The sequence below is a fragment of the Molossus molossus genome, unplaced genomic scaffold, assembly GCF_014108415.1.
Source record: "Molossus molossus isolate mMolMol1 unplaced genomic scaffold, mMolMol1.p scaffold_m16_p_8, whole genome shotgun sequence".
Classification (NCBI taxonomy): Eukaryota; Metazoa; Chordata; class Mammalia; order Chiroptera; family Molossidae; genus Molossus; species Molossus molossus.
Window position 1 is genome coordinate 72,849,382 of NW_023425402.1, and position 68,204 is coordinate 72,917,585.

General features: G+C 38.4%; 2 protein-coding genes, 1 long non-coding RNA gene and 2 pseudogenes across 4 annotated transcripts; 3 read left to right on the forward strand and 2 right to left on the reverse strand.

The window, feature by feature from the left end:
• Nucleotides 1-5,620: 5,620 nt before the first annotated feature.
• CALHM4 (calcium homeostasis modulator family member 4) lies at nucleotides 5,621-9,978 on the forward strand. Its single transcript, XM_036248480.1, has 2 exons — nucleotides 5,621-6,178; nucleotides 9,592-9,978. Exons 1-2 carry the CDS (start codon nucleotides 5,621-5,623, stop codon nucleotides 9,976-9,978), a joined length of 945 nt encoding a protein of 314 aa, XP_036104373.1.
• Nucleotides 9,145-17,190, reverse strand: LOC118621165. Its single transcript, XR_004957641.1, has 3 exons — nucleotides 17,060-17,190; nucleotides 12,974-13,058; nucleotides 9,145-9,912 (listed from the first exon to the last, which is right to left on the reverse strand). It is a non-coding gene; the product is annotated as an uncharacterized LOC118621165 (long non-coding RNA).
• A 207-nt stretch (nucleotides 17,191-17,397) lies between these two features.
• Nucleotides 17,398-37,991, forward strand: RWDD1 (RWD domain containing 1). 2 transcript variants are annotated; one of them, XM_036248688.1, is made up of 7 exons: nucleotides 17,398-17,673; nucleotides 25,284-25,349; nucleotides 27,903-28,033; nucleotides 32,899-33,042; nucleotides 34,532-34,664; nucleotides 35,902-35,964; nucleotides 37,699-37,991. In XM_036248688.1, exons 1-7 carry the CDS (start codon nucleotides 17,601-17,603, stop codon nucleotides 37,818-37,820), a joined length of 732 nt encoding a protein of 243 aa, XP_036104581.1. In that variant the 5' UTR covers nucleotides 17,398-17,600; the 3' UTR covers nucleotides 37,821-37,991. The 2 variants fall into 2 exon arrangements, with proteins under 2 accessions (XP_036104581.1, XP_036104582.1); XM_036248689.1 differs by lacking the exon at nucleotides 17,398-17,673 and adding an exon at nucleotides 18,758-18,980 and having other exon boundaries at nucleotides 37,699-37,989.
• An 8,977-nt stretch (nucleotides 37,992-46,968) lies between these two features.
• Nucleotides 46,969-49,252, reverse strand: LOC118621985 (annotated as a pseudogene).
• A 6,336-nt stretch (nucleotides 49,253-55,588) lies between these two features.
• Nucleotides 55,589-56,065, forward strand: LOC118621998 (annotated as a pseudogene).
• The last annotated feature ends 12,139 nt before the right edge of the window (nucleotides 56,066-68,204 follow it).

The window sequence follows — 68,204 nt, forward strand, 5'->3', positions numbered from 1 at the left end:
TCTAAGGGAAGAGGTCAGTGCCCTTGACGAAATAGTCAGGTGTTGCGTATTTTAAAAATTCTTGTGGTACACCTGTTGAAAATCAATAATGTCTGCCCTGGCAGCAAACTAGAAAGAAGAGTTATTTCAAAATAATGCAGTTTTTCCTCTTCTATTAAGAGTTTTTGCAGTGTCTAGGACTGAATTCAGAGTTGGGGTTGAAAATATGATGCATTTTTCAGTCTTGTCATTATCTGCAGTGCAGTGTTAGACAACCCAAGTAAATGGTGAACTGGGCCACTCCCCTATACTGGTCATTTGGGAGGTACCTGGGCGGCTGATTAGAAACTTGGGGAGAAGTTAAAAGAGGAGATCTACTAACCCATCAGCCGTATGATCACCATCTGAGATCACCCACAAACTCTTAGACAAGGTAAAGCCATGTCCATCTCCCATAACATCTTTTGAGGAGCTTATTGTTTTGCAATTTATTTTTCTATTTAAGGCTGCTTTTGGTGTTTATTTTACCTGAATTTCTTTACGTAAAATTTGTTTATTCGCTCGGCACCCTACCCCCCTGGGGTCAGCCCCACCTTCCAGGCCTGATTTCCCGTATCCATGTGCCATTGTGCACTCAGTGAATGGGCAGGTGGGTACCTGTTGAGGAACAGACCTTATATGTTGGATAGACAGGTGACAGAAAGCTGTCTTTAACATGGAGACCATTTGGCTATAAAGCCCAATCGAAAATTGATGACTCATAAAGGTAGTAATTCACAATCATTGACAAGTCACACACTGGTACTGCAAATGAAGACATTATTTCTTCCAACAGTAAACAACATAAGAAATTAAGAATTTGTCATCAATAAAGTCCTTTACAGCAAGACTTTGACACCTCAACAGTGACTTCTAATCAATGTTCCAACCTTTTCTATATAGTTTCTCGAAAGAATGGTCTACCATTTCCTTCTCTATGTCCTCATTCCCCACATACTCTATTAAACTGATTTTTTAAAATATAAAATTATAAACACAAGGAAGACATGGTACTTGCCACCAAGCTCTACTGAACAAGTTGCTCTATGTAATTCAGGCTTTTACACAATAAAGTAACACTGATACAGTTGAAATATCTTATTCTTTCCTCCTCAGTGGTCACCACTATCCAGAATTTGATATTTATTATTCCTATGCATATTTTTAAATCATATGTTATTAATCATAAAGAATATGCAATATTCTTTTATTTTAAAACTCTACATGTGTCTCATACTACACGTATCCTGTAGCTTGATTTTTTTCTTCAAAGTTACTTGTTAAGACTTATACATATCCATGGCTGTCAATCTAGTTAATTTATTTTCACAGCTCTATAGCAGATGTCAGTAAGCTTTTTCTGTGAAAGGCTGCATAGCCTACATTTTCTGTGAAGGGTTAGCTAGGCGTTGTGGCCATACAGACCCCGTCACAACCATTCAACACTGTGGCTGTGGTGGGAAAGCAGCCGTAGACATCTTGGGAACAGGCACGGCTATGTGCCAATAAATCTTTATTTATTTATAAACACTGAGATTTGAATCTTATGTAATTTTCACATCACAAACTTTTTTTTTTTTAATTTCTAATCGGTTTAAAATGTAAAACCTATTCTTAGGTCAAAAGTAATATAAAATAGGCAGTAAGTCAGTTTGGTCCCTGAACCATAGATTACAACCACTACTCTATAGCATTCTATTACCATGGTTTTTAAATCTGTTTCCTTGTTATTGGACATTAACGCCAAAATTTCCCTTGTGATTTTGTACATGATCAATGTCTTGGCAAATGATTTACTGGGAACTTATGAAAATGTTCATTCTCTGTTTTTAGGGTATAGGATACTACATGTATCTTAGAGCTTGCTAATATTGTTCTCCATATCTTCTATATCCTTTCTAATGTTCAACTGATCAATCATTTCTGATAAAAATATGTTTAAAAATTCTATGACTTTAAGAATTTCTCCTTATAATTTTATCAGTGTTTGTTTATATATTTCAGTTATTCAGTCACAGACATACAAGTTGACAAGTGTCATAATATCTCATAATGGATTGTTCCTTTTATTATGATGGAGTTGTCAATATTAGTTTTATTGGCAGTTTTTGCCTTTAGTTCAGTTTTGCCTTATATTAATACTGTTATTAGTAATATGTATGCCAATGCCTTTATTTTTCAAGCTTTGTGTATGGCCTAGTTTTAGGTGTGTTACTCAGAAGTACATGACTATTTTAAAATCACTCAACAGGTAAGTTTATTCCAGCTCTGGTGTGGTGGTTAACAACATGTTCCAGACCACCTGGGTCCTAATCCTGGTTTTTCCATTCATCTCTCTGTGACCCTGTGCTATTTCCTTAAGCTCTCTATACCTCAGTTTTTCATTTGTAAAAAAGCTGAGAATAATATTATCATAGGGTGATTGTGGGGACTAAATAAGATAAAATTCTTAGAATAGTGCCTGTCATGTAGTAAGCACTCAGTACTTATTAGCTATTTAACTTTTTCATGTGAAAATTGGTGTGCTTGGTCTCATTTCTACCATTATTCTGTGTTTTCTTTTCACCATCCTTTTCCCTTTGCTTATTATTTCTTTTTCTATCAATATTCTCTTTTTATTTTCTCTGTTTTGTGAGTGACCTATACACCGTATTTCTATTACTTAATAATTATACTTAAAATGTTACTGTTTAAGATATAATTGGTATACAATTTGAAGAGTTTTGGTCCCTGACACTGTCAGATCAATCAGTATAATTGACATTTCCATCATCCTGTTTTAACTGTGTTATCTTAGATTATTTGTCTATTTGGCATCCATTAATTACAGGGCCACACTAATAGCCCAAGTAATTTACTTCTCCCATGGCGATCCAGAGTCCATACTCTGAAGGACCTTCTTCTCTCTCATACAAGCCAATATTTCTCCTACTCTAAATCAACCCAGGTTGCAGTAGCAGACAAGTAGTGACAGCCCCTCTGCCCCAACGCCCACCAGAATTACTTAAACTAGCCAGTCCTAAGCTGCTTTCTCTGTCCTGTCTTGCCTTTCCCATGAAATACCAGTAAAAGCTCTGGCCTAGTCGTTCTGCTCCTCCTATCTGCCTCCTGACCAAGCCTGGTGCTTCTCCTTGGGCCTGGCATGCCTCTTTCTCTTGGAAATGTAAGTAATAAATTCTTCTTTCAGTGGTGCTGGCTCTCTGTGGCATCACTGAATCATTTCCATTAATTAAAATCCTGCTGGTACAAATTGATACAATGTCTGAAAATTTTCTCATGCCTCTTGGTAATCTCTTTCTTTTAATTTCTCTTGCCCTGTTACCTAGACAAGCATGGGTCTATTTTCTGTCAGTATAGATGAATTTACACTTTTTAGAATTTTATATAGTCACACATTATGTATTTCTTCACTTGAATTCTTTGATCCAGGAAATTATTTTTAATTCATTCTTATTGAATTCTATTTTGAATTCATTGTGTTGTTTCTGATTTGCATCTATTATAAATAAAACTGTTATGGACATTCGTGTACAAGTTTTCATGTGGACATACGCTTTCATTCTCTTGAGCAAATACCTAGGAGATAAATGCACGTGTTATGAAGTGGATGTAGAGTTAACTTTTCTGGTCAGCAGGCCGACACTCTAACTGCTGAGCCAAACCAGTCAGGGCTATAGAGTTAACTTTTAAAGAAATGGAAATTTTCCAATTTTATGTTCCCACCATCAGTATATGAGGGTTCCAGTTACTCTGCAATCCTCACCAGCATTTAATATGATCAATCATTTTAATTTTAACCATTTTAGTAGTGATATCTTATTATAACCATGTATTGCCTTAATTATATCTTTTAAATTAGAAAGTAGTTATTTCTACAGCTTATAATTAAAGAAACGTCTTAAGACCATCATGTTTGTACTCATCATTATTATTTTTTTTTAATTATTTATTTATTTTTTGTTACAGATATTTTACCTTTTTTACCCCATTGGCACTCCCCTCCCCACCCCTGCCCCGCCCTGTCCCCGGCTTAGTTGTCCAAGTCCATTGATCATGCATACATGCGTATAAGTTCTGTCTTATCATTATTTTTTAATCCATGTCTTTCCTCAGAGTTCATTTTCTCCTTGCTGAAAATACACTTTAACAATCCTCTTAATGAGGTTCTATGAGTGGTAAATTCCCTTGGTCTTATGTATCTTTATTTTGCTCTGTCTTGAATGATGGTTTAGCTGGTACTAAGTTACTCTGAAGATACTGTCTTCTGATCTCTATTGTTACTGATGAGAAGCCTCCTGTTAGTTTATTGTCATTCTTTTATAGCTTCTGTATCTCTTTTTCTGGTAGCTTTTAAGAATATCCTTTTATTTTTCACACTGCAGTTTTATTATTATGTGTCTCTATGTGGATTTATCTTTGTACTGTTCATAACATCTAATATCGCTCTGATGTGAGAACTTTGATTCTGCAAAATTCTCACTCATTGCTCTTCAAATATTGCTTCTCTGCCTATCCCTTCATATTTTTCTTCTGGAACTCTTATTTAGCAGATCTTGAAGTTGCTTAATTGTCTTCTATTTCCTTTAATTGGTTTTTAAAATATTTTATTTGTCTTTTTGTATTGGGCTTTGGGTGAATTCCTCAACATTATGTTTTAATTCACTGATTATGTATTTAATCATGTTCAGTTGAGAGTTTCTTTGAAACAGAAATTTATATCTTAATCACTTTTTATAAGCCCAACCAAGCCTAGTTCAGTGCCTTTTATGTAGAAGTATACAAAAAAATATTTGCTGATTAAGCAAACATAGAAAACACCTTACATATGTGATCATTTTATTTCTTCTTTATATATATGTAACTTTATAAATATATGTAACTTTATTCATACCCTGATGTCACATTTTTATAGAACAAAAAAGATATCATATTAACAAATTTGCAACTAAATGTATAAAGCAACATACTATTATATTAGATCCTGTCGATCCAAATAGATTTTTATGCCAAGTGAGACCGCTTTTGTTGTGATTCGGCTTTAGGAGTACCCAGGCCTTGTTCTTCTCTTTTTGGGAAAGCTTTTGGGACCTTCTTGCAGAACTCTTGGGTTATGGATACTCCAGACAGCTCTGAATTTTGGATCACTTTAGTTTTTGATAGCTTCCATTATTCTTTATGCCATAATTTTATGGTAACCAAATCCCGGACTAGCACAAAAGTAAGAACGTCCTCTGTTTTGCTCCCAGTGCTCTATTGCTGGTGCTGAGCATTCTGTGCCCCACAAAGCAGCATGGAATGTCGGCAGCAGTCTGCTTGGCAAGCAAGCCATCCTCTCTTCGGTGGGAAGATACACTGGGAATTTTCCCTGTCAGTCATACCAGATGAACCTCTCTTTCAACATCTTTCAGCTGTGATGTGAAGTGCATTTATTAGGTCAGGACTCCCAAGGTGCACAAGATGCTAGAATCTTTTCAACATGTAAGGATGTTGGGTCAACTGACACAACCAGTTAAACCAGTAAGATCCCATAAAATGGTTGTAGCTGGAGAGGTCTAATGATCAGAAAGGGCTTCAAGCTGATTTGTGGAAGGGTTTCACAATGATGGGCTCAACTCTCAACAATATTGGGTCTTCTCTGCAGAGAAGTGGAACATTGATCAATTTTTTAATTGCTGGTTTGACTATTTGTGGGCAACAACTGTTCTCCTCTTTCACATTCAGATGTCCCTGTCAGGTTGGGAAAAATTTCTCTTATGGTTCTGCTTTCCTAGTCATTCCTGCCTTGATCCTTCTGGTTGCTGGTTATGCTCTGAGAAGCCAAATGTGGAGAATTTCAAGTGACTGCTGCTGCAACTGTGTCCCTCCATACCAGAGAGTCAGCCCCCTGGAGCAGAAGCTGGCTTGCCTTCGGTTCTTCAGCATCACCGGGAGGGCTCTCATTGCTCCATTGACGTGGCTGGTGGTGACCCTGATGACAGGCACCTACTATCAATGTGCAGCAAGTGAATTTGCATCTGTGGACCATTACTCGGCGTTTGACAACATCAGTGCCAACAAGCGGGAAGAGATCGTAGCTGGTTTTCCATGCTGCAAATCAGCTCCATCTGACATGATCCCGGTAAGAGATGAAGTAGCTCTTCAGCACAGATACCAGTCACAAGTAAGTTTTTTATTTTTTTTAAATCCTCTTCCACATGAACTACAGGCACTGGGGACATTTCACATTCCTGCTACTTCTCATATTGTCTGATTATAGAACACAAACTCGATGCCATTCATCAAAGTGATTTCTACCAAGCAGCTATATAGATAGAGTTAGGATATTGGGCTTTGGCATCACAGACCTGGGTTTAAGTCTTGCTTTGCTGTTTATTTACCTGCAAAACCTTAAGCAAGTCATGTAACTTATCCATGCTTTACTTTTCTTAGATGTAAAATGAGGATATTGATGGGATCTACTGTGTAGGATGGTATGAGGAAAAAATCAGCTATCTAAAGTGCTCAATACTGTGTCCAGAATCTATATCTACAAAAATAATGTATTTCAGATGTGGCTATTAAAATTATTATTACCATATAACTAAATTTCATCTCATTACATATATATTCTTAAATAGTCTTATAAATTAAATATCATCCAAAATTACAGGAAGCTTAAATATAATTAAAATAAACACCTATGATAGTTCTAAATTTAGTGTCCTTAGACAGGTCTGTGTGAGGAGCAGGATGAGGGAGGTGGGTGGAAGGCTTGAACCTAATGCACTGTGAGTTAAATATAAAAAGTGTAAAAGTGCAGTTCAGCAGAGAATCATTGTCTTTCGTCAGCTTCTCCAAGGAATTTAGGGAAAAAGACAAATTTTCAAACCACTGCAATGGAGTAAAAATATTATTTTTAAACTACTTATTGCAAAGACATTTTTGACCCATCACTTTTCAGTTATTAAAATTTAGAAGTGATCATAGTATTTAGTTGAAAAAATACTATCAACACACAGAATACAGCAGTGTTGCATATGGTCCAGTTTAAGCAAAATTAGAAATCCCATTAAGATAGGCTTTGTCTCAACCTTTTTATACTAGCCTTAAATCTTGGGTAGAGGAGGTATGTGAATATAGGTGAAAAGTCAAATAATCAATGGGGAAATTTTAACTTTAAAAAATTTCCTTGCTTGAGGAAAACTAAGATGTAACATGCAATGGTACCATTTTCTTATGGTTAAAATAACATGTCTTATTTAATGATACACAGACTTCTGTGAAAAGATGGTTTTACAGTTCTGAGTGCCCTCAGCCAGTGGACTTTTTTGATTTAGTGACAAAATAAAAAATATATTTAATTGATATTTATAACACATATCAATATTTAATATTTATTGAGATGCTCATCATATACTATATATTTCATATCTTAACTCCAATGTTCCTAATCTTAAGAGACAGGTATAATTAACCCCATTTTACATATGAGGAAACCAAAGAGTTTTCTGTAACTTTCATAAGCTCATAGAGCTAATAAATGTCACTTGAGATATTCAAAGATCATGCTGTTTCTATTTACCAGGCTGCCTTTTGCAGCTACCTTGAACATCAATCTCATTTGAGAAATATACACTGTTGTTCAGTTGAACTATTCTGAGTTGACCACAGGATCAAATTCAAATCCCTTTTCTACTCATACCTCATTCTATAGTATCTTCCTGCCCTTTGTTTCACTGTTTCAATCTACTTTCTACACCCAGGCCAAAATTATTTTTCTAAATGCAAATTGTAAGGACCTTGCCCTCTTTTGTCCACATAATGTCCTTTAATGATTTCCTACCAGCCTATGTACGAATAGAAATTCTAAGTATGGCAGACTAGGCCTTCGGGATCTGCACCCTGACCATTTTCCCATGTCTCCTAGGAGCTTGTGAATCCAGACTTCTTGAGGTTTTCCCAACTCTTTTTGCTCTCATTTTTCTGTCTTATTCCCTTTTTGGAACACTCCTCCACTTCTTACATCTGTTGAACTCCTCTTTAATAATTTAAGTGTGAGCATCACCTCCTCTGAGAAGTGTTCCTTGATACTCTTCTCCTTTAAACAGGTTTATTTCTCTTCCATTGTGCTTCCTCGGTTCCTGTGTTTACACATATCAAAAATTATCATATTTTACCATATTTCTTGGCTTGCTCTTTTGTCTCACTCTTTAGGCTTAATGACTGTGGAAAGAATGAACGTATCTTAAATTATTCACATCTGAGTTTCCAAAACCAAGTACCATTGCACAGCACATGGTGGAGGTCAACCTGGAGCTCAATAAGTGTTAGTTGGACAATTAATGGGCATCCGAGATGGCCTTTCCTCCACCTTGCCTCTATTAAGTTTAATTGTGATGAGTATCCCTTTGCAGGTTTCAGCCTCCACAGAGGGCAGCTATCCTGGTGTGCACACACCGGTAATTCCAGGTCTGTTGGTGAATAACAAATTGTGAAAGAGACCTTCACCTCCCAGACTGGGGCTGCCTACTGCTGGCTTCCCTACATGTGTGAAACTTGTGTCTCTCACTTTACATAACAATCACTGAATATTGAAAAGAAGAATGAAAAGGAATTTTAAAAAGATTCTAAGAGTAGAAAACAACCATTCACATCACTCTTTAAAGGTAGAAACTAAATAGTTGCAAATAAAATCTAGTTCATTTTCCTTTCAGAGTATATTTTAAAAACAAGCCATAAAACTAGTCAGCAAATGATAATTTAAAGGGAGAGGGGAAATGAAAACAATAAAGTGTTGTACATTTAGAGACATAAGAGTCTACTCACTGAATTTCTTCTTTGGTCATAAAAAAATAAAAGAAAAGAGCAACTCAAGATAAAATTTTTTTTAATGTTTTTTCTTTATTAATTTTAGAGAGAGAGGAGGGAGAGGGAGAGAGAGATGGAAACATCGATGAGCGAGAACATCGATTGGCCACCTCCTGCATGTCCCCCACTGGGGATTTGGCCCAACCTGGGCTGATGCCCTGACTGGGAATCGAACCAGTGACATCTTGGTGCATCCGTCAATGCTCAACCACTGAGCCACACCAGCCAGGCGTCAGGAAGAAATATTAATGAATACTTGTTGACACCTCATTGAAGACACCTTAGGAGGCTACCATTATTATCTATCATATCATTTTCATCACCATCATTATCAAATACTTATTTAGCCCCTAGAGAATGCATGGGCCTCTACCTGATGGTCGAAAGTAAAGATGAACTAAAAACCAAGAACATGTTTTATGTACCTTTATGCAAAGGTAAGTGGTGGGTTATAGCATCTGCTGTTTCAAGGGCAATACTTAAAATCCATTCCAAGTTAACTCCTTTGTAATTCATAAACAAAGCTGAAATGGTTGGGCCTATACTTTCATCACATCCATATTCATATCAAACGATCAGCACCTTGTTAGTATGTTAAAAACTAGAAAAACAAATATCTTGCCCACAGTATGGTTCTCAGTTTTATAGGAATTCCTTCTACATGGAGGTTTCTTAATATTCGATGCATTGATGTTTTCTGTTTTCCTTTTAAACAATCACACGAAGATGCTGGGCTGGATTTTAATCACCTTGGCAGCTATCGCTACCCTCGTCTCCCGCTGTTTGGTGAGATGCTGCTCTCCCCTCACACCTCTGCAGCACTGCTACTGGACCAACCACCTCCGCAACGAGAGGGAGCTCTTTGAACAAGCTGCAGAGCAGCACTCGCGCCACCTCATCATGCAGCGCATAAAGAAAATATTTGGCTTCATTCCTGGAAGTGAAGACGTCAAACACATCCGTATTCCTTCATGTCAGGACTGGAAAGATATTTCAGCACCCAGTCTTCTCTGCATGGGTGATGACTTGAAAGGTCACTATAGCTTCCTTGGAGAGCAGGTGGATGAAGTTAATGAGGAAAGCAAATCAGAAGGCATTGAATTAAAACCTTGATTATAGCACCTTTTGCAATTCAGGTTGCTTAACACGTACTTCATTCTTATGATGATGGAATTTCAGTATAATTTCTTTATCTTTTTCTCTCTCTTCTAATATGTTTACAGTCCAAAATACTATTTCTAAAATCAATTTGTCTGATAATTGTGCCAATCTCTGTTTTTGAAATTCCATTGATGGTCTGGTAATGCCTATATTGGTCTTATTAAAACAATATGGAACCCTGGCCGGTTTGGCTCAGCGGTTGGAGCGTCGGCCTGTGGTACAGAGACGCGGGTTCGGTTCCCGCTAAGGGCATGTACCTCAGTTGCAGTTTGTCCCCGGCCCTGGTTGGTCGTGCGGGTGGCAGCCACTCGATGTGTCCCTTCACGTCGATGTTTCTCTCTCTCTCTCTTCCTCTTTCTCTCTCCTGCTCTATCTGAACAAAAAATGGAAAAATGTCCTCAGGTGAGGGAAAAAAAAAAACAAACACAATATGGAGCCCTGGCCAGTTTGGCTCAGTGGTTAAAGTGTTGACCCTCGGACCAGAGGGTCTTGGATTTGATTCCTGGTCAAGGACATGTACCTGGGTTACAGGTACAATCCTTGGCCCCAGTGGGGGTTGTGTGGAAAGCAACCAATCCATGTGTATCTCTCATATCAATGTTTCTCTCTCTCTCTCTCTCTTCCTCCTTCCCTCCACTCTAGCTAAATATCAATGGAAAAATATCCTCAGCTGAGGATTAATAATAATAATAAATAATAAATCAATATGGAATTTGGAGTCATATCAACATTTGAATCTTGGTTCTGCTATTTAGTAGTAGTGAAAAAATCACTATTTTTGAGTGCCATTTTGTTGTCTGCACATAGTAGCTACCTCACAGAACTTCTGTGAAGATTGAATTTGGTAATATAAGCAAAGTGCACAGCACAGTGCCTTTCATAAAATAAGTGTTAATAAATGTTGCCTTCTCCCTTCTCTTTGCATTCCATGTCTTGTATCACTATTTTCTGTCTCCAATTTCTGGTTTTCTCTTTATTTTCTTCCTCCCTCCCTCCCTCCCTCCCTCCCTCCCTCTTTCTTTCTTTTCTTTCTCTCTAGATGGAGAAACTTTTTACTACTTCTTTCTCCAAGCTTATATATCTGACCTTTTGGAAAATCAAGATACACTGGTGACATGTAAGGAAGAAGCCCATTGAAGAAGGTCTTGAGTCATCCTGCCATAACCAGGGAAGGATGATGCATTATTGTACCATCACTATCATAAACGTTGTTTGTAGCACCTTCATCCTGGGAGCATTTTTATAGCTATGACATAAAGCTTCCCTACTGTGTTCCACTACAGAGACATTATCTGTGCTTTTTCATTATCAAATTGCACCTTTTGCACTCAAAATACATTTGAGGAAGCAAGACTGTAACCTACATTTGCATATTCATTATTTAGAACTCCAAAAGGGGAGACCTGCCTGACTTTTCTGTATGACTTTGCACTTGTAATATTTGACAGTTTTCTAATTTATCTTGATTATTTCTGACACATGGAATGTCTTGTGCCTGATTTTTGCCACCTTCACATAAGCAATTGGTTCACTGGCATAAATAAACAAAATGAGGTTTTTTATTTATTTACTTTTAACCAAAATAATGTCTGCTAACTGACAACAGACCAAATGCCAATAGTCAAGTTGACTTTCAAGATTCATTTTTTTTTTTTAATCCTCACCCAAGGACATTTTTCCATTTTTTGTTCAGATAGAATGGGAGGGGGGAGGGGGGAGAGAGAGAGAGAGAGAAACATCAACGTGAAAGGGACACATCGAGTGGCTGCCACCCGCACGACCAACCAGGGCCGGGGACAAACTGCAACCGAGGTACATGCCCTTAGCGGGAACCGAACCCAGGTCTCTCTGGACCGCAGGCCGACGCTCTAACTGCTGAGCCAAACCGGCCAGGGCTCAAGATTCACTTTCAAAGAGACCTGACTATTTGACTATCCAACAATCAGTTACTTGGTAATTTAATTTTATACAATTATGGAAGAAATAAATTTTAAGGAAACCATTTTTTTTAAACCAATAAGAAATGCATAGTGTAGCACTTTGCTGGGACAGGAGACCTGTCCCTCCATCCCCATTACTTATTGAGCAACTCAGTCTTTGTAAGACTCAATTTTTTCATCTCTAAAATAGGGGTAATGAGACCTTACCTGCCGGAGGGCAAGGAATAAACAGATACACTCTTGGGGTCCCTCCTACGTCTAATAAGATTTTTATGTTTATGTTTACATGTATACAGGTCAATATGTATGCAATCTTCTAGAATGGTAGTAAGCCCAGGTTGTTTCTACTGGAAGGAAAATATTCTTGAATTTGATTCTGAGCTTTCTCTAAAGATATTTGTTGGCATTCCACTTAAAAAAAAAATCTTTATTGTTGAAAGTATTACATATGTCCCCCCGTTGGCACTCCACTTTTGAAAGAATCTTAATGTACTGATCTTTTCCAAGTGGCCAAGGAAAGTTATTCCACTTTGTCATCTAACTCTATGCATAGTACTTATGACATGACAAGAGGGATCTTTAAAAAACAGAACTATGGAAGGTAACTAGGGTCCTTGCTCCGCTCTAACATAAATGAGCCATATAAATATAGGTCACATACACTTTGTTCTCTACTGTCTGCTCCAGCTCTAAAATTCAATGGATCCATTTATCTGAAAATTTTTGAAATTCCTCTATATTGAGACACACTAGTTAAATTAACACTTTACATTATGCTCAGAATTATTTTGTTAGTTTTCAGGGACTATACCACAGTAAATACTCTTCAGTAAGATTTTCAGTTAACAGCAAAATCTAAGTGTATGAAGTTAAAGTATTATATCATCAGAAAGAAGAGTTATTTATATACTAATACTAGAAAGCTCTTTCTACTAGATTCTGGAAGCCCTTTCTACAGAACACTCTTTCAGAATATGAAACACACAATATATGTTTGAACCACTTACTCATGATCTTCCATTATAGCTTTGTAGCAAAGAACTGTAAGTATTCTTTGGCTCCACCGCATGGCTTCATCAGATTTTCTACTATCTGTGAATATCAAAGGATGGTACACATTCTTGCGATGTCATCGTATATATCCATTTTAAATTACACAAATTCCCTAACAGACTCATAGACACAGAGATCAGACTATGGTTACCTGGCGAGGGGAAGGGGGTTTGGATGCTTGGTGAAAAGGTGAAGGGATTAAGTAATGCAAATTGATAGTCACAAAATAGTCACAGGGATGTAAAGTGCAGCATAGGGAATATAGTGAATAATATTGTAATAACTATGTATGGTGCTAGGTGGGTACTGGAAATATCAGAGGGACCACTTTGTAAAGTATATTATTGTTTAACCACTATGCTCCATCTAAAACTAAAACAAAATAATATTGAATGTAAAATGTAATTGAAAAATAAAAAATAAATCCGGTCTTTTTGTGTGTGTGTCCAGAGTATTCTTTTGTTCTACAGCCAGTTAGACAATTTTTTCCATTAAAAACATTTTTATTTCTTCCTCTTCAAGCTTAATGGATGTAATTTTATGTAATTAAAACATATAATTAAAATTAATTAAGTACTAATGCTACCTTATATTTTGTTACCAAATGCTGTTGACTACATCAAATGCTTTGGCTTGGCATACATACAGACCTGCTCATTTCTTAACTTCAAGTTTGTCTATTCCCACCCCTCCTACCTCCCACCCCCACCACAATTTAAGTTACCTCCTTTCAGGAGACAAATACAATCCAGTGTTTAGATATGTTTTACTCAGCTTTCTGTTTTCAAATTTCAGAATCATACTTATACTCATCAGCTTGTCTCCTTTCTGTTCTCAATCTCTAATTCCATTTTTAAAAAATTCTAATTGTAATAAGAAACAACAAAGTGACTTTACAAATGTTTTCTTGCACTCTGTTTTTAGCACAAAAGGAAATCACATTTACCTTAAAACTTTGAAAGATCATGTCCAACCAAAAGCCTTCCAACTAAAAGACTAGGTAGCTATTTGTTACCACAAAATATAAAGTATAGAGATGCAATTTTAGCTTCTAAATAAGGCTACCAAGCCCTGGACAGTTTTGTTCAGCGGTTAGAGCATCGGCCCACAGACTAGAGTCCCGGGTTCAGTTCCTCCTAAGGGCACATACCTCGGTTGCAGTTTGTCCCCAGCCCCAGTTGGGGTCATGTGGGTGGCAACCACTTGATGTGTCTCTCTCACATCGATGTTTCTCTTTCTCTCTTCCTCCCTCTCTCCCTCCCACTCTATCTGAAAATAAATGCAAAAATGTCCTCGGGTGAGGATAAAAAAATTTTTTTTTAAATAAGGCTACCAATATTTAGCTCTGGTCACAAAACAGCAGGCCATCCTCGGACTAGATAGCTACACAACTGGCTACTTGAGCTATGGGGCACAAATATTTAACTGTGACACCTGGACCAAAGAACAATGGACAGTATTTCCAGACATACAAATTACATTAGTCTTCACTTGAACTGTTTTTCTGTACTAACCACCAAGTACAATTAACCTTCTCTAATCTCAGTACACCCAAATTTCAGTAAGAAATGGGCTTCAAGGGTTGTGTCCTCTGCTGTCCCCCAATGGTCCAGACAGGTGACTGCACCCACCTGTAGTAGTGATGGTAGTAGTAGTAGTGAATATAATATGGTATTTACTATATGCCAGTTAATTTAAAATATCCCATTTACTGCTTATAACAAACTGGTAGACAGATTCACATATTATAAAATGAATTTCTGAAATGACATTAGATAATATAGAAAATGTGAAGGAATTTTGTACAATTACATACTGTTCTTGCAAAACTATAAGAGAATAAATTTACAATGTTTTAAACCACTAAATTTGCAGTAATTTGTTAGGATGGCAATAGGAAATGAACACATACCAACACACTTCAGGAGTTTATGAACCCACAGACCTGTCATGAATGACACCCTGTAGATTAAAACCTCTGTAGATTAAAATTATGTTGAAAACATAATTTCTAGGGCAAGCATTCTACGATTCTATATGTACCTGATTCTATATGTACCGATGCTTTGCACATAAGGGTGGCAACCAATATGTATCTCTCTCACATGGATGTTTCTTTCTCTTTCTCTCTCTCTCACTCCCTTCCTTCCTCCCTTTCTAATCAATAACAAAGAATAAGTTAATGATGCCCATGCAGGTATGACAAAGATCTGGGGTGTGTTCTCAATTACACTTGCACTGAAGCTCTTTTGGGGAATTATCTCCAGTATTAAATAACAGGAAAACAACAAACCAACACTCTTAAGCATTATGAAATATGAAGGCTTTTCAGCATATATTTAACAGGTTTAAAAAGGATGTTTTACCAAAAACCTATTAATAAAATAGTTAAGCAAATAAAGTGGCACTGTTTCCTAGATTAAAACTTACAGCCAATATTAACATCCATTTTCTAATATAAACCTTAAATCGGATGCTTTGTTGCATCTATTTTGATTGGTTATTATCAACTAGAAAAACTTTAATTTTTGCTTTTTTATTTTATTTGAAGGTGTTAGCTTCCTTGCTAAACTCATTGTTATTCTCACCTGTCACTTTGGTCAAAAGACATCTTTCCAGTTTCTTCTAACCAAAAACCATTCTTGACTCCTCTTTTTCTTACAACCCACATCAAATCTTGACAGCTCTACTTTCCAAATACATCCCGAATTTGATCACTCTTAACCACCTTCACACGTACAGCTCTGGTCCAAGTCATCACTGACTTTTGCTTACATTATTACCATAGCCTCCTAATTGGTCTCCACACTTTCAGTTTTTGTCCCCCTTATGTATAGTTACACTTAGTAGCTAAAGTAATGTAGTCAGATTGTCACTCTTTCAGCTAAACCCTCTAATGACCCGACTTAACTTGCAATCCCCCACCCTCACCCAGTTCACTGTGTACCAGCCACACAGGAGGCTTCCAAAATACCAACTGGGCTCTCAGCTTAGGAACTTGGCATTGTTCCCTCTGCCCAGAAGCTCTTTACCTGATAGCAAAGCCTTAGTTTCTCTGAACTGACCATATACAGGAAAATAAGCTACTTCGTGTATTTTATTTGATTCTCATCTTCAGAAGAGTTCCTGCTTTTTTTCCTGAAATTTTAAAAGAGTATCCTAATCAACTCTTAATATTTTAAGACACAGGATCAGTACCAAAGTGTATCTGAATATGTTTAATGTATTCCTCTGCTATAAGTAAGCAATACTTCCCGACAGATCAAGATGCCTTCTTAGAAGTCCATGAGACATGATCATTTTAGAATGATGGAAGAGAAAACTTCACAGCCTCATCATTAGGGACCTTCTTAAAAATCGTTCCCCCCACTACACAGGTGAAACCAGCTTTAATACAGAAAACAAAACACAGGAAAATATTAAAAAGTGAAAATTCTCCTAATGTATTTTCTTACATTTCCCACTTTTTTTTTACTTAACATAACACGTTCCTTTATCATCATATAGTTCCTTAGTATTCTTCTCATAAAAGTAACATGTTTTATTTAGCCATTTGCTTAGCTTTTGCCATTATGATTCTTTGGGGGAAAAAAGAAACTGATGCGACGAACTGAAGAGATGACAGATGTATACAGTATAAGTATATTGCTCGGTTTTATTCTCCCAGGTCAAGGGTTCGGAACATTTTTCGGAGTACCGATTCTCCCACAGTGCTCATCAAAACGGCTATGAAATCCGCACGCTCCTCAATTTGCAGAAATGCGCAATCACAGACATCTCTAACTCCGGGTCCAGCCGCGTTCATTTCACAGATTTAAAAGCGAATCCAAGGAATCTGAGTGTGGAGCCCAGATCTCCGGACTCGCGGTCTCGTCTCCCCGACTCCCTCGGAGCAGCCTTCGGGAGCTGGGCCGACCCTTCCGGGCGCGGGACCCACAGCGGGGCGCCGGCCCCCGGCCCCCCGGCTCTGCCCTGCCCGCGGCCTCCCGCCCTCCCGCGCGATGCCACGGGCCTTGGAGGTCGGAGAAGCGTAGACACACCTGGACCTCACCATCAACCACACTTAGCGCGCGTCGGTCCGTCCCCTTGGGCCACCGGGTCGCACACCGGAAGCGACGGGTTCGCGGACTCCCCGCCGCGAGTTCCCACCTGCGACTCCCTCCGGCTCCGGAGCCCGAGGCCGACCTGCAGCCCTGACTCATCGAGCGCGGATGCGGCGCTGAGGGGCTTCTCAGGCTGGGCCCTGCAAGGCCCAGGACCCGGCCCTAGGTGTCTGTGACGAATGCCAGGCCGGGAGCCTTCGCCGTCCCGGCAAATCCCGACAGGGCGTGGGGCGGGCGGCTCCTCGGTGCCCCGCTGGCCAGGCTCGGCCAGTCGAGCGCGGAGCTAAGGAGCAGGCGGAGGCCGGCGCGGGGCTGGTGCTCAGCAGGCCGGGCCTGGCTTTGGGCTCCGGGCCTCCCAGCCGGGGACTCTGCGCCTGCGCCCGCCCGGCCGCTGCCGCTTTCCCGGCGCGGCCGTGGTCCCGGCTGCAGCGCGCCGCCTGGGTGTCTGCGCGATCCATGGGCAGCAGCGAGGGCCACGATGACAGATTACGGCGAGGAGCAGCGCAACGAGCTGGAGGCTCTGGAGTCCATCTACCCCGACTCCTTTACAGGTGACTTCCGCGGCCGCGTGCTCGCAGCCGTCCGGAATGGGGTGGGATGGGCCGGAGCCGCCGCCGCCCTCGGCCTCCCGGGCCTCGATAGAGAAGGGGGCGGCGGGGCCCCTGGCCGCCCTCCCGCCTCTCCGCCCTCCAATCCTTCTCCCGAAGTGTTCAGGCACTTACGAGCACTCCACGGCTGTTGCTCCGCTTGTTCCCTGAAACCTGAAAGCCCCCGGAGAGTGTCAGGCCTGGAATTGAGGCACTTCGGTTTCGGTGTAACTTAGCAACCGGAGGTTGAGTGAAATAACCCGAACACACACTCCACGTGGGAGGCAGCTTTCCAGAGCCGCAAAGGTGTCCGCTTTCACGTTTTCACCTCGATTCGGGTAGACGCTCTTTTCCTACGATGGTGTTTTCAAGTTTATGGGATTCACAGCGGAGTTTACCCTGAATCAGTTTGAGAGGAGCCTTGTTCCTGAAGTTTGTCGTTTCCCTTTTCTTTCTCTTAAAAAAATGTTCTGGCATTCTGTAGAGTGCCCAATGAATGATGTGGCCCAAAGTTCAGTTCCAGTGTAGAGGCACAGGTTGTCAGACAGGAAGGAGTAGTAGACATCATCCAGCCTGGACCTCTCTTGCAGCAAGCAAGGTACTGGAGGCTCGGGAAAGGTAGGGGGCTTGCTTTGGGTCGGCCAGCAAGTTAGTGGCAGGACTGGTACTAAGAGTTAGCGAGGTCTGGAACTCCTTTCCTGAACCTTCACCTTCAGGCATGTGGGATGTGGGATCTAGCTCCAGCTGGGATGAGGAGGCGCAGATTATTTGGCAGGTTGGGCTAATGTAAATTTTGAGAAAATCGTTACTAAAGGAAGACAATTTTTCTGCATTAAGCAGTGCTTCAGATTAATACTAAAATGCAGCAAGATAGCCGAATCTCCCACATTACACTCAGCTTTTGAGAAACGATCAAATAAAGTCAATAAGAGCAAGTAGAGCCTAGATTTGTGGGATTTCTGTTCCCCATACCTTCCTTTGAGTGTTGTCCTTCATTGATGGTCAGAATTCAGAGTGTAAGGTATATTATTTCAACTCATAAACTCCAAGCCCTCTCCGTTTCATTGTTGAGTGTAGTTTTCCTAGCTCCACCTTTGACCACTGCTTGCAATGGTAGCAAATTTTGTTCTGCTTTGCCAACAGGCAGATGTCTCTCAGCTACCCCTGTATAGCTCCAGTCCTGTTCATGTTCTCTCTCACCAGCAGTACAGCTGTGCTGTGAGGATGTTAAGGGGATGAGTGAAGAGGGGTTTGAGAGTGTCATTAACTGGGTGAGTGTGTATGGAGTCTGGCTCCCTTCTCTATCCTTGCTTATATGTCAATGTGTAAATAAAATAGCATATAGGGTCAGTTGTTAGATATATTCTTAATTGTGACATATGGTCATTCCTAGTACACTGGAAATGTAAAAGGCATGAACACTGTGTAGACAGAGTTAAGAAAGCAAAGATGTGCTATTCTTTTCATTTCTTTGGACATAAGGTATCCCTCATTAAGTACTGTGTATATAAACATGTATAAAAGTGATACATTTTTAACTCTACAACAATCTGGTGGTTCTTTTGTACTGTGCTAGGCCCTGATATAGTTCAGTGTATGCAGTTCTTTTCAAAGGCACAAGTGCTTGAGGATTCTGAGTCAGGTAATAAAAGACAATTTATGAATATTTGACGCATGCAAGTATTCTGCAGTATCAGCTGAGCCCATCAGTCTCTAATTCCTATCAGCATTCCTACAAGCTTTGCAATAAATAAATTGAGATGTCTTGATTTACAGTTTTTCAAGAACTCTGTCTTACTCATTAATCATGTTCTTTATGAACTCTCAGGGAAAAAGCAGAGGACTTTGGAATAAAAATGTTTCCATGTTTAAACTTTTGAAATCTTCAGGATTTGCAGGGTTTACTGTTTTGCAGCCTTCTTTTGTGCTCTTGATTTTATGCTTTCTTATTTTTGTACCAGGTTTAAGAAAGAGGTTGCTTGTGTCAGTTTGCCAAGGAACAAAAATTGGTAGTTTTCTAACTATATTTTAAATCACACTTAATATTAGATTTTTAATATTAGATTTGGTAAATGCTAAATGCTGTTGATGAAGGAAGTTGATATACTTTATTTTTTGATAGATGGCTGAGTGCTTGACAGAAACGCCTTGTTAAGCACATCATGACCCCCTTGTGGATACTGAAGAGCATAGTTCGGCCAGCCCGTAGTCCTAGCCATATAGACGTAGCTTAACCTCAGAATTGGTTGCTTAACTATCCACAAAGAACTTCTGGCCCAGTGTTGCATTGTTGTGAATTATAACAAACCATAATATGGTTTCTTCTTTTTGCATATTCTTTAGCTTGACTGCACATTGATCCAATCCTTCTAACAACTAGTCTTCCAAAATGTTCTCTCCTAAATTACACATTCTCCTTCACTAGTGCTTCACTTGACATGGGCCTGCTAAGGTAGTAGAATTTGGTTATTTCCATTTCTGTGTCAAAATCTCTGGCTATGAGGAGTTTTGTTGGAACAAATTGGTTGACTTTAGGCTAACAAAAAATCAAGTTCCCTTCATTTTATTTGGTCTTACAGAGAGGGGTACATAATCCTGTATTTGCTGTGTCAGTATTTCAAAGTAGCAACCATGAGCCTTTAACATTTGTAATGGCATCTTAGAGCTGGGGCAGAAGTCATTTTGTAAAAACAGTTTTTCTAAGATAGACACTTCCTAAGAAGAAAATGGACTATTTACTATTTTAATATGGGCTGTCTGTTCTTTGTTAAACCTCATGTCATTTGTGTGCCCCTTTAGTGTACCTTTCAGCTACTCTACTTCCATGATCTCTGTTCTTGAAAAAATCCTTAATTCTGTCCATCTGCCCCTATATCACTTAATACTTCTACCCCTCCACTGCTTCATTCCACTATGCCCAACAACCTTATTCTTTTCTTCAAAAGTATTTGATTCACTTACAATGGTGGAAGTCTGGTATCTTTTGGAAGGCTAATCTTTCCTCTACTTACCCCAACAGTAATGCATTGGAACTGGGATTATTCCTTCATCAGAACATAGGAATCATTCATCTTTGCAAGTCCAATTAAGTAACTTTCCCATCCCTATTTTAGTCACCTCCAAGTTTGGAATATTATTCTTTTCTGTGGTTTTTAAAATACATTTCAAAAAGTTAGGTTCAGTTAGTTGTAACAGAAAACCTCAAATATCAGTGGTTTTTTTAAAGGTAAAAGTTTACGGCTCTTGCACATAAAAGATAGTTGTGTAGCTCTCCAAAAATTCCTCAGAGACCCCAGCTTCTTAGTTCTGTCACCCGAAGATGTAGTCTCACCGTCATGGTCAATATGGCAGCATTCTTTCTCCAGACAGTAGGATAATTAAAGAAAAAAAGTAAAAGACAGCAGTTTCTTAAGGAAATTTCCTCGAAAATTTCAAAGGAATTGTTTGTTTCCATCTCATTAGGGTGGAACTCAGTCATTTGTGAGACCTAACTGCAAGGGAGGCTGAGAAATGTAGTTTTTATTCTGGGTGGTCAGTGTGCTCAGTTAAAAATAGTATGATTGGCCTTGGGCCAGGTAGCTCAGTTGGTTAAAGTGTTTTCCCTATGTCTGAAGGTTGTGGGTTTAATCCCCAGTCAGGGCACATACAAGAGTCATTGCATAAATTAAGTGGCACAACAAATTGATGTCTCTCTCTCTCTCTCTCTCTCTCTCTCTCTCTCTACCTCTCTCCCTCACTCTCCCTTTTCCCCCCTCCCTCCCTCCCCCCCTTCCTCTCTCTAAAAGCAATAAATAAATAAATACATTTATTTTTAAAATGATATGACTGGAAGAAGGGGAGAGTAGAATTTGGGGGATATTAGCAGTGTTCTCCAGAACCCTTTTTTGTTGTTTCTGGTCACAACCTTTTCTCTGTAATAGCTGCTTGGTGTAGTGGGTATTATTAGTTCTGTATCCTTAGACAAATCATATAACCTCTCTAGTCCTCAGTTTCCATATCTGTTTAATGAAGAATAATGTAAATGGAAATACTTTATAACTGTTAAACAAATAGAAGATACTCTTTACTGGAAAATATACCATATTAGGTTTCTGATTCTTTTGATATGGCTTCATAATTTCTTGTCTTTATCAACAAAAGTTTTGATTTCCATTTTCTTCAGTTGATGGGAGCATAGCCACACCTTGGAAATGCCATCTTCAAAACTGGCCTCTGAAATTCCTCTTTCTATCCATAAACTTTGTAGCTCTACAGTTCTTTCATTCCCATACTTTTACTGAACATGTCTTTCATCATCATTTCTTATGGATTAATGGTTTATCAACTTCTTTCTTGTTCATCTTGCCTCCTTATTCTGTCTGGTTCGAAAGGTCAGGGTAAAGCTGGAGCATAGGGAGAAGTGGGGGGTCTGAGTTGTTTTGGAGAACTGAGGGGTGATGTGGAGTTAATGAATGACACTTGGGGAAGAAGCACAGCATGTGCAGATGCATGACTCTGAGGGAGCGAAATGTGTCCAGTGGGTAAGTGGCATGGTATTGCTGAAACATAAAGTGAGAAGTGGGGGCTGTGGGAAATGAGACCTGACAAGTAAGCAGGGCCCAGACCACAAAGGGCTTTGCTAGGAATTTAGATGTGATCTTATAGGCCAAGGGTTCGTTGCCCATTTTCTCCCCACATAGCTGCACAGACACATACACATTGTAGACACACTGGAGGCGCACATTATAGACACTGCCATGACCTGGATCTCGATAATTGGTGTGGTTCACAAATAAAATAGTCTTTTCTTGAGTTTGTTTTTACCTCTCATGGCTGCTGCTTTTCTTTTTATCTCTGGGACTTTTTCCTCCTCTTACATTTTTTTCCAAATTTAGGATTCCTTACAAAGTTGGCATTGGTCCTTATTTCTCTCTGTTTTCTCTCTAATGATCTCATTTAGTCTAAATGACTTTAGTAATCACCTCTCTATGGACAGTCCCAAATTGAATTCAAGTCCAACCCTTTTTAGCTTCGTTTGCTCATTTCTGATTGCATACTCAACTTCCAATGAGACTACCCCGTATCCTTCAAATATATCATTTTATTTTTCTTTTGTATTTCTTATTTTTGTTAGTGGCTCTACCATACTCTGCCTGCAAATTCAAAATGTCATTCATCACTGTGTTCCCTGTATTCCCATTGGTGCCAGCCTAGTTCAGAACCTCATTATCTCTGCTGGGACAATTTCAGTAGCTATCCAGTTTCATCCTACCTCTAGTCTCGTTTCTCTCCTTTCATTCTGTGCACTGTTGCTAGATTTATCTTCCTTTGCTTAGAAATAGAATTCTCACCATATTACTGCAGCTAAAAAGAAAAACCCAAAACAACAACAAGAAAACCCAAAACTTATCACTGGCCACAACTAAACTTCCAACTATTTTCAACTAGTTTTTCTCATTCACCTCACTTACCATACTTCCATCAATGGAATAATTTCTTATTCCCTTTTTATTCATTAAGCTTCCACCATTATACCCTTTTCTGCTGTGTTACTTTCCTACATTCCTTTTCTCCATCTCTACTTACCAATGTGCCTTAATGCAGCCCAGCTCAAATGGTATCCCTGGAATTTCTCAGCTGGAAAAAACTTTTTTTTTTATGAAACTATAGGTTTCAGTTCTGCCAGTTACTACCTGTATAGCATTGTGAAAGCTCTTTTTATCTGTTTCCACACCTGTAAAATTGGGATAATACTATATTTAACTGATTCTAAGATATATTTTGACATTTTAGCATCTCTGAAATAATGAATTTATCTTAGTCAATTATATATCATATTTTAATTGTGGCTCTTTTTTTTTCTTAGAGGTATATAAGGTAGGGTGCATTTCATACTTGGCCTTTTAAGCTTTGTGAAATAGGGTAACAGTGTAAAGTCATGGTCTTGGTGTGAGATTTAACAGATCTTTATGTAAATGAGTAACACAGCACAGGCACAAAGTAATGCTCAATAAACGTTAGCTGTTGTTATTGGCTATAGGCGATCCCTAACTTACCACCTGATGAAGCCCTAGAAAATAGTAGAAAGTCAGAATGTCATTGGGTTAAACTCTTATTTCTGTAGTTGCAATATTTACATTTCATAACATGTAAATGCTAAAGTTGCTCATGAAAAGAAATAGGAATGAAGTATATCAAATATATTTTACACATATTTGTTTTTTTTATAAAAGATAGAGCCAGTCATAAAAATTTTATTGTAATTTCCTTTCAGGGACTTTTTCAGCATCAGCTGGCCTACCTGAGGCCTATTAAAATATGAGTCCAGTTAGTCTTTTATGTTTCTGACAAACATCTTTCAAGTAATCATAGATGTTCATCATTTTTTTTAAGTACTTTTAAACTTCAATTACAATGCAGGCATATGTCTTCAAACTTTTATTGATAATGAATATTTATGAAGGACTCAGAAGTTCCGGAGCAGGAAAAGCTGAGTTTCCGTAGTGATTTCTTCAGAGATCTCCAGGCTCTTTTATTTCAGAAAGAGGCTGCTGGCCTGATACAATCCTTGACAGGGGCCAGTGCTTTCCAGGCCTGGAGTGAGGCGCAGGCTTTTCCCGTGGACTCAGCAGCTATCATGGGTGGCTTACACTTACCTTGTTTATTCTTCTGATGGTACTGAATGCAAGTTTTATTTGTTTTTGTCTTTCTTATTTCATTAAATCAGCTCTTTGAGCCAAATGTATTGAGTGTCTAGATGGTACCACTGATCTAGGAGATAGAGTTTTTATAGTATTCTTATGGGGGAATAAATAATAAACAGATATATAATATCAGATAGACATCAGGGTAAAAGTGGTATATAAAGCTTTCTTATTTGTTTAAATGTTGATTTATGTGTCTTGTCATTTTTTAAATTTTTAAAAATTGAATATATTGGGATGACATTGGTAAATAAAATTATATAGGTTTCAGGTGACTTGTCTTGCTTATTAACAAATTAATTGTAAGCAATTTGATATTTGGTTTTATGGCCAATTTTATTCCATGAAAGATTGTAGAGGCTCAGTAATTTGTAAGAAGAATAAAGTTAGGTTCTAGAGATGCTGTGGGAGAGCGAGCCACAAGATAAAAACTCTAACAAATTAATAGTTATTGTTTGTCATGGAGATTCTGAATAGTTTTTTAGAACAGATGAGTGTAAAAATTAGTGATAATACTGAATATTTATCAGTGGGTAGTTTCTAATGAAAAACATCAAGCGTTTTTGTCATTCATTTGGGAATTTTTTTAGAATGTAATTTTCCATATATAGGTGGAAATTTTGAATGAAAGGTAAATTACTTAATTATTTTAATTGATTTGATAAAACTCCAGAAAGGTATCTACTATAGGTATTTCTTTCCAGGTTAAAGACAACCCAGATTGAAATAGAAAATTGATGGATGTGTTTTATCATTTGAATATTCTTTTTAGTCTGTATTTGCGGAAATGGAAATTCAGGTCTAGGGGTCAGTTTCATGGACTGGGTAGTGATATTTGGCTAATGAGGAAAGCAACTTAATAACTTAACCCTCTTGTATATTTTCTTGCAGTATTATCAGAAAATCCTCCCAGCTTCACCATTACTGTGACATCTGATGCTGGAGAGAATGATGAAAGTAAGTCTAATAAAAAATATTTGTGGTTTCTTTAAGCCTGTCTCTCAAGAATTTTACTCATTCTACAGCCATTCTGTGTTGGGCATTGCAGGTGTATAGGTGCTAAGGTGCTGTTAAGAATCTAGTGTGAGTGTTTTGTGTTTCTAGTTGGTATATGATGCAAACATGACTTCTAGAGAAATAAAAAGTCAGTGAGATATATTAATGCACAATAAGCTTAGTTTTTAAAAGCGAAACAGAGAATTAACAATACAGCAGATAGAGAAAAGGCAAGAGATTTTTTTGGCCAAAACAAGACTTTGTATGCATACATATTGCAGTGGTTGTGTGGTATTTCATTTAGTGACTATTATTTTTCCATGATCCTTTTTCATCTTTGGACTGTTATTTAAATAAATAAATAAATAAATAAATAAATAAAATCAGGTAAAGCCACTATTATACAACTATAAATAAGATATACAAATTGAAATAAGGCTGTTATAAAACTAATAAATTAAAATTAAATTAATTAATTTAAACTTGGCTGGCCCTGGCTGGTTTGGCTCAGCAGTTGGAGCGTCAGCCTGCGGACCAGAGAGTCCCGGGTTCGGTTCCTGCTAAGGGCACATACCAAAAATAAATAAATAAATAAATAAATAATAAACTTGGCTGATGTTAGGGGAGAGGGGAATATCTGAAGTTCATTTCTACCTTTAGTCAAGTTCAGTTAATATTGTAATATGAGTCCTGACCAGATGCTCAGTTGGTTAGAGTATCGTCCTGAAACGTTAAGGTTGCAGGTTTGATTTGTGATCAGGGCACATAAAAGAAGCAACCAATGAATGCGTAAATAAATTGAACAACAAACTGATGTCTGTCTCTCTCACTTTCTCTTTCTCTCCTCCTGTCTCCATCTCCCTTCCTCCCTTCCTCTCTCCCTAACTTCCTCTCTCTTGCTCTAAAAATCAGTAAGAACTGATATGTAATTTGATAAAAATGTAATGTAAGTTGATGTTAACCCCAAGGATATCTTTTCCTCTTAAAGGGGTCAACGAAAATTTAGCCATGTAACACCAATTTTAGTGTTACTACTTAATAACTCTAAATCTGTTTTATATAATTGAAAATGAGGTTAGCATAGAGATAATACTGAAATCTGAATTAAAAGGATGTTGGATACATTATTTACATATAGTATATTTATATATATAGGTAATATGTTTATATGTATAAAATCTGAAATATAATATGAACCATTTTTATGTGTTGCTTAAAACATAAATATACATCCCTGGCTGGTTTGACTCAGCAGTTAGAGCGTCGGCCTGTGGTCCAGAGTAGACCCGGGTTCGGTTCCCGCCAAGGGCACGTAGCTTGGTTGCAGTTTGTCCCCGGCCCCAGTTGGGCTGTGCGGGTGGCAGTCACTCGATGTGTCCCTTTCACATCGATGTTTCTCTCTCTCTCTCTCCCCCCTATTCTATCTGAACAAAATATCAAAAAATGTCCTCGGGTGAGGATAGAAAAAACAAAACAAAACATAAATATACACATAGAAAGGTACTTTAAAGTATCCTTTTAAAAATATTTTTATGATACTTTAAATATACCAAAATGGTAACAGTGATCTTTTACTGATCATGGGATTGTTATTGATTTTATTTTTACCTTAGTGTATTCCTAAATTTTTTATAATGAATGTTTATTACATCACATAGTAGAATCAATAACTGTTTTTAAAAAACGTTTTTAACAATAAAATTAGAAAGGTTAATAAAAAAGAATGAAAAATGTGAAAACATTGTTTAAGTTTGTTATATCCATTGATTCATAACATTCTTTCTTGACATCATACACAAAAATTAAACCAAAGTAAACAAATTAAAACAAACCTAAAATTTTAAGGTTTTTATTCCCTCCCATGGAGAGTAATTTCGATTTGAGCTAAAATCATCACAATCAGGTTTTGATAATTAAAAAGTGAGTCACAAGAAAGGAAAACTCTAGACAAAGGATTATTGTGGTTAATAAGATTTGATAGAAAATATTTAGTAATATCTGTTTAGTTGCAAATTGCTTGATGGAACCGAGAATTCACCAGGCTGAGCTACAAAGAGATAAATACCTTGCACTGATGTGCCTGTAAAAATCTCACTCCTATACAAGTGAGATCTGTGAGTTGGCACAGGCCAAAGGAGTGAGTAAGAAAAATAGATGAGTCAGATGAAGTTTCTCATACGACCTCTCAGACTGTCTACTCCAAAACGTGTCATCTAGCAACCCTTAGCAATCCCCTGCTGGCACTGTGCTAAAGCCACATTTTTCTGTACTGGAAACTGAGCCTAAAACACTTTTTTATGTGTTATTTTTCGTGCCTTTTGTTCATCTTAAGGAGGGTTTTCAGAAGAGTGTAACTCTTGCTTTTCTTTAATCTTGTTTTTCTTTGCAGGAAAATCTGTTGTGATGCTTTTCACTGACGCATTGTAAATTAATTACTGATTCAACAAAGATGTTGACTTCTCTTTACTTTACATTTTAATGTATTCATAGCAAACTCTTATCTTATGTCTTTAGCTGTCCAGACTACCCTCAAGTTTACATATAGTGAGAAGTACCCAGATGAAGCCCCCCTTTATGAAATATTCTCCCAGGAAAATCTAGAAGATAATGATGTCTCAAACATTTTAAAATTATTAGCATTACAGGTAAGGAATAACAGGTTTTGTAATGGTGCTATTTGTTTATTTTTTACCTTAACTATTATGCATCAATTGCAAGAGTAAAAAAAAAAAAGCAAAATTCATTATATACATGTTTGTTTCTCACTCTTATCTTTAAACTTTGGGTAAGAGAATTTGTCCATGTACCCCTGTTTGAGTCAGCCCCATGACTTTTAGGTATAAAAGTCTGATAGGGCCTGACCGGTGTGGCTCAGTGGTTGAGTGTTGACCCATGCACCAAGAGGTCATCAGTTTGATTCCCGGTCAGGGCACATGCCCAGGTTGTGGGCCAAATCCCCAGTGTGGGGCATGTAGGAGGTGGCCAGTCCATGTTCTCTCTCATCGATGTTTCTTTCTCTCCCTCTACCTTCCTCTCTCTCTAAAATCACTAAAGAAAAAAAAATTAAAAATAAATAGTCTGATAGATATTAAACACAGCTTCAATTGGGTTCTCAGAATATCCTGTCCCATGTGCAGTTACAAATTCCAACTGAAAAGAATTGAAATTTCCAACCCCTCTGACCTGTTGCAGTAATAGTTGCCTACAATCTGGGAAGAGGACTGGTGATTTATTATTATTTTTCTTACGTCTCCTTCTCCCTGTGCTTACAAACAGCAACAAGGGTTTGACTCCTCTAAGTGGGTAGGTTATGTGGAAGAAACAATGAGTGTTGGAAAGTTGTTATTTGGCTAGTTCTGTGGTGGGATGGGCTATCTACACTCTGAGCTTGGCAGGTATTTAAAGCTATCTCTTGACTAGGTAGAGTTTTCATGTGTTCTTCAGAGTAGGGAGTAGGGAGGACAAGCAAAATCTTTACCATCGTAAAATCAGAAGTCCTAGTTTTGTTTGTTCTAAGAAGAATTTACAGAAAACATGTCTCCACCTTAAACCTGACTTGTATATTTCAAGGACTGTTGGTCTTCTTAATGCTGATATTTTAAAAATATCTGGAGCTGTTAGTGAATGAAGAATGAAAGAAGATATAGCAAACATGAATTTATGCTGATCCTGAGCCCTGTTCTCTCTGTTACCCAGTATGAAATTAAACTGATTCTAGTACCATTTGGCATAACATGCTTCATTTTAAAACATGGCACAGAACCTGCGATAGTGTACTATAGTCAGTCAGTCATGTATTAATGTAAGTTATTTGATCTAAGTGATTTATTTTCTTACATTTTATATTTTATTCATACTCAACTCCTTCCTTTAAAAAAATAGTTTTAATTTCTTTTTAATACTGAGATCAGATGTATTGAGGGAATATTTATACTTTTTCTTTAAAAACAATTGTATTAATGTATAATTATCAAAATAATAAATTCATATAACAAAATACTCAAGAACATACATTAAAATATGAAAAAGAAAATATAAATTATTGTTACTCTCACCAGCCAGGTATAACTGCCTATTAACATTTTGGTGTGATATATAGTCCAGATTTCTTTTTATGCTTATATTCGTAATCTCCCTCCTACCCCAAGTTAGATCATTTTATTTTATTTATTTATTATTATTTTTATTTTTATACTCACCCGGGACATTTTTCCAATTTTTGTTTAGATAGAGTGGGAGGGAAAGAGAGGAAGAGAGAGAGAAACATCGACGTGAAAGGGACACATCGAGTGGCTGCCTCCCACACGACCCAACCAGGGCCAGGTACAAACTGCAACCGCAGTACATGCCCTTAGCGGGAACCGAACCCGGGTCTCTGTGGACCGCAGGCCGATGCTCTAACCGCTGAGCAAAACCGGCCAGGGCAAGTTAGATCATTTTATACATAATGTTTTATAACATCCTTTTTTTTTCACATTACAATATATATGGCATCAGTCCATTTTAGTAAGCATTCATATGAATCATTACTTTTGATAACAGCATAGAATTTCACTGTATGTGTAATTATACATCTTTTTTTAAACAACTTAAAATTCTTATTTTCACCTGCTTTAATATATAAATCTTTACATATTTTTATATGTCACTATTTGCAAATCCTTAGAGCAGGGTCTTTGAAGCCATAGAACCTGGCACATAGTAGACACTCAAATAAATATATATATTTAAATGAAAGAATGAATTATTGATGAGTATACTAGTCCAATATTTTTTCTAGAAGTAAGGTTTCTGGATTAAAGGGTATGAGTACTTAATTTTATACACACTACCAAGTTGACTGTCAAAATTGTTGTGCCAAGTTATGATCTCACTATAGCCATTGAAGGTGTCTGCTGACATTTACTAACCTAGAAATTTTTTATTTAGAAAAAGACAAATGATGACAAGATAAAAAATATATAAAATCATAATTTGAAATTCTTTAATAACTAGTGATGTGCAAGTCTTTTCATATGACTTCTAATTGTCAAATTCCATATGAATGATTCTTTTTGTTTTTCTTTTCTGTTGGAATACTTAACTTTTTAAAAAGAGATCCTATCAGGATTTGTTTTTGAAATGTACCTAGCGTTAAGTGAAATGTCTGAGGCAGACACTATCAACACCTCTGCCCCTCAGAGATTTTATGTGACGAGCAGTACGGACTGGCAAACCAGTTATGATTCTGTGTGAAAAATGCTCGCATGAGCGAGGCCCAGGAGTGAATGAGTGGACATAGCTTTGAGGCGCTGCGGAAGCTTCCGAGAGGAAGCTGAGACCTGAAGAAGAGTTTGCCAGGCAATAGAGGGAGTAGGAGAGTTTCAGTGTACAGGAGCGAGCTTAAGGGGCATGGAAGTGAGAGAAAGGAAAGAGATCATATTATTTCCTTCCAGAACTCTCAGTCATACTAAATTACTTGAGCTTAGACTTTGAAGTTTGTGGTTATATGTATGATTTAAAGAGGTTAATTCCTAGAGGGTCTTCTAAACTGTTTAAAAAGTATGTATGCCCTTGCTTTTTTTTAAATCCTCACCCAAGGATATTTTTACATTTATCTTCACACAGAGTAGGAGGGAGAGAGAGAGAGAGAAACATCGATGTGAAAGAGACACATTGACTTGTTGCCACCTGCACGACCGCAACCGGGGCCGAGGACGAACTGCAGCCAAAGTACATGCCCTTGGCGGAATCAAACCCAAGACTCTTTGGTCCACAGGCTGACACACTAACTGCTGAGCCAAACCGTCCAGGGCACCCTTGCTATTGATTGGTTTGGTTTGAGAAGTTTTTAAGCTAGAGACTGACTAAATCAGTTGTTGTGTGTATTAAATGGTCAGAGAAGTTAATGTCAGGTTTTAAGAAAACCATTTAGGAATTTCTTGTGGTATTCCAAGCTAAAGATGATGGTGTCTGATGATAGTGTTGATAGAGAACAGTAGGCAAATTTAAATGGTATATACGAATAAGTAAGAGATGGTGATAGAGCTTAGGATGGGATGGGAATATTCAGGTTGGGAAGATAGTGTGATTCTCTGAGATGGAGAACTTAGAAATAGGTTTTGTGGAGAAGATGATGGTTTCAGTGTTGAGATGCCTGTGGGACATCCAAGTCACTGTCCAGTGGTCAGTTTTCATATGGGTTTGGCACTCAGAAGAGAGCTTTATATGCAGGAGTGGGGACTGTCCGGCCTGCAGGCCGTGCAAGGCCCTCGAAATCAATATCAACTAACATCACACACCTCACCAAAGAGAAGCAGTTCCAGCCATCACATTAGGGGTGAGTTAATTAAATGTTTGACCAAATATAGAAGGCTAATTATTTTTTTTTCTTTATTGGTTTTAGAGAGAGAGGAAGGGAGAGGGAGAGAGAAATAGAAACAGCAATGAGAGAGAACATCGATTGGCTGCCCCCTGATTGCCCCCCCACTGGGGATTTGGCCCACATCCTGGGCATGTGCCCTGATGGGGAATCGAATCGGCGACCTCTTGATGCATGGGTCAACACTCAACCGCTGAGCCACCCCGACTGAGCTAGCAGGCTAATTTTTAAGTTGATAATTTTGTATGGCCTGTGAAGGATGTTATAAATATCCAAATGGCCCTTGGCAGAAAAAAGGATCCCCACCCCTGGTTTAGAGTCAAGTTAAGGATGTTCAGCATGGAAACACATAGAGAAGCTTTGTTGCAGAGGATTATAGGAGCTCCTAGTGTTGATGGAGGGCCCAGATGATGAAACACCTATTGAAATGTTTCTGAGGCCAGTCCTGTCAAAGGAGTGCTTGGAAATCCCTTCAACTTCCAGGACGGAGATTCTGGCTTGTAAATTGAGGGGTTTTATTTATTTTTTGTATTGTTTATCTATAGGAATAAGAGGTTTCCTATCTTATTTTTGTGGATAAATAAGATATCATGTTTTATTTTATTCTGCCTTCAAATGACCAACTTCCAAGTAGCTTTTGAATTATAGCCCTTTCATGAGTCTGAGATGCTTTTATATTTGGTTCTGAACCATTTGAAAAAAGAAAAGGTAGATAAAGATGAATCACAGAACTACCTGCAAGCTTTATTATAGAATTATGTTAGAAAATCGCTCTGGCCTCAAAGTTCAGTTCATTGTCACAGCTCTTAAAATATTGAGAACTGATGCTACTAGCTACTGTAGGAAAGGCTTTCTGAAGCCTGCCTACATTTATGTTTATTTAACAGAATTTACTGAAATGTCTGTTTTAGGTTGGATATAGCAGATTACATGACTTTAAATTTAAAATCAATCTATCTCTCTATTTGTCTATATCTATCTGTCTATTTTTTATATTCAGTGCGTAAGTCATTTATCCAAGTGTCTGAACTGATGTGTAACTGAATTAGTAATCATATTATGAATGTATGGAATTTAGTTATTATGCTGAAAAGCTTTCTTATTGGTTAGTTGGTTTTTGGTTGCTTTTTTGTTGTTGTTGTTACATAGGCAGAAGAAAACCTTGGTATGGTGATGATCTTTACTTTAGTGACAGCCGTGCAAGAAAAACTAAATGAAATAGTGGATCAAATAAAAACTAGAAGAGAAGAAGAAAAGAAACAGAAAGAAAAAGAAGCAGAAGAAGCCGAAAAGGTATACTAAAAGCCATGTTTTCTTTCACTATTCTCTAAATCTGTTGCTGTTTTTGAGTTGTTTGGGGTTTTTGTCTTTGTGGAAATCTGAGTAATGATTAATAGTCAGTAAAGTTTAGTAAAGCTCATGAAGGTAATATAAAAAAATATAAATTATTTCACTTACGGTATAGAGTTTAGAATTAATAATGCCTCCACCAGAGTGATTTAAATGCGATCATGCACTGCTTAACATGGATATACATTTTGAGAAATGCACTGTTAGGTGATTTCTTCATTGTGCAAACATCATAGGGTGCAGTTACACAAACCTAGATGGCATAGCTGACTATACACCTAGGCCATATGGTACAGCCTATTGCTCCTAGGCTACAAGCCTGTACAGCATGTCACTGGACTGAATACTGTAGGCAGTTAAAACATAATTTCTATATATAATTGGTAAGAATTTGTGTATCTAAACCTAGAAAAGGCAAAAATGTGGTGTAAAGTTAAAGAATGGTATACCAGTAGAGGGCACTCATCATTAATGGAGCTTGCAGGACTAGAAGTTGCTCTGGGTGAGTCCTTGAGTGAGTGGCAAGTGAATGTAAAGACCTAGGACATTACCGTGCACTACTGCAGACTTTATAAACACTGCACATGTAGGCTACACTAAATTTATAAAACAGCAGAAGATTAAGTCAAGCACAAGAAAATGATGCAATCAAGAGACTTGGTAAACACAAGATGTATGAGGCTGCCGCTGGCATAACATGGCATACTGTTTACAGCAAACTTTTTATACAAGTAGAGTACGTTCTAAAATACCGATAAAAGGTATAGTATAGTAAATACATAAACCAGTAGCAGTTATTTATTATAATTTTCAAGTAGTGTATACTGTATATAATTGTATGTGCTGTATTTTTATACAACTAATAGCACAGTAAGGTTGTTTACATCAGCATCTCCACAAACACGTAATGAATGCATTGCCCTATGACATTTGGACAGCTTCAGTGTCACTAGGTGAGAGGAATTTTTCTACTCCATTATCTTACAGGACCACTGTCATATAGGTGGTCCATCATTGACTGAATCATCATTATGCAGCACATGACTGTGTTTACTAAAATAAAGAAAACCTCAAACTTTGAAATGAAATAAAAGGGTAAGCTATGATGCTAGTGTTCTAAATTAATGTGTATTCAAAACATTACTGCTGGCTGCAACAACTTTCTTCTGAACAGTGAACATTGCATATAATCTTTATTTATTAATTTTTTTGTAATAAAAATTATAAATGGACTTTTTCAGAATAAATCACCAAAACCAACGAGAGTAGCCAGTGCAGGCAGATATCAGATTAAATACTCCAAAACTTGAAACTGTTTTTCTTTGTTTATCCTATAAGTGGCTATATTCATTTGTATAAAAGATCATTAGGTCTTATTTTTTAAACTGTTGTCTCACTTATCTGGTGACATCTCTTTTTTTTATTTTATAAGCAATTATTTCATGGCACTCCTGTTACAATTGAGAATTTCTTAAGTTGGAAAGCCAAGTTTGATGCAGAACTTTTGGAAATTAAAAAGAAACGAATGAAAGAAGAAGAACAAGCAGGAAAAAATAAATTAAGTGGTATGACTTGCCCTTATTTCTGTTCCCCCCATACATTTCTATATTACTTCTGATATAGCAAAAGGGTCATTTGGACAGATTTCTGTATGAAATTTTATTTTTATCCTCACCTGAGGATATGTTTACTGGTTTTAGAGATGAAGGGAGAGAGAGTGAGAAACATTGATATAAGAGAGAAACATTGATCGGTTGCCTCTTGCAGGCATCCAAACTGGGAATTGAACCCACGACCTAGGTGTGTGCCCTGACTGGGAACTGAACCCAAAACCTTTCGGTGGGCTGGATGACACTCCAATCAACTGAGCCACCTGACCAGGGCTATAAGAAAATATACCTAGGCATCTAGGGAACAAAAAGAAAAAGCATTCTCTCTACATGATAATATATCTTCACACATAATTATAATTAATATTTATGGATTATCTTTGATCTAAATATTATAGTGGATAGATCTTGAGATATGGCTACTGTGACTTTCAGAATTATAAGCCTTAGAAGTGATAGTCAAACCCATTTGTTTTTCTAGGACTCTGAGGGAGACAAGGTTGTTCGTTGTTTCATTTTAATGCAAATACATTTTATATGCCTCTTAGCTAAATACATAATTTATTGAAATTCACAGAAAAACAGATTTTCAGACTTTTTTCCTTGGGTTTTTACACTTTTTTTTTTTTTTAATCCTCACACGAGGACATTTTCCCATTTTTTTGTTCAGGTAGAGTGGGAGGGAGAGAGAGGAACAGAGAGAGAGAGAGAGAAACATCGACGTGAAAGGGACACATCGAGTGGCTGCCACCCGCACGACCGACCAGGGCCGGGGAAAAACTGCAACCGAGGTACATGCCCTTAGCGGGAACCGAACCCGGGTCTCTCAGGACCGCAGGTTGACGCTCTAACCGCTGAGCCAAACAGGCCAGGGCGGGTTATTACACTTTTTAAAGGGTTACAGAAGATGGAGGAAAATTATGCCATTCAGATTATTTTTTAAAACTTATCTTTATTGTTGAATGTATTACAGATGTCCCTTCTTTTTTCCCCCATTGACCCCCTCCTCCCCAATACTGCCCCCCTCCTGCCTTCCTCACACTATTGTTGGTGTCCATTGGTTATGTATATATGCATAGAAGTTCTTTGGTCTGTCTCTTCCCACCTCCCCCCTTTCTCTTTGAGGTTCCTAGTCTAACAACCAATTTGTACTTCTTATGCCATTCAAATTAAATCTGTTTATTTCTTTTAGGGAAACAGCTATTTGAAACAGATCATAATCTTGACACATCTGATATCCGGTTCTTGGAGGATGGTAAGATAATGTTAGAATTCCACATGTACATATTTTACTGTTTTTAATATTAAACTATGAAAATCAGAGTGAAAACATAAATCTTTCCTCCCAAGGGTGTAAAGAAATACATTTTGAAGAATAAATTCTAATATTTGATAAATTTATACATTAAGCTATAGAAATATATTCTTTAAAGTTTTCTGATAACTTAAGCAAAATCAAAGATAGCAATAGATAAACAATTATGATATATTAGCCTCTAACTTATAAAACAGGTCACTATGACTTAGGTGACTTGTTTTCCTCAAATTTCTAGCATCATAAATGTATGGAAACTGTATTCCATGGTCTGTCATAGAGCTTTATAAACACCTCAGATCTGGAACTCCTCTTGCCCTCTAACCAAAAATCTTGTATTTCATACCATCTTACCGTCAGAGCATCTAGTTCCTTACGCTTTCCTTCTCTTTTTTATCCTAATTCTTACTCTCTTTCAGTCTTCTGTCTGTCCATTATCCGTTCATTTACAAGTATTTGTTGTACCCCAGCTGTGAGCCAAGTGCCATCCTGGCTGCTGAGGATACAGCTGAAAACAGCATAGAAAAATTCCTTGCCTTCATGGAGCTTATGGCCTACGCATGCTTCTTGAACTGTGCTCCATATTTCCACACCTCTGATTGCACCTTAGATGGAGTTCTGCGCTTTGTTAACCTTCTGTCATGCCCATCTTGCCAGCTGGCATCTGGCCTTTTAACCTTGTTCCTGGATTATCTGCAGAGGCTAAGAGGGAATGCTGATGCGGCTCACTGTTAAGCCATGCTTCTCAGTCTGAGCTCTGTGCCCTTCCTGACATTTTCACATTTTAAAATATATTTTATTATATTCTTGCTTCAAGATTTTTATAGTCTCAAAACAAACAACCAGCGAGGATGTCCTCATCTGTCCCTTTCTCACTTTAAGGACTCATTTTACCTTCTATTTTGTTGAGAAATTATAGATCCGAAAAGCTTTGTCTCTTTCTCCTTTGCACTTTAGAAGTTTTATTGTTTGACTGTCTCCATTCATTCTTAACTTCTCTGTCTAATGGATCAAATATCTCCTCATATCCAATAACTTACCAAAGATTGTTTATTCTGCCACTAAAATGTCTTCTCGGTTCTTTCCTCCTGATACTGAAAGTTTTATCATTTTTCACCTGGACTTTTGTGGTAGCTTCTTAAATTATTTCCCTGTATCAGCCTCTTCCTCATTCTGGCGACCTACCTGTCGTATTGCCACCACTTCTGAGGCAGCATTTCTAAAACAGCACGGCACTTTTCTCCTTAAAGCCCTTTGGTTCTCTGCTGCTTCGAGGTGAAGGCTGACCTAGCAATCCTTCAGTTTGTCTCTCTTTATCTATGTTTTCTCCACATATTTTTTTCCTCAAGAATCTTAGGTTCTAGATAGACGTACTCAGTGTCTTAGTTTTTCTCTCTGCCTTTACATATACTTCTGCCTAGAATTGCTTCATTCTGGCCTCTTTTCTTCTTGGTGAATTCAGATTTATCATGAAGATATTTCAGAGGTTGTCTACTTTGAAACTGTCACTACCTCTGTCAGACAGAGTCTCTGCTGACCATTATAGACCATGGTTGGTATGATTTGCAGAAGCGGTTTAAGATTTCATTACCTCCCACGCAAGTGGAGAAGTTTCTGTTTGTGTCTTTTATTCCCAGATATAAGACCGAAAGTGAAATCTTTTGTCTTTTGCAGCTGGAAACAATGTGGAGGTAGATGAGTCTTTGTTCCAGGAAATGGATGACTTGGAGCTGGAAGATGAGGAGGATGATCCAGACTACAATCCTGCTGACCCAGAGAGTGACTTGACCGATTGACGGACCATCCCCGTCTGCAGAGAGGCTTGACTGCCACAGCATCTGTGGCTATGCTGAGAGGGTGTTGATTTTTTTCTTTTTTTTTTTCTAAGAAGAAATAATTTTCAGGAGAATATTCTTCTGAAAGCTTTCATCAATGAACTTAATAAATTGACCTTAAAATTTCAAATATAAAATGTTTAATTTCTCTTATTGGTGGGAAGAAGTTCACATATTTAACACCATGTACTGTTAGAGAGAGATCTGCCCATAACTTCAGACTTGATGGTAGCCTGCTGCTGTGCTCACATGTGGGTTTATATACAAGGAATTGGAATAACTTCAATGTTCTGTGCTAACGACGGTGGATTTTGGATTCTGAGTTGTCATTCGTATATATTATTAGAAGACTGAGGTGAATAGAGCATTAAACCTTCAGAATTTTAGCCTTTGGACATAATAAATTTAAGTCTTAACAAAACCAGAAGCCCAAACTATGCTCAGGAATAAAATGGACTTTGGTCCTATAGTAATATCTGAATCAGAACCATCTGTGGAGTTATTAAAAGTGTGTACTTCTAGGCCCTTCTCAGTTTAGGTTAATAAACCCTGAACCTGAATCTTAAAACAGTGGAATCTCATGCCACGTGGTGGTGATGCACGCTCCTGATGAAGAACCTCTGTCCTACAGTTGTGAAGTCCGTATGTTGGGTGCTCCTCTGTGTTTCTGATTAACCAGTCTGAAGGGATCTGAATTCTTGGGGTTGTACACTGTCTACAAGTGAACCACACTCCACATCCATGCACATGTGAGACCTTTGTAATAATTTGGAATGATAGAGATTCCAGGTAGGAGAGTCAGGCTTCATGCAAGTTACTCAGTCCCTGCAGGTTTGGAGGGTTGAATCTCCACAATGAGAAATCACGTGTGCACCTTGGTTGCAGTTTGTCCCCAGCCCTGGTCGGTTGTGCAGGAGGCAGCCACTCGATGTGTCCCTTTCACGTCGATGTTTCTCTCTCTCTCTCTCCCTCTCTCTCCCTCCCACTCTATCTGTACAAAAATTGGAAAAATGTCCTCGGGTGAGGATAAAAAAAATTAAAAAAAGAGAAATCACGTGTGCTACTGCATATACCTGCCTCCATTCAAAAGTACATATACCACATACCCACAGGCACAGCAATATCAATCCCATGTCTATATTTGGAGTCAAATCTTATTAAAATAAAATAATTTAAGACAAAGCCATCATTGAGGCATTGAATATTTGCACCAACATTGCCCCAACCAATACAAGAATGGTAGTCATGACTTTAGCATTTCTATGCAGAGAGAAGTCCAAAAGTGTATGTTATCTGAGATTTTGCTAGGAGAAATCCTTTTTGAAGCCAATCAACAGATGTGTAAGAATCTAAAAGTATTCAATTAAGCTTAAGAAAAGGAATGAGGTCAATGAAGACTTGACTTTGAAGTGCCAAAAATGATTCCACCTCCCCCTCACCCATGATTTTTTAAAGTCTTAAGTTTTATATGTTTTCTACAGGTATTGAAGTGGATTGCCACCTTTGTCATTTCAGAATGTCATTTTCAGAATTAGGCAGAACCTAAAGGATATGGAAATGAAGACAAGCTGATTAGTTCTTATGATACAAGTATTTTCATCCAGAGTAAATATTAATTTTACTGTTGGCTTGGTTTTCTGCAAATTAACCAAAGACTGGTTCTCAAACTGGAGTGTACATTTAACCCAAGGTAAGCAAGTGCCTCATTCCCCTTAGCCTAGTCCCTGGTCATTCAAAAAACCAAGGTTCCCTGGCCTCCATCCCCAAGATCATTAGTTAGAAAGGCCTGGAAGTGGAACCATGTACAACTCAGGTAAGAGTGTCTTCTTTGCGTAAATGAAAGTGCTCAGTGGACGAGCAAAATGAAGCCATATTATTGCCAACCCCAAGCAGACAGTTAAGCTAAAGCAATAAGGACCTGAAAATACTGGAGTGTGAACTATTGCCACATAACCCAAGATGTTAAAAAATAGGTTATTGGAAGAATTAACATCATTAAAATCTCCATATAACCCAAAGCAATCCATAGATTCAATGCAATCCCCATCAAAAAACCAACGACATATTTCACAGAACTAGAACAAATACTTCAAAAGTTCATATGGAATCAAAAAAGACCCCAAATAGCCACAGCAATCTTGAAAAAGAAGGACAAAGTAGGTGGGATCACAATACCAGATATCAGGTTTTACTACAAAGCTACTGTAATCAAAACAGCCTGGTACTGGCACAAGAACAGGCATATAGACAAGTGGAACAGAACAGAGAACCCAGAAATGGACCCAAGACATTATGCTCAATTAATATTTGACACAGGAGGCAAGAGCATACAATGTAAAGACAGCCTCTTTAATAAATGGTGTTGGGAAAATTGGACAGCTACATGCAAAAAAAATAAAACTAGACCATCAACTTACACCATACACAAGAATAAACTCAAAATGGATAAAAGACTTAAATGTGACCAGTGAATCCATAAAAATTCTAGAAGAAAATATAGGATACAAAATTTCAGACGTCATACACAGCAGAATTTTCACTGATACATCACCTAAGGCAACAGAAACAAAGGAAAAAACACATGGGACTACATCAAACTAAAAAGCTTCTGCACAGCAAAAGAAACAACCATCAAAATGGAAAGGCAACCCACTGTATGGGAGAGCATAATTGCCAATGATACATCAGGTAAGGGGTTAATTTCCAATATATATAGAGTGCTCATACAGCTCAACAAAAGGAAGACAAAGAACCCAATTAAAAAATGGGTAGAGGAGCTGAATAGAAACCTCTCCAAACAGGACATACAAATGTCCAAGAGACATATGAAGAAAAGCTCAACATCACTAATCATCAGAGAGATGCAGATTAAAACAACAATGAGGTATCACCTCACACCTGTCAGAATGGCCGCCATCTACAAATCATCAAATAACAAGTGTTGGCCAGGGTGTGGAGAAAAGGGGACTCTAATACACTGCTGGTGGGAATGCAGACTGGTGCAGCCACTATGGAAAACAATATGGTGTTACCTCAAAAAATTAAAAATTGATCTTCCATTTGACCCAGTGATCCTAGTTCTAGGCATATACCCTAAGAAGCCTGAAACACCAATCAAAAAGAATATATGTACCCCCATGTTTGTAGCAGCACTATTTACAACAACTAAGATCTGGAAACAGCCCAAATGTCCATCAGTAGACAAATGGATAAAAAAGCAGTGGTACATATACACAATGGAGTACTATGCAGCTATAAGAAAGATCTCATCCTTTGAGATGACATGGAGGGACCTGGAAAGTATTATCCTAAGTGAAACAAGCCAAGCAGAAAAATACAAATACCACATAATCTCACTTATTTGTGGAATATAATGAACATAACAGTCTGAGGAATAGGGTAGACACAGAGACGTGGAAGTAGGGTACAGAGTGACAACCCTCAGAAGTGGGGGTGGTGGTGGGAGGGAAGAGATAAACCACAGAACTTATATGCATGTATGCATAACCAATGGACGTGGGCAACAAAGCCAGGGATGGGGTGGGGGGGATGGGGAGGAGGGTGTCAATGGGGTAAAAAAGGAGAAACGTGTAACAAAAATAAGATTATTGGTTTTGATCATACCAATCCACACATGTCTAAATGGGATATAATTATTAAAATAACTTATACTCCAAATTTATGGTATTTTTAATAGATCAATTCTTATGCAACATAGACTATTTTGAAAATATGCATCAGAATATTTTTCACTTATACTTTTTTTTTAAAAACTTCCTTATATTAATTTGGATGTATCTTCTAACATCTAAATTTTGTTTTTAAAATATCAGATCCATCTCTAGGTAAAGATGCTTGGGACAGCACAATCTGTTACTAAAGATGTTTGTTTTAAAAGGTAAATATTGATGCTAAGGCCTTTGAAAATGATATTGAAGGAGTGTGTGTGTTAGGCACACTCTCGAAAGTATGCATTTGATGTCTCTTTCCTCGCTATTATCAACTAGTCTTATGAGATTCTATTTGAGACAGGAACTATCTCTGTGCACATGTATTTTCACATGGGAGGTTGAGATTTCTGTTTCTGATAATAGAGCTCAACTGATGATGAACCACCTCATGTTGCTCCTGCCCCAGGGAGCCTGAGCATAAGGGGAAAAGTAAAGATTTAATATTTGATACTTAATGCTTTAGTTCACTACTAAAATTTAGCACATTATTTAGTATAAAAATACAGATGATGCTGGTCCAAAAGGGTGAGACTTGGAATAATAGGCTCTTCTCCTAACTGTAGGAGCTAGAAAAACATTCACTTAATCTCTGAGCCTCAATTTCTTAATGTGGGGACGATAATACTTCTTAATATGCAAAATTTATTTTAAAAAGGAAAATTAATCAACATGTTCAAAATTGGTCAGTTACCAGCAACGTTCTTCACAGGGTTTTGTCTACAAATCTCTCACACCTTTCCAACTTCACCATATTCCACCTTTTTTACTCAATCAAATTATGGTAAAGAAGTATACTGCTATGGACTAATGTTTGTGTCCCCCTGAAATCCATATGTGGAAATCCTAACTCCCAAGGTAGTGATATTGGGCAGTGGGGACTTTGGGAGCTGATGAGTAAGATGAGCGCCTTTATCAAAGCGGCCCTTGCGATCTCACTTGTCCCTTCAGCACTCACTTGTCCCTTCTGCCTGGTGAGGTTACAGTGAGAAGACAGTCAAGTTTCTCATCAGATATGAATCACCTGGTATCATAATGTTGGAATTCCCAGCCTTAAGAACTATGAAAAATAAATGTCCGTTTATAAGCTTCCCAATCCATGGTATTTTGTTATTGCAGCCTGAATAGACTAAGACAAATACTCTGTCTTCTTTCTGCCATTATTTCATAAAGTCTAATTCAGGGAAAAACAAAAGATTGCTTAGCTGTGCAGGTAGCACTTCCTTCCGCCACAATTGCACAAATGTTGCCCTGCGTCCGCTTCTGTAAGCAGCAAAACTGCTTTAATTAGAGCAGTTCTGAAGGGCGTCTCCGCTCGTTGGCTCCCTGTTTGATCAGCTGGGTTCCTGTAGTAACTGCTTTGCAGTCCAGCTTTCCCCTCTGTCCATTCATGCTTCTTTCACTCCATCACAGGTGTTGTTCCTGAGAGCACTTTCTGTGCCTGCATACAACTCTGCCTGTTTCCTGGGAGAACCTTACCTAAAGTCTCTCACAAAATGACTTAAATTAAAGCACCATGATGACCCCATGGCCGAACAGCAATGGCGCAGAACCCGCTGAGGGCAGAGTTTGGTGGGATAGCTCTTGACTAGAGCCCTTGGCAACTCACAGACTCCAAGTGTTGCTAGGGAAGTGGTTTGGGGTGGGGGTTGGAAATGTGTGGGAGCATATTTGGTTGTCATAATATATCAGGGTGGGTAGAAGCCAGAGATACCAGGCATTTTCTGGTGTGAGGATAGTTCCACGTCAAAAACTGTTCTGAATCTTGCATACATTTCCAATGTTTCTCTGGACATTCATGACTGTGAAAAATTATAACTTCTTTAGTAAACAGAGAATTGAGGAAAAATAGAGGAAGAAAAAAAAAAAAGATCGGAGTGTGTGTGATAAGGTTTAAGACTGTTCTTCTAGAATATAAGGAAGTTCCATTAAGCTCCTGTAACAGGTGAAGTGCTAGGAGAACCTGAGAAGAAGAGACCTGGCGCAGGGATAAGGAAACTGCTCAGCAGGAAGAACTTGGGACATTAGGGAAAGCAAGGTCCACATCACCAGTAGTTGTCAATCTCATGCAACAGACACTTGTGCTGAATGTTCAGGTGGAATGAGAGGTGTCTTAGTGGAGGTCACTAAAGCTCAAGAAAACAGAACATCGGCCAGACTAGAAGAGCCTCCCTCCACCAATATGGACGCTAAGCTTCCCTGTCTCATGCCCTTATGGGAAGGAGAAAGTGGAGGAAGATCTGTTTAGAGGGACAAAACAGCCCTGAGAGGAAGTTTCGATGATCATTAAATTTACTCAAGTCACAGTTTAATACTGAAAGGGATATGTAATCTTTAAGCTTAATTTTTTTTATAGTAGGAAGGAGAATTTGAGAATAAGATGAGATTGGTTATAGAAAATAGTAAATAATCTTTTTTCCCCACAAACTGCTGAGCCATAGAGTGTAACCCTTTTACTGGATTGTAGGAGAATTAAGACAATATAATTAAAATCTTGGCTTGAATTTTGAATCAGTGCTAGGAGGCAGCTTCTAGGGAGCTAATCCTTTAGCTAATGGATAAGCATAGAGAATACTCTATGAAAGATACCTGTGAATATGGAAATCATGTAGGTCCTGCAGTTATACTTCAGGAATATTGATAGTTATATCAAAAAGATAGTGTTGGAACAATCAAGATGAGTTTCTTTTCTTTTTATCATTTCATATTTTTTGTGATGGAAAAAAAGAGCACATTCCCAAGCTTGTGTTGTGGTTGTGAATGGGAGAAATGAAATTGATGTGAATTTTATTCTGAATTACCATATGATACAAATGCATTTTTTTTGTTTTATAAGAATTTTATTTTTGTTCATAGAGTTAGTCCCTTTTGCTAAAGATGGTGTATTTCTCAGACTGCTTTTTCTAATAAATTGTATTAAATTTCCATACCTCTTTCGATCATGAAAAGTATGCTATTGCCATCTACCAACCAAATTGAGTAAATGCTGTCTTTTCAAGTGCCATCTAGTGATTAAAGAATCAATTGCATAATTTTAGCTGCCAGTACTGTTGTGCAGCTAAGCCTGGCTCCAGGGACAAAGGGGACAAAAACAACCAGAAACAAACAAACAGAAAAATTTACTGCCTCCTTCTCCCCCTAGCCACTTCAAGCTTTGTCTCCCCCAAAATGCCTGTCTTTGTTTATTCTTGGTATCAGCAACATATGGGTATTTATTGAGACTTTATAGATGTTTCAAAAAATGGGCTGAAGGGGGCTTACACTGCCTACTGAAACTAGAACTTCAGAGACAGAGTTTGATTGTAAGATTTTATGGAGCTCTGAGCAACTACAATGGCCTTTAAGCCCCTCTAGACTGAATTGATCTCAGACATAATCCCGACCTCCCAGATAGGATTCTCTCTCCTAGTATGAATAATATTTTTGTACAGAAAAAACAGGCACCTCTAGTTGTTCCTTAGAACCTGGCCTCAAGTTCCTGCCTAACTTTTCCTGTGTCCCTGCTTTTTCCAGGTGACAATTGTATTGCATTTAAACTTCATCTCAGTCTCCTCATAGATGAAATTCCAGAGAAGAGGTTTCTTATTTTCAATTTTCTCTCATTAAAATAAGAGAAATTGAGAATGACATCAGCATCTTGGTGATGTAAATTGTTCTCCCCCACCACTTTTATTGTTGTATAGCTAATTGGGCATCCATAAACAAGTGTCTCTGCACAGCACACCAGGACACCCAAGAGATTCATCTATCTGTGCATCTGAGAATGGGTGGATCGGATGTTGGAGGAGGCTATCTGTGGAGCCCAGGGAGTCGTGGCAGTGGAGACAGGGGCAGCAACAGCAGCAGTGGCTTCTCTAGCAGAGGAGTTGGTAAGTGAAAGTCTATGCAGCTGCTCAGGCTGTAGTTGGAGGGACCTGGTGCTCTTCAGCAGCACCTGGATTTCTGGGGTTTGGGGGAAGGGAGAGGAAAGGAAAGAAAGCAGACGTGTAACCACAAATTAACATTCAAATTAAGTGATAAAAGGGCTATGCATTCCATTTGTTTTCTGGCTGCAGCAGACTTTCTGGTTTCTTAACAGTGTGTAAATATAACCGTGTTATTCTTTATTATCTAGCTTCTTTTTACAGCTTACGAGAGGGTTGTTTCCTAGGAGGACGGAATGCCCTGCACCAGCTGTTAAAATCCACAGATGTCCACAATAAAAACTACAAAGTCCTGTTTGAAGAGAAAGAGAGATGCTGGACAGACAGAGGAGAGAGAACCTTGGGAAACAACACTCCCTCAGCCCCCTCTCCTTCCCAAACTCCTCCTTCTCAGAAATTGTTCTCTTCATTCCCATACAGCCCCACCACCTTTACACCCAGGAGAGAAGGACTGCTCACATACCCCCCCTCCCCCGGTTGGTCTCTTTGTTCTGATGTCACTCTCCCTCCTTATAAAAACCTCTGACTACACTGAGATCTTAAGAAGGATTTTTAAGAACTGGGAAAAGTCTCCCATCTTCTCAAGATGCCAGCACTGGAATAAACCTCTTTCCTTTTACCAGCACCTGTCTCACCAGTTTGGTTTAGGTTATGGCAGGCAGCAGACTCTGGATTTTTAGTGACAATTTTTAGTTACTCTGCTGGGACTATATGGACCCCAGTAAGGCCTGAAGGGCCTGGGCTGGGGGGCCTGGGCAGTGGGTCCTAACTGTGACAGGCTGACTCTATGACAGGGACTATAGGGATTTCCTGGCAGCTGCCCAAAGTTCTTTATCTTAGGGACTTTACCTGTTCTCCCTCTTAAGGCATCAGGTGCCTGAAATGCTTAGCTAATGAAAGGAAACAGGTTTCTGGGGAGTCAGTGGTCTCCAAGTCTAAATGGGTAAATCAAACTGGGGTCCATACGAGGGGTCCTCTATCACTGCCATCTGGGCTTTTAGCCATCTGGGACTCAAAGCAAAACATCTGCATTACCGTTTGGGCAAGGTATACGACTCTATGACTTCACTCCCAGTTCTTCTATGGGAGGGAATCAGTTTCTGTCTGAGAGCTCTGGTCTATCTGTCCTGTTTGAGTGCTCTCTGAAAGCCTTCCTCTGTCTGAAATGAAACTTAGGTTACAATTGTTCCCTGCTTGTTTTATTATCTCTTGGAGACTTGCTTTAATCACGTGTGTGTGTTTGTGCGTGTGTGTGTTGTATTTATTTTGGCTTTCAGATCATATATTTATTTTAGAAAATAAAATGGATCGACAAAGTTACATTATTCCACATGCTGACAGGGTTCCCCAGCCCATGAGAGACACCATTTTTTGAGCAATAAAAAAATGACTTCCTCAACAAAGTTAAGACAGAAAATCTTTCCATCCAAATTCAAGGCGTTTATCACTAGCTCCACCTCACAAGCCAGTGGGATACATCTGTGCCACGAGCTGAGCTCTCAGTAAAGAAAGCTTGAGCAGACACGAATCAAAGGTGTCACTAGAAGATGATGATTTGTTCAAATTTTAAAGCAACCATCTTTTGACCTGTAAATATTCTACATAAGAAATCTCTACCGCTGGGGATCTGCCTCCTATGACAATCTTATTCTGAATCCAGGACAATTAAAAACATGTGCCATTTTTTCCACCACACTTTCTTGGGCCAAACCCCATATTTCAACACGTACAATTTATAGGATGGGACTTGAAATTCTCATTCTCACCCAGGATCATTAGGCAGTATAGAAGTTACACAATATAGATTTTTTTAAAAAAATATTTTTTCTTTATTGATTTTAGAAAGGGAGAGAGAGAAAGAGAGAGAAATAGAAACATCGATGAGAGAGAACATTGATTGGCCACCTCCTGCATGTCCCCCACTGGGGATTTGACTCACTATCTCGGCATGTGCCCTGACCAGGAATCAATCCGGTGACCTCTTGGTGCATGGGTCGACGCTCAGCCACTAAGTCACACCAGCTGGGCACTGTTGCTGTTTTAAAATCCACTGTCAAGTCTCGCTTTCCTGGGTAGATTTTCAAGCCCAGGAAAGGTTCAATTATCCTCTAGATTTTTGCCTGGTGACGTTTAGTCTCAGTTACTTGATGAGCCTTGGGTTGTAGCCCTCAGTTGAATCAATTTTTTTTTCTTTATTAATTTTAGAGAGAGAGTAAGGGAGAGGAGAAAGAGAAAGAAACATGGATGATAGAGAACATTGATTGGCCACCTCCTGCATGCCCCCACTGGGGATTGGGCTCACAACCTGGGCATGTGTACTGTCTGGGAATCGAACCGGCGACCTCTTGGTGCAAGGGTCAACGCTTAACCAGTGAGCCACATCAGCTGGGCTACAACAATGATTATTATACAATATATTTGTTCTTGTCCTCCCTACTTTTATGAATATGTTCAGATTCTTTCCTGCAGAAAACATGTGTTTCCTGTATAACACCATTCCATGATTAGAATGAGCTGTAGAGACTTTGTTCTGAAGACATGTATGTGCAGGTGAGATGCAATCTGATTGCAGACACTGACACAGTGGCGGATCAAATCAAAAAGAAGACCAAGGCAATCCAAAGTACAATATATTCATTGATAAAGCTGTTAAAATACTGGTCCAGAAACAAAAGTACTGGGCCTATAAATGCTGTGTCGGGCAAATGCATTTTACTCTCAGTCATGTGTGCTACCACAAGCTTATTGGTGATTTTAGCAGGTACAAAACCAAATGTCAGTATATAAAGACAGGAATGCTTTTCAAAAACTGCACTGCTGATTTCTTGTAGATCATAACAGCTGATGTAATCACAGACCCAATATGGAGAAAAGGAGAAAGAACACTTGTTCCTGCTATTGTGGATCCATTTGTTCCAACACTACCTGTGAAGATTACATAGAAGTAATTTGTACAGGAAAATATAGTCCCTTCTACAGTACAAAGTGCAGGAAAAATTTTCGCTTGAATATTCAGCACTGGAATCACGGATTGCCAAAAAGGTGGTCCTCCAATCACTGCCAGCAAATGCATGATTATTATGAAGATTTGCACTTCAGTCACATTAATCATTCCAATCAATTTGCAATGTTCCAGAAGCATAAGTTTGCCAGTGTGCACAATAGAACATGAACTTCCCAGCAAAACAACAAAAAAAATCCAGTCAGGGTTTGTCCCCAGTTGCACTGCAATACAAGTTCCAAGAACCACAAACACTGTTGATAATGGATCACAACCATGATCAAAGAGTTCCCCCAAAGGAGTACTGCTATTGGTTCTTCTTGCCTGTTACCCATCAACAGCATCCAAAGACTGGTAAATGAAAGGGCCACATGCACAGGCAATATATGCCCAAGGAGGTGCCTGCTCTGTAGCTCTAGGGCTGTAGAAGACTAATAAGACAGTTGTGCAGATGTTTATTGACAATCCAATAATGGTGATGGGATTTGAGGCAATCCAGGAGGGAATTCTTCCAACTAGCCATTCCCACTATCACTGCATTAAGGGCTCAAGCAGGGACCATCCAGCACTCTGATATCTGTGCTCTTCTAACCGCTTTAGCTGGTGTCTTGACAATGGTGGTGTAGGTAACTGGAACAATTTGTTTAATGTATACCCTGGAGTACTCATATACCCGAAGCCCACAGGATACTCTGGGTGAGAGTCTCCACATCGTTTCATTGTTGACCGATACCCACTCATGAACATTGACTTTCTTAATTTGGAGAGAATAATTTATCTTGTTTTATAACTTTTTGTGGCTGGTCTTTACCTCTACCTCCAGCTGACTGGGTGACTCTCATTATTGCTGTTTTGCAACTCATTTGTTTTGACCTTTATTTTCCTAGATCTTTTTTTTTTTTTTTCCTGTTATGAAACAAGAGGCTTGGTCTCAGTTCCATCAGAGAGTCCATTAGGTTGTATTTTAGCTAACTGGTCAATTTAAGTCAATGACTAATCAGAATTGTTTGCCAAAGGTCTGGTAATAGGATAAGATCTCTTATGTGCAAGATTTCATGTTGTTACATGATAACAATTCTTTTCTGAAAGAATCTAAATTGGTGGCTCAAAGAGGGGGGAAATCCCGCCCCCCCCAACCCCCCCTGTAAAACTCAAAAGGAAAAATGTGAGGCACTTTGAAATCCAAGCCAGGGGGCTGGATATTTCCCCTGCCTGTTCCCAGTCTTCTAAAAGTGGCCAAGGACACTAGACAATTAAACAGCTCACTTTCAAACACATTAAATAAATGCAGTAATCACCAAGAATCCAAATGGGTGATTTAAGTTTAACTGATGTCTTTTAGAAGTAATTAACATAAAACGTAAGTTTGTTTTGCCTAGATGAGTAGGAATAAATCCATGCTATTTATCTCTATTACAAAATTTGTCAAGAAAATGGCTTGGGTAGTAATTGACTTTAAAATCTCATAAAGTTTTTAAGAAATACTAAATAAATATAACAAAAAGATAAAGGGTTTGATAAAACTTTTCTGTAATAATTACATATACCTAAACATAGTTTTCCAAAGTCTTTGGTGACTTGGAACTTTGGAATTTTGCTGAGCTTGGATATTTGAAATAGCACGATATTAAAATATTAAATGATCTAAGTTTGCCTACTTTTGGTTCTTATTGCAGAAAAGCTGGAGAATAGATTTGGATCTGTTAATGACTATATCTTGTATTTTATTTGAAGTGTATCTTTTGAAATAAAAGTATAAAAGCACCTATTTTTAGGAATTATGAAATGTGTTCATAAAAGTATCAATCTAAAGAAAGTTAATTACTTACTTTTAGTCGTCACTAAAGAAAATTAAGGTTTCTAAGAGTTATGAATTCTAATTTTTGGATCTGGTTAACTTTTTAATTCTTTTATCTTTTTGGTCTTCAAAATGGATAACCTCTAATGAACTATATTCATGTTCCCTGAATCTTTCTCCTCCCAGTAAAACTTGAAGATCTAGTGACTCATAAAGTAGAATGTATTTTTAATAGCTACTTTGTTTTTATATAAAAGATAATATATGCAAGGAATATTATTTGAACATTGAGAGGGGCTACCATTCTACCATCCATTACCTGATGGGGAGGAAATGGGTATAAGACAAAAGAAGAGCCCTGGCCAGTTTGGCTCAGCGGTTAGAGCATCGGCCTGCGGTCTGGAGAGACCCGGGTTCGGTTCCCGCTAAGGGCGCGTACCTCGGTTGCAGTTTGTCCCCGGCCCTGGTTGGTCGTGCGGGTGGCAGCCACTCGATATGTCTCTTTCACATCGATGTTTCTCTCTCTCTCTCTTCCTCTCTCTCCCTCCCACTCTATCTGTGCAAAAAATGGAAAAATGTCCTCGGATGAGGATAAAAAACAAAAAAAACAAAAACAAAGACAAAGACAAAAGAAGAGGTGAGAACTTGTGGGCATTGGGGAAAAAGTTCTCCCTGACTGTCATGTGTATGTTCAGCACTAGGGACTATGCAGTAGATAAGAAGTACTTGAGCTTCATGTAAGAACAGCTCTGGTGACACAGGGAGGAGTCCATGTGAAAGTGAAGGTGGAGGCCGGAACTGGTGGATCTATAAGCCAAAGAACACCAAGGCTTTCCAGCCTTCGCCAGAAGCTAGGGAGAGAGGCGTGGAATAGCCTCTTGGAACAGCTTGATCTGGGACTTCTAGCCTCCAAAACCGAGACAATAATTAACTGTTGTTTTAAACCACAAAACAAAAGAACAGCTCTGGTGCCTAATTTCAGTTCTATAAATTCCTAACTATATTATTTAATCTATCTAAATCTTAGTTTCCACAACATTAAAACATTGAGAGTTAAAATATACCTTAGTACCAGGTACACAATTCTAAAGAATAACTATCGTTAGAATAAATACTAACTTTCAGCTATAAGATGAGTCAGTTTTGAGGATCTAATATGCAGCATGGTTATTATAGCTAATATTGTATTGAATACTTGAAATTTGCTGAGAGAGTAAGATCTTCAGTGTTCTCACCATAAAACAGTAAAGTGTAAAACACATGTAGAAAAAAAACAACAGTTAATAAAAACTGACCCACTAGCCCTTACAAATACATTCTATTTCATAAGTCACTGGAAGGTCTCAACAGCAAATTCAATCTGGCAGAAGAAATCACATTAGGGTACATGAAGATAGTTTAACTGAGATTATCTAATCTGAAGAAAAGAAAGACAAAAGAATAAAAAAAAAAATCTGAACAGATCTTCAAAGACCTGTGGAAAAAGGAGAAACGACACTACCTCTGGGAGATCAGAATCTAGACAAGCTCTAGTACCCAGCTTTCAACAAAATGTACCATAAGCCAAGAAGCAGTGTCTGACTTCATTCAGAGAGTTTTTGTAACTGTTGTTTCTTTGCATGTGTGTCACTCTTCCCTGTTCTCCTGTTTTGCTTTGTTTTCTTTTTAATTGATGGTTTTAGTGAGTTACTAGAATTAATTCTATGGAAGAGTCTGTTTTCCCAGCAGTATGCAATCTTTGGTGTCTCCACCAAGATTTTTTTTTCTTTTTTAATTTTGTTTTATATTTAAGTCTGGACCAACATAGCTCAGTGGTCAGTCAATAATAGGACAGAAATTGTGCTTAGCTATCTTAAATATATAAATATTCCACCTTTTCACTGTTATAAAATTGGCATAAAATTGAAAAGTTCAACAATCATAATTTTTAGTTTACTTCCCTCCATTTATTTATTTTAGTTATTGACTCACATTATTTTTTTTAATCATTAACATACTTTGTCTTCATGAAAAAGGTTATTTATTTACTTTATAAATCACTGTGAGGAAAAGGTAGTTTGAAAACTTGCAAGATCAAATTTCTGTCACATTAAAGCCTTATTTTCTTAGTGGTAAATATTTCTCCAATTAAAGAGACTGAAACCTTCTTTTGGATCAAATTTTTATTAGTAAAAGGTGCCAATAGAAAAGATGAAACAATGAACTCCAAGCTACTAAATGTAGTTCTAAATAAGAAATACAAGCTGACTTTTCCTGGTGTAGTGCCTACAGAATAGGGGTCGGGGAAACTGTGTTGGAAGAGCTGGAGTCATGTTCCAAACCAGATAGTTTGCCCCTGTAAAGTCAGCAAAGAAAAAAGAGTCATTATTTACCTTATTATAAAAAGAAGAAATATTTGTTATTCAAACATCACTACAATAGAAGAAAAGCAGCAGTTAAGGTCAACAACCCACATGAAGATAAAGGGAATGTGAACAGACCTTAGAATATTTATCATTTATGGTCATTCTATTTAGAAGACAAACTGACTGGATAGAGTGTATACCTGTGAAAAAGATGCCACACAACAGTATCTCAAGAATGGTATAAGGACCTTACCAACATTTGCCCAGCTGAGGGCTATAATGGCTGATAAATGGTGATTGGCAGTTCAATGAGCATTATATTTGTGTCAAGAATATTATAGAATTTGGGAAAATACTTAAACCTTCAAAGTTAATCTATTTATTACTTGTGGATACAGCCTTCTTTATTCATCTTCTCAGTTTTTCACACTACATTTTCTTTAATTCTGTTTCTTGAGAAACAACACAAAAATTTAAAGGTCCCAATAGTAGTGCTTTTGAGGTAGAAACAATTCATTGTACTGATGCCCCATGGGCATAAGAGAGTCATAAGTGGAACAGCAAGCAAAAGCATTCCTATTTTCTGGAGTTATTCCAAAGCGAGGACTTTGAACCCTACCCAGCAGCCCTGAGTATTTTTGAGCTAGTTGGACCATTTATCATCCATTATTTGTAGTAAACCAGTCTACTATGAGATCATTATGTCAGCACCAGCCTAAACCCCCCACCTTGGGTGAATTATTGATTCTGAGAGCACTGCTAATTGGTTAATCATTAATGTAGACTGGTTAGTCTTCACCTGTATCCTTCTTCATTGGCAGCAACACATATCAGATTTGGGGGAATTTTATACAATTTCTGGAACAATTATATTAATAATGTATAACTGTACAAATTCAATCAAAAGAGGGTTTAGGCCCTGGCCAGTTTGGCTCAGCGGTTAGAGCATCAGCCTGCGGTCCAGAGAGACCCGGGTTCAGTTCCCGCTAAGGGCACGTACCTCGGTTGCAGTTTGTCCCTGGCCCTGGTTGGTCGTGCGGGTGGCAGCCACTCGATGTGTTCCTTTCACGTCGATGTTTCTCTCTCCCTCTTTCTCTTCCTCTCCCTCTCTCTCACTCTATATGAACAAAAAAAAAAAGAGGGTTTAGTATCACTACTTATGTAATAACACTTGCCATGTAATTTAACATATCAAATAAACCTAATTAGCACAGCTCTCTTTTTATAAGGAGCGAGAGAGAGCAAATCTTTTGAGATGGTCCAGGGACCCTCTAGAAAATACTAAAGGTAGTTCAAAGTAAAAAATATTTCATTTAGAATTTGATTTTTGGAAAGTTTGTCAAAAATATCAAAAGATTTTTATTTATTTATTTATTTTTGTCCTCACCCGAGGACATTTTTCTATTTTATGTTCAGATAGAGTGGGAGGGAGAGAGAGGAAGAGAGAGAGAGAGAGAGAGAGAGAGAGAGAGAAACATTGACGTGAAAGGGTCACATCGAGTAGTTGCCACCCACATGACCCAACCAGGGCTGAGGACAAACTGCAACCGAGGTACGTGCCCTTAGCGGGAACTGAACCCGGGACTCTCTGGACCACAGGCCGACGCTCTAACCGCTGAGCCAAACCGGCCAGGGCTCAAAAGGTTTTTAAATACTTGATTAAATAGAATCATAAGTCATTGTGACACAATATTTATTTAATACCTAGTTAATCAAAGTGACACTAATATATTCTAACGGCAAATACATAGGTTACATAGTTGTGAGCAAAACTTAGTTCTTTTAACATGAAGATTCAGATTTTTTTTAGGTAATCAAAACATGATAAAGATGACATGAGTACACAATTATTTTTATGAAATATAAAATCTTTGCTTACTAGGTCAATAACAGGTAAAGAAAAATGTTTCACAATCTATCAAGACCAGAGAAATAGTCTAAGAAAACTCTGTCCTTCTAGCAGATAAAATAATTTTTTTTTAGTTTTACATAGACATACTATGATATTAAAGCTTTTTTAAAAATTCTTAATAATATCAATTCAATTTTCACCAGCTTGACCATACAAGGTAATTTTTTCCCTCTTTCTTCCCAACTTTCTGTATTAACTTAGTTTTGTCTTTACTTTTCTCTTTCCCATTCTGAAACAACCAGCTTTACTTTAGGACAAAATAACTTTCATTTCCCTTAACAAAAATGCATCTCCATATCTTATACCTTTTCTAAGGCAGAAACACATTCTATTTTGTATCCTCTTGCATACAGAGACATTTTCCTTTGTATTTCTAGTAGTTTTAATGACATTTAATGAATTCTTAACCTTTAGAAACCTTAATTTATAGCAAAAACTAAAAAGTAATTATGAGTTATTACACTAACATTCTGTGATTAGCAAATTTATAAATACATTTCATAACTTCTAGAAGCATATGCTTTTTCACAGAACTTTTTTTTTTAATGTGGCACAAGACATGTTTACTGATAGATGCAAACATTTTCAGTTTGTTAAAATAAGAAGCCAAAGTGGATAAACCTATGTTCCACAATGAACGTTTCTGTATTTTATCTTATTTGAAAATTATGTAGATATTCGGTGAATTTCCATCACTTAATTTAACTTAGCAAAACTCTAAGGATGTGAGGAACCAAAGAGATTTGGGAACCTATTTAAGTAGGCATATTATAAAACATAATTACTGGGGGAAAGAGGTAAACCACAGAACTTACATGCATGTATGCATAACCAATGGACATAGACAACAAAGCTGGGGATGGGGTGGGAGGGAGAGGGAGGAGAGTGTCAATGGGGGAAAAAGGAGAAACATCTGTAACAAAAACAAATTAATAAAAAACACCTAATTATTGTTGAAAAGTTCACTTAAAAATTTTGACTCAAGACCTCACAGCTCACCTGGCAGCATGAGCGGCAGGGAAATGTCTGTTCCAGGATGGTACTGGGCGGCTTCTGGACCTTTATCAGTGACCACCACACCCCCATCCTATGAAGAGCCGGTGGTCATTAGCAATTACTTCCTCACACCTCCTGAACCTGGGCCTGGGCCAACCACAGAGCTTGTGACTGGCCCTGATGGGAAGGGCATGAACCCTCCTGTATACTACACCCAGCTGGTGCCGGTCCCCAACGCCAATGCAATTGCTGTGCAGATGATCTATGGGGCAGCAGCCTGTCTCCTTTTTTGACCACTGGGTCCGGAAGTGTTGCCCTTCCTGCAACAAGGTGATTGTGACCCAGCTGTCCTATAAAACCAGTGCCCTCACCTGGCTCTCCTGTGCCTGCTCAGGAGCATAGCAGGCTGCTGCTTCATCCCTTTCTGTATAGACACCCTGCAAGACGTAGATCATTACTGTCCCAGCTGCAAAGCTTTCCTGGAAACTTACAAGCATTTGTAGTACTCAGCCAGACCTGAAGGGAGCTATGTGTGGCAGGAAGTCCTTTCTGACTTTCACCCAATTCACCAAGGTTCCACCTTGGTGGTCTCATCTCTCCAGGGACTCCACCATCATCATCATCTCCTCCTCCTCCTCCTCCTCCTCCTCCTCCTCCTCCTCCTTCTTCTCCTCCTCCTCCTAATTGTTGAAAGAATTACAGATGTCCCCCTTTTTTCCCCATTGAACCCCTCCTTTCCCCTCCCATCCTGATCCTGCCTTCTTCAGCCGAATAACCATGTTGATTGGTTGTGCATATAAGTTATTTGGTTTATCTCTTCCCACCCCTCCCACACCTCATACCACTGATGGTTGTCAGTCTGTTCCCGACTTCTGCGATTCTGAATCTCTTTTGGTTGACAGCATATTTTGTTCATTATGTGCCACAAATAAGTGCGATCATGTGGTACATGTCTTTCTCTGACTGGTTTATTTCACTTAGCATAATACTCTCAAGGTCCCTCCATGTTGTCTCAAAGGATAAGAGATCTTTCTTTCTTATAGCTGCATAGTATTCCATTGTGTAAATGTACCACAGCTATTTTATCCACTCATCTACTGATGGGCACTTGGGCTGTTTCTAGATCTTAGCAATTGTAAAGAGTGATGCTATGAATGTAGGGATGCATATATTCTTTCTGATTGGTGTTTCAGGCTTTTTAGGATATATTCCAAGAAGTGGAATCATTCTGTCAAATGGCAGTTCTATTTTTAATTTTTTGAGGAAACACCATATTGTTTTCCATAGTGGCTGCATCTATCTGCATCCCATCAGCAGTGTACTAGAGTCCCCTTTTCTCCACACCCTTGCCAGCACTTGTTTGATGATTTGTTGATGGCAGCCATTCTGGTAGGTGTGAGGTGATATCTCACAGTCGTTTTAATTTGCATCTCTCTGATGATTAGTGACAGTGAGCATTTTTTAATATGTCTCTTGGCCATTTGTATGTTCTGTTTGGAGAGGTGTCTATTTAGATCCTCTGCCCATTTTTAAATTGGATTGTTTGTTTTCTTTTTGTTGAGTTGTATGAATACTCTATATAATTTGGAAATTAACCCCTTATCTGATGTATCATTGGCAATTATGCTCTCCCATATAGTAGGTTCCCTTTTCATTTTGATGGTTGTTTCTTTTGCTGTGCAGAAGCTTTTTAGTTTGATGTAGTCCAATTTATTAATTTTTTCCTTTGTTTCTCTTGCCTCAGGCATTGTATCAGTGAAAATTCTGCTGAGTTTGATGTCTGAAATTGTGTTGCCTATATTTTCTTCTAAGATTTTTATGGATTCACGAGTCATGTTCAAGTTTTTTATTTATTTTGAGTTTATGTTCATAGTGTTTTTAAACAATCCTTTCTGTTTCTGTGGTGCCAGTTGTTATTTATCCCTTTTCATTCCTGATTTTGTTTATTTGGGTTCTCTCTCTTTTTTCTTGGTGAATCTGGCTAAGGGCCCATCAATCTTTTTGTCTTTTCAGGACCAGCTCTTTGTTTCATCGATCTTTTGAATTGTTTTGTTAGTCTCTATGTCATTCATTTCTATTCTGACCTCTACTATTTCTTTCCTTCTACTTGCTCTGTTTTTTTTTTTTTTTTTTTTTTTTTACATTCTAGTTCTTTAAGTTGTGAGGTTAGATAGTCAAGAAGAAATTTTTTCTTGTTTCTTGAGGTAGGCCTGTAGTGCTATGAACTTCCCTCTCAGGACGGCCTTTTTTTTTTTTTTTTTTTGGTGATAATTATGTTTATTAATAACAATTATGAAGCAATGCATCTTGAGTATGGGCTTTCTCAGTGATCTTGTGCCTCCTTCCCGTAGAAGCCAAATTCTTCCTTGTATTGTTGGTAGATCTTGCGTGAGAGAGGAAATCTGCTCTCGCCTAGCATGAGAGACCTCCAATGACACGGGTACAGACCAAGACTTTTTCAGGACGGCTTTTACTGCATCCCATAGATTTTGTGTTGTTGTGTGTTCATTTTCATTGATTTTTCAGCAAGATTTTTTATTTCTTCCTCAATCTCCTTGCTAATGCATTCATTGTTTAATAACATGCTATTTAGCCTCCATGTGTTTGAATTTTTTTGAGTTTTTTTTTTTTTTTTTAATCCTCCTCTGAGGACATTTTTCAATTTTTTTTTTGTGTGTGTGTGTGTGTGTGTGTGTGTGTGTGTGTGTGTTTTTTAATCCTCACCCGAGGATATTTTTCCATTTTTTGTACAGATAGAGTGGGAGGGAGAGAGAGGAAGGGAGAGAGAGAGAGAGAAACATCGACGTGAAGGGACACATCGAGTGGCTGCCACCCGCACGACCAACCAGGGCCGGGGACAAACTGCAACCGAAGTATGTGCCCTTAGTGGGAACCGAACCCGGGTCTCTCCGGACCGCAGGCCGACGCTCTAACCGCTGAGCCAAACCGGCCAGGGCTCAATTTTTTGTTCAGATAGAGTGGGGAGGGAGAGAGAGAGAGAGAGAGAGAGAGAAACATTGATGTGAAAGGGACACATCGAGTGGTTGCCACCCACACAACCCAACCAGGGCCAGGGACAAACTGCAACCAAGGTACGTGCCCTTAGCAGGAACCAAACCTGGGCCTCCCTGGATCACAGGCCGACGCTCTACCGCTGAGCCAAACAGGCCAGGGCTTGAGTTTTTTTTTTTATTGTAATTGATTTCTAGTTTCATGCCATTGTGAGCTGAGAAGATGCTTGATATGATTTCAGTCTTGTTGAACTTGCAGAGATTTAGTTTGTGTCATATATTTGAGAATGTCCTGGGTGCACTTGAGAAGAATATAAATTTTGCAGTTTTGGGGTTCAATTCTCTGTAAATGTCTATTAAATCCATCTGATCTAGTGCATCATTTAGAGTCTTTGTTTCCTTGTAAATTTTTTGTCTAGAGGATCTATCCAGTGGTGTCAGCAGGGTATTGAAGTCCCCTGCTTTGATTGAACTGTTGTTGATTTCTCCTTTGAAGTCCTCCAGAAGTTTTAAAATATATTTTGATACTCCTATATTGGGTACTTATATACTTACCAAGGTTATATCCTCCTGTTGGATAGATCCTTTCAATATTATGTAGTGGTCTTCTTTGTCTTTAGTTATGGCCTTCAGTTTGAAGTCCATTTTTGTCAGATATGAGTTTTGCTATCTCAACTTTTTTGTCCTTTCCATTTGCTTGGAAAATTTTTTTCTATCCCTTCACTTTCAACCTATGTGAGTCTTTTGTTGTGAGGTGGGTCTCTTGTAAAAAACATATATGTGAGTCATGCTTTCTTATCCATTCAGCTATTCTGTGTCTTTTGATTAGAACTTTTAATCCATTTACATTTAAGTTTATTATTGATATGTACTAATTTATTGCCTTTTTTATTTATTATGATTATGTTTCTCTCCCTATTTATTCTGCTTATTATAACAGTCCTTTTAACATTTCTTGCAGTGCTCGTTTGGTGCTAATATATTCCCTTAGCCTTTTTGTCTGGGAAGCTCTTTATTTCACCTTCTATTTTGCCGGATAGAGTAGTCTTGGATTCAGATTGTTGTTTTTCATTATCTTGAATACTTCATGCCATCCCCTTCTGGCCTGTAATATTTCTGTTGAGAAATCAGCTGATAGCCTTATGAGGGATCTGTTGTAGGTAACCTGTTGCTTTTCTTTTGCTGCCTTTAAAATTCTCTTTGTCTTTGCTGGCTGGTTTGGCTCAGTGGTTGGAGCGTCGGCCTGCGGTACAGAGAGACCCAGGTTCGGTTCCCGCTAAGGGCACATACTTCGGTTGCAGTTTGTCCCCGGCCCTGGTTGGTCGTGTGGGTGGAAGCCACTCGATGTGTCCCTTCACATCGATGTTTCTCTCTCTCTCTCTTCCTCTCTCTCCATTCCACTCTATCTAAACAAAAAATGGAAAAATGTCCTCCAGTGAGAATAAAAAAATAAATTAATAAAAAAATAAAATAAAATTCTCTCTTTGTCTTTAATTTTTGGCATTTAATTATGATGTGTATTAGTGTGGGCCTCTTTGGGTTCTTACTTGGGGCTCCTGAACTTGTATGCCTTTTTTCATTACCAAGTCAGAGAAGTTTTCTGTCACTATTTCTTCAAATATATTCTCTAGCCCTTGCTCATTCTCTTCTTCTCCTGGTACTTCTATGATGCAGATGTTTTTATGTTTTATATTCTCCCAAGTGCTCTTAAACTATTTTTTAATTCTTTTTCCTTTTTGGTTCTCTGATTGGATGATTTTTTTCTATCCTGTCTTCTAATTCACTGATCTGATCCTCAACTTCCTCTAAACTGCTGGTTATTCCTTCCAATGTGTTCTTTATTTCTGCTATGTCATTTTTCATTTCTGTTTGGTGGTTTTTTATTTCCAGTTGGTTGATTTTCATTGTCTTTATATCTTTACTCATGCTGTTGAGCTTCTTCATAATCATTATGAAGAATGATTACCTACCTCTGATAGCTTGCTTAATCCCATTTCATTTATCCCTTCTTCTAGAATTCTTTCATTTGGGATTTGTTTCTTTGTTTCACCATTTTGACTGTGTTGGTGGGTTTTGGAGCCTGCCAAATTTTTCATGTGGATGTCAGTGTTCTGCTGATTATGGCTCCTGCTACTGGGTTTGGATGAGTGTGGAAGGGCCCACATTAAACATCTATGTCTAGTCTTACTTTCCTGGGTAGAGTCACAGGCCAAGCAAAAAAGTCAATTATCCTAGAGCTTTTGCCTGCAGGCTATTAGTCTCAATTACTCAAAGAGCCTCAGGTTGTAACCCTCAGCTGAATGAAAAATACCTCAGGTGGACAGGATAAGAGGATTTCCAGTGGGTGGGCAATTGCTTTCCCTTGGATTACAACTGCTTTGAATAAGAAAGTGGTTTCTGCAGTGTGAGTTATTGATTCAGCACAAGGGTCCAGGCCTCTGCCTTTATAACTCAGTCCCCAGAGCCACAGAGTGGTGTTAAATTCCTGAGGGAAGAGCAGTTGCTTCTCCCCCAGGCTAAAACAGTTCCGATGTGGCTACCTGACAGAGATGGCTACTGAAGCCATGGGGGAAGGACTCAGCATAGGAACCCAGGCTTCAACCTTCATACCTCAGTCCTCACAGCCATGATTCCCAACACTGAGAGCCAGGTCCAAATCTCAAATCTTTTGAAGGATTTTTTTCTGCCTCCTTGCTGGCTGGTAGTCTCTAGCTGTTAATGAGCCTCAAGTTGCATTTCTCAGGCTGAGTGATGTTAAATTTCTGAGGGAGGAGCAGTTGCTTCTACCCAGGACTCTGGGAAGAGGCTCTTTGAATAATATGGCTACTGTCCTATAAGGGAGTGATTCAGCATAAAACCTCTGTTGGCCTCCTTCCCAGCTCACTCCCCATGCCACAAACCCCCGACTCTCCTCACATAGTTCTAGTCCAGTCTGCCCTCCCTCTGCTGGAGCCCAAGGTGAGTGGCTGTAGCTGTGATTTAGTGCATTGGCCCTTCAGGGAAGTGCTGGTGTTCCCTGTGCCTCTCCCTGCCAGACCAAACCTCTTCTCTGGTGTTTTACTCAGATAGCTGTTATGTGTGCTCCTTTCCCTATTCCACCATTCTGTGCTGGGGAGCTGGCTGGGGGTTTTAACTCCTGACTTCTCTGAGGAAACTGCTCACAGCTAAGACAGCAGCCCTTAGCTGCTGCCCATAGGCACCCAACCAGCCCTCTTGCACCTCCACAGTTCCTATCAGTCTCAATTTGGAGTCCTTTTTATGTCCCTGGTTATAAGGGTTCTCTCCAGTTGCTCTTCAGTTGGTTTTTCCTGATGACTTGTCTTTATTTTATTTTATTTATTTATTGTTTTTGATACATGCCCCTAGCCGCTAGGGCCTAGTGGGAACTGAACCCGGAACTCTCTGGTCCACAGGCCAACGCTCCAACCACTGAGCCAAACCGGCCAGAGCTTGTCTTTATTTTAATTGTAATTCCAGTTGGTCCTAGGAGATGATCTGTGTGGCTTCTATTCACTCCATCACCATTTCATTCCCTCTCGTGTCTTCTTTTTGCTGTGGAGGGGAGAATATTGCAAAAGCCACAGCTTGCCTTATTTTTGAGACTATTCTGGCCTGAATATGACTAAGCCAGCCTTCAGTGCTACCATCATGTCCATCTGTTCTCACGTCTAATAAAAAAAAAATCTTGCCTTAAGGCCTTGGCACTCAGATTCTGTAACTGCAGGTTTTTCACTAGCATAATATCACTTTATTTCTTTAATTAGGGAGGAGCTATTCACAGCCCCCAGACCCAGACCCATGAGGTCATAAATGCATGCTAGAAACATAGAGCTGGGTCTCACCGTTGATCTGCCTTCCTTTAGTTCTTTGTTCCAGGTCCTCAGCCACTTTCATGAAGGTCTTTTTATTGTGGAGAAATTACTTGTATTAACAGTTTTTATGACCTTCTGGTCTTAAACACCTTTGCACATAATTTTGAAAGAAAGAATTAATAAAACCATTTTCTATAACCATATAATTGGTATCATTTTCCCATTTGCCAAGGCAGTCTCATATATATATTTTTTCCTTAATAGAAAAAGTAATGGATAATTGCATCCTCTGCCTTTACTTGGGTTTGGTGTGGTTCTTAAAAACCTGTATAATGGAACTCTGAAAGTGGGGCCTCTTTTGGGTTCCTGGTGGTGTGTGTGGAAAGAGAGAAAAGCATGTGTGAGCATGTCCAGGTACCATGGTGCTGAAAAACTTGGGGACCTGAACTGTCAAAGGAATCTGAAGTCTGATTTTTTTTTTTTTTCAGAAATATAATTTGTTGTATAACATTGGGAGACATGATTTCTAGGACTCAAGCATCAAGCCAGAGTTCTTGAGCCGCTGCTGTGTCATCTTTGCAATCAAGACAGAGCTGGACTCAACTTCCAAGAGTCCCCATTTTTATAATAAATAGGCAAACGGAATGCATGTGAATAGTATTGTGTAGAAATCAAGCCTAGACTTTGAACAAAAATCTGTATGTTGGCTGAAAATTAGAGTTATAGCCATTGATTCAGCTTATTCATGTGGTGTTCTGAAAGTTTCAGTAATTATTTTTGTAATAAATATGGATACTACATCATACTTTGGTGTTTATATGCTTTTAAAAAATAAATTATTTGGTTCATTTGGTGAGCTATTTATCAATTCTTACAGTGTGAAGAAAGGTCTGGTGTTTCTAGCCGTTGTTACAAAGAACCTTTATTTACTCCATAACTGTAGAAAATCCTTTCTGATAAAAATTTCAGACTTACTGAATGTCCTGCAATGTCAAGATGACTGATGTTGAGTTGGGTGGATTGCTAGTGAGTAAGATTTAAACATTAAGCTATTGGAACTCAATAGGTGTTACTGATGGCCAGACATAGCTCTCAAGTTTTGATAAAATGCACAGAAGAAAGCTGTCCCCATTCATTCTCTGAACAAAACATGCTTTGTTAATTGTCAGGGTAGTTGTGAGATGCTAAAAGGAGAGCATTGTAACTCGCTAGGAATATGAATGTTATCTCCCTCTTTCCTACCTGGTAACAAAGCTTCATTTTGGAAGATGCAGGAAAATAATGTCATTTTGGTGTGGCTTGCATTGTCATTTAAACCCTGTCTTGCGGTCTTGAAAAAAAATTGCCCCTCAGCCAGTTTTAATCATGTGTTTTTCTTTCATTTGGAAAAATGGAAGGCCATGCCTATTTAGCATTTTGTTCAGATGGTGGTATATAAGTGTTCTCAAGCTGTTATTAATTACATATACAAATTCATCAAAACAAGAGCCCTTTTTCAAGGAGTATAAAATATACTGTGGGACTTTAAAAATAATGTCAGATGCCTGGAGACCCTCTATTGAACCTGGGCTCACCTGAGCATTTATTTATTGGACATTCTATTTTATTGTTCAAAGTACAGGCTTATTCACATATTTGTATTAAAGACTCTTGTTCTACAGAAGATTTTTTTATTTCACTTACATTTATTTAATCTACTTGCTCTTAACAATCATACTTACTCAAGAAAATTACATGAGACATTAAAGCATCTTTCCATCATCTTAAGTTATTATTATTATTTTTGGCTGACAAACTTTATAACAGAGTATGGTAACAGTGGGTTTTTCATAAATGCTCTTTATCAGTTTGAGGAAGTCCCTTCTCTTAATCTGTTGAGAGTTTTGTTGTTTGTTTATTTGTGTTATCATGAATGGGTGTTGGATTTTGTCAAATGCTTTTTATGCATCTATTGTGTTGATCATGTGTTTTTTGTTCTTAATTAGTATGATGTATTATACTACTTGATTTTTAGGTGTTAAACCAGCATTTCATTTCTAGGATAAATTCTATAGGGTTTTAATTTATAATCCTTTTTATATGTTGCTGGATTTATTTTGCTAATAGTGGGTTGAGGATTTTGTGTCTTTATTCATTCGAGATGTTGGCTTGTAGTTTTCTTGTAATGTCTTTGGCTTTGGTATGAGGGTAATATGGCCCTTATAGAATGAGGTGGGCAATGCATCTTTCATATTTCCTGAAAGAATTGTGGAAGTTGTATTTTAAATGTCTAATAGAATTCACCAAAGAAGCCGTAGGGGACTAATCTCTTCTTTGAGGAAAAAGATGTTTCATTGCTAATTTAGTTTGTTAAATGTTATTTGTTATTTGTTAAATGTCTTAATCCTGTTTCCTCTGCTTCCTTCCTCTGCCCTGTTTTTTGTTTGTTTGTTGTTATGGTTGTTGTTTTATTTGTTTGTTTGGTGACTTGCCTTGACTAACTCCACAGTCTTATTCCCTGCAACGAACACTGATTTATTTGCTTGTGTGTATTTTTTTTCTTCTCGTTTTAATTTTTAAGCCTGGTGTCCTAGATGTCTACCTTACACCAGCATAGTTTAATAATCAGCCAGGAATTGTTCTAAGTTGTGTGTGGAAGTAACTAGTAAGGCTTGTACCTTTGTGCTAAGGTATATATATATAAGGATTGGTGTGCACATTCATTTTTCAGGGCTTTTTCTTTCTTATTGCACCAGACTTCATATTGAGCCAAGGAAAAGGTGAGTGTTAGAAACCGCTTCAATCTCTCCTGTGTGTAGGCACCCCTGTGCATGTGTGCTGACATCCAGATTCCCAGGAATATGTGCTTCCTTATCAAACTCCACTATGGTTTTCTCACACTCTGAATTTCTCTGTTAAATAGAGGTGGGCAAAAGTAACTTTACGGGACATAATGCCAACTGGGGCCAGGGACAAACTGTGACCGAGGTCCTTTGTCATCCAGCAAATCCCTAGCAGCAATCTGTTCATGGTGGTTGTGGACAGCAGCTGCCTCTGTGAATCCGTGGCCCCTATCACCATGGTGTCCACTGAAATCAGGTACAATGAATCTCTTAAGTGTGAAAGTTTAAAGGCCCAGAAGGTCAGAATGCTTCCAGAATCTTGTCATGGCTTCCATCCTGAGGAGAATGCAAGAGAATGTGGGGGTGCACCGAGTCTCCAGGCCAAGATGGTCCTTATCCCGTTTCCTCTGCTTCTGCTGCTCTTCTTAAGGTGACACTGACCGAGATGTTCTCTTGGTATGTTGAATTATGGATAAACTGTGAACCAAACTACGGTGCGACATAGGAGACATGAAATATAGTCCAACCATCAGTATCTCATGATTTTAAACTGTGCGTGATATAAACTCAAAGACCTATTGACAAAAATGTTATTTTTTACTTTGCCAGTCATGTAAATGTGAGTTTGCTACATGGTAACCACCCTTTATCAGAAACAGGACTGCCAGTGGGCAGTGTCCCTTCTGCGTGAAACCCATCGAAACCAATTTAAAACTGTGTACTTTTTAAATAAAGTATATTAAAATCATTAAAAAAAGTAATTTTACGGTTGTGAGTACATGAAACAGAGTTTATTTGTGTATTATTATTTATTTATTATTATATTATTTATTTGTATTACAACCGTAAACCTACTCTTGCTCACCCCTGTATTTCTGACTGGTCAAGTTGCTTGCACTGGCCAGTATTATAGCTGTGATATTGGTCTTTTCTTGTGGAGGGCAGCTGAGCCAAGGTCTCTTGTTGATCCTGTGGCGTTTGCAAGCTCACCCAGTCTGTGCCACAGGCAAGAATGAATGGACAGCCCTGACCTTGGGCTCAGAGGCTGGTAGAAACATCACTTGTCTGAAGACAATGAAGCTGTTGAGCTCCCTTCCCCCCTTCATCTTTGCTATATAATAAACATGCTGAACTAGCTCTGAGTCATTGTTTCTCCATCAGAGAGCAGTGTCCCACCTGGTCCTAGCTTTTCTCTGTATAATGTCACTGTGTCTTTCTCAATCTCCCATCACCCCGCCTCAGGTCTGGTTCAACTAGCTACGCATGTTGCGGCATTTTCTTTTTTTTATCCTCACCCGAGGACATTTTTTCTATTTTTTGTTCAGATAGAGTGTGGGAGGGAGAAAGAGAGAGAGAAACATCGACGTGAAAGGGACACGTCGAGTGGTTGCCACCCACACGACCCAACCAGGGCCGGAGACAAACTGCAACCGAGGTACGTGCCCTTAGCGGGAACTGAACCCCGGTCTCTCAGAACCGCAGGCCGACGCTCTAACCACTGAGCCAAACAGGCCAGGGCTGTTGCAGCATTTTCTAAACGTTGCCACAAAATAACAATTATTTTCAATAATGCCTCTGGGCATTTTCCAAGCTCCATTCTAATCAAGTTAGCCCTCTTAAGACAGTAGACTTCATACAACCTCCAAACCTCAAAATTGCAAGGAGGGTGAAGGATGCGATCAACACCATGTTAAAATGCCACTGAACCCCCTATTGTTACTGAGATTCAATAGTTTTTCTTAAAGAAATACTTCTCAATTTGTTGTATACCTCTGGTCAATTTTCAGATTTCTAAAGAGGTTGCTTTTTGATAATTTTTTCTGGTCTTACCCAGTTCCTTATGGGAGAGGATTTTCTGAGCTCTTCACTCTGCTATTTCAAATCCTGTCCCCTTTCTCTGGGTTTGTAGAGTGTCTGCTGTTAGCAAATCAGCCCTATAAATTGAAGGAAAAAATAATCAACTGCTATTTGCATGATAATTTTGCATGAGAATTCCATATTTCTACTTTTCATATGCAGAGTTAATACTTTCATATACAGCAGTGTGCTAGAGAGTAGAAGTTAGTTTGTTTTGCCAATAAATACCATATGGCTTAGAATATTGTGAAGTTTGCTTCACATATTTCCGTAATCTGTATTTATGCCAAAACAACCTCTCTACCTTCATGAACACGTAGCTACACACCCACCTGTGTGGTGTCAACCTCTCTGACAACACTAGATTTGACATATCATCAAAATGTTTAATGTAAATTGCTACCAATTGTTTTGGGGCCATATAGAAGGCAAAATGGAATTCTAACCTTGTAGGAAATGGCAGCCAATTGAAAGCATAGGTTTTGACTAATATAGATTATACTTAACTTTCGATCCATAGTCCCACCTATTGGCCAAAGTATTGTAGAATGTAAAAAAGATAGGCTGAATCTTCTGTGATGTTTACTTAATAAAAGATTTTACTAGCCATCCTTCATGCCCAAAGAAGGTATTGATAGAGCTTTCAAATATATCTTGTTATTCATTGTTTAGTTTCCAAAGTTAAGTGAGTATGACGACTGGTTACATGCAGCTCTCTTTAGTATCTCCACCAGTTTTGACTCTTTTGCTTTTTCTGGACTAATAAGGTATCTATTTCCTAATATCAACAATCTTATCTAATTTATTTACCTAAACTGAGCTATCTGCTGACTCTCTAGAGCACTACTCATTGGCCAAAACACACTTGTAAGGAGTATTTATTTTTCAGCAACACATCATTCCCTGTCCTCCATACAGTTATATCAGAAGTGGATTTTTCTTCATCAGTTGACGTGTAGTGGTGAGTAAACAATAGACTTAGAGCCTCTTTCAAGTTTTATCCAGTCTTCCGAATACAATGTATTTATTTTTCTCCTCAATTTTCTGTTTTTCTTCCTTTTCTTTTGGACTTAGTGCAAGAATAAGAAATCACATGACATTTTCCCCCCCTTTATACTAGTACTTTCTTCTATATTCATT

Coding starts and splice junctions, on each gene's coding strand:
- RWDD1 (XM_036248688.1), top strand. CDS start 17,601: ATGACAGATTACGGCGAGGAGCAGCGCAACGAGCTGGAGGCTCTGGAG. Junction 28,034..32,898: donor TAAAATTATTAGCATTACAG/GTAAGGAATAAC, acceptor GTTGTTACATAG/GCAGAAGAAAACCTTGGTAT. Junction 33,043..34,531: donor AAGCAGAAGAAGCCGAAAAG/GTATACTAAAAG, acceptor TTATTTTATAAG/CAATTATTTCATGGCACTCC.
- CALHM4 (XM_036248480.1), top strand. CDS start 5,621: ATGGGCTCAACTCTCAACAATATTGGGTCTTCTCTGCAGAGAAGTGGA. Junction 6,179..9,591: donor AGCACAGATACCAGTCACAA/GTAAGTTTTTTA, acceptor AATCACACGAAG/ATGCTGGGCTGGATTTTAAT.